Here is a 72089-nt window from a genome sequence, read left to right as displayed (position 1 = left end):
ACAATTGGACTCCAAGAATTAACATTCTTCTTATTTCGACGTGATTGCCGAAACTCAGCGACAACATTGGGCGCTGTGGTAGCGCTTCATTTAAAAATTTAGATAAATAAGTTATTTTTACTGTGGGACCAATCCTTGCCGTTATCGCACGCTGAAGAAATAGCGACAGTTTCAAAAACTACATTTTATTGACTTTCTAACGGTATCAATCCGCTTCAGTTACAACGGTTGCGTCACATTCTCGTACCAACATGTATTTAGCGATAATTTCCTCATATTACTAGGTTGCATCGCTTTTAACAGTGAAACGATTGACTGTGGGACTTAATTGAACTGATTTTGGACTGTGACGTTATAAATGTTATAAGTGAGACAATTGGACTCCAAGAAATAACATTCTTCTAAATCTGACATGATTGCCGGAACTCAGCGATTACACTGGGCGCTGTGGTAGCGCTTCATTTAAAAATTTAGATAAAAAAGTCATTTGTTACTGTGGGACCAATCCTAGCCGTTAGAGCGCGCTGAAGAAATAGAGACAGTTTCAAATGCTAAATTTCACTGACTTTCTATCGATGTCAGTCCGTTTGAGTTACAACGGTTGGGTCACATAATCGTACCAACATGTATTTAGCGATGTTTATCTGTTATTACTAGGTTGCATCGCTTTTAACAGTGAAACGATTGACTGTGGGACTTAATTGAACTGATTTTGGACTGTGACGTTATAAATGTTATAAGTGAGACAATTGGACTCTAAGAAATAACATTCTTCTAAATTTGACATGATTGCCGGAACTCAACGATTACACTGGGCGCTGTGGGAGCGTTTTATTTAAAAATTTAGATAAATAAGTCAATTTTTACTGTGGGACCAATCCTAGCCCTTAGCGCGCGCTGAAGAAATAACGACAGTTTCAAAAACTACATTTCATTGATTTTCTAACGGTATCAGTCCGTTTCAACTACAACAGTTGCGTCACATTATCGTACCAACATGTATTTAGTGATTTTTACCGATATTACTAAGTTGTATCGCTTTTAACAGTAAAAGAATTGACTGTGGGACTTAATTGAACTGATTTTGGACTATGACCTTAGAAATGAGATAAGTGAGACAATTGGACTCCAAGAAATAACATTCTTCTTAATTTGACATGATTGTCGGAACTCAGCGATTACACTGAGCGCTGGGGTAGCACGTTATTTAAAAACTAGCCGGGAAACCCGGCGTCGAAACGCCGAGTTAAGCCACAAGTAAAGGTGTGATCCGGCATTGAACACTCTGTGGAGCGCTTAATAAGAGCCGTAAACTGTCCCACACGATCAGGTGGAGCGCTTTAGTACAGGTATACAGTATGTCGTTAATCATTTGAAGCGCATACACCATTATAGTGTGCGACTGTAACATATTTTTCAAAAAATAACTTTCCCGCAACGATAACTGATATAAAAACAGAGTTTACAAAGTGTTGTTACTCCATCATAGCAAAAACAATCGGTCAATATTATTTTATTTTGTGGAAAAGTCTTTTTAAAAGTTAAAAAATTAATCGTGACACTGGGCTGAGCGCTTAGTACAGTTAAACCGTGTTGCACAGCGTATAGGAATAATACCCTTTTGAAAAAACTTTCTCGCAGACACGGGGCTGAGCGGTTAGTCCAGGCGTGATTCCCAAGAAAGTTTAAAAATTAATTGTCACAGTGGTGGGCTGACCTTAGTATATACAGGTAAACGGTGTTGCACATGCCCATAGGCGTAACAGCCTTTTACAAAAAACAGTCTGTTTTTAACACTGGGCTAACCGCTTAGTACAGTTAAACACAGTTGAACAGGCGCATAAGGCGTATTACCCTTTTCCAAAAATGTTCATTGCAACTTCGGTTTAAATAAAAACACAGGGAACAGCCTGTCGTTACTCGTCCAGCCAAAACAATCGCTCAGCCATTTCATTTGCAGAAAAATAATAAAATATGTAGCTATACCTAGCTAGCTAACTGCATTTAGCATAAAAATTATATATTGCTTAAGAATATTGTTGTAGCCAAACTGCATTTTTATACTTTCACTTTTTAAGGAGCTAGCTAAATAGCCACAGCCTCAACATAAAAATAAATGTTAGCTAGGATAAAAAGCTCTTATACCATACAGAATAGCAATACGTGAGGCTCTAGCTAGCTAGTAGCTATAGCTAGCTAATCTTCGTTCCTAGCCAAACATCCTAAAACTGGTGCGTTTAAGATCTGTACGTGGCTAAAAAACGTGACAATATATTTATCCTAACATTGAAAACAAACAGAAAACAAATATTACAAATATATAAGGCTTTTAGAAGATAAAAAAGTCAAACAGGCCTACAAACCTCACACACTGACCACAAACACGACCATTATCAAAATGGCCTTCGTTCCGTGAAGATCTTGGATTCTTTCTGGTCGCGAAAATCTTGGTTTTTTTTTAAAGAATCAGGCGTTGTGAATGGTGTTCCACGCGCGAGCGGTCAAAACAAAGTCGGTAAAAATATATCGCATTTGGTATTGGTGCACATTTTAAAAATTTCGTGTTTCCGTTAGGGGACGCGGCTTTCGCGGACACACAGACAGAATACGGCTATTATTAAAGAGATGTAGATAAATAAGTCATTTTATACTGGGGTACCAATCCTAGCCGTTATCGCGCGCTGAAGAATTAGCAACAGTTTCAAAAAGAACATTTCATTGACTTATTAACAGTGTCAGTTCGTTTGAGTTACAACGGTTGGGTCACATATTCGTACCATCATGTATTTAGCGATATTTTTCTGGCATTACTAGGTTGCGTCGCTTTTAACAATGAAACGATTGACTGTGGGACTTAATTGATCTAACTTTTGACTGTGACCTGATAAATGTGATAAATGAGACAATTGGACTCCAAGAAATAACATTCTTCTTATTTTTTCGTGATTGCCGAAACTCAGCGATTACATTGGGCGCTGTGGTAGCGCTTCATTTAAAAAATTAGATAAATAAGTTATTTTTACTGGTCCCACAGTAAAAATGACTAATTTATTTAAATTTTTAAATGAAGCGCTAATACAGCGCCTAGTGTAATCGCAGAGTTCCGGCAATCACGTCAAATTAAGATGAATGTTACTTCTTGGAGTCCAATTGTCTTATTTATCACATTCATCAGGTCAAAGTCCAAAGTTAGTTCAATTAAGTCCCACATTCATTCGTTTCACTGTTAAAAGCGATGCAACCTAGTAATAACAGATAAATATCGCTAAATACATGTTGGTACGAACATGTGACGCAACCGTTGTAACTCAAACGAACTGACACCGTTAGAAAGTCAATTAAATGCACTTTTTGAAACTGTCGCTAATTCGTCAGCGCGCGATAACAGCTAGGATTGGTCCCACAGTAACAAATGACTTTTTTATCTAAATTTTTAAATGAAGCGCTACCACAGCGCCCAGTGTAATCGCTGACTTCCGGCAATCATGTCAAATTAAGAAGAATGTTATTTCTTGGAGTCCAAATGTCTCATTTATCACATTTATCAGGTCACAGTCCAAAGTTAGTTTAATTAAGTCCCACACTAAATCGTTTTATTGTTAAAAGCGATGCAACCTAGTAATATCAGAAGAATATCGCTAATACGAATATGTGACCCAACCGTTGTAACTCAAACGAACTGACACCGTTAGAAAGTCAATGAAATGCAATTTTTGAAACTGTCGCTAATTCGTCAGCGCGCGATAACAGCTAGGATTGGTCCCCCAGTACAAAATGGCTTATTTATCTACATTTTTAAATTAAGTGCTACCCCAGCGCTAAGTGTAATCGCTGAATTCCGGCTATCATGTCAAATTAAGAAAAATGTTATTTCTTGGAGTCCAATTGTCTTACTTATTACATTTATAAGGTCATAGTCCAAAATCAGTTCAATTAAGTCCCACAGTCATTCGTTTCACTGTTAAAAGCGATACAACTTAGTAATATCGGTAACAATCACTAGATACTTGTTGGTACGAATATGTGACGCAATTGTTGTAGTTGAAACGGACTGATACCGTTAGAAAATCAATAAAATGTAGTATTTGAAACTGTCTCTATTTCTTTAGCGCACGCTAAGGGCTAGGATTGGTCCCACAATAAAAATTGACTTATTTATCTAAATTTCTAAATGAAGCGCTACCACAGCGCCCAGTGTAATCGCTGACTTCCGGCAATCATGTCAAATTAAGAAGAATGTTATTTCTTGGAGTCAAATTGTCTCACTTATAACATTTATAAGGTCACAGTCCAAAATCAGTTCAATTAAGTCCCACAGTCAATCGTTTCACTGTTAAAAGCGATGCAACCTAGTAATATGAAAAAAGTATCGCTAAATACATGTTGGTACGAATATGTGACGCAACCGTTGTAACTGAAGCGGATTGATACCGTTAGAAAGTCAATGAAATGTAGTTTTTGAAACTGTCGCCGTTTCTTCAACGCGCAATAACGGCTAGGATTGGTCTCACAGTAAAAATGACTTACTTATTTAAACTTTCAAATGAAGCGCTACCACAGCGCCCAGTGTAATCGCTGAGTTCCGGCAATCACGTCAAATTAAGAAGAATGTTATTTCTTGGAGTCCAATTGTCTCACTTTTACATTTATAAGGTCACAGCCCAAAATCAGTTCAATTAAGTCCCACAGTCAATCGATTCACTGTTAAATGCGATACAACCTAGTAATACCGGAAAGATATCACGAAATACATGTTGGTACGAATATGTGACTCAACTGTTGTAACACAAACGGATTGATACTGTTAGAAAGTCAATGAAATGTAGTTTTTGAAACTGTCTCTATTTCTTTAGCGCGGGATAACGGCTAGGATTGGTCCCACACTAAAAAATCACTTATTTATCTAAATTTTTAAATGGAGCGCTACCACAGCGCCCAGTGTAATCGCTGACTTCCGGCAATCATGTCAAATTAAGAAGAATGTTATTTCTTGGAATCCAAATGTCTCATTTATCACATTTATCAGATCACAGTCCAAAGTTAGTTCAATTAAGTCCCACAGTAAATCGTTTCATTGTTAAAAGCGATGCAACCTAGTATTATCAGAAGAATATCGCTAATACGAATATGTGACCCAACCGTTGTAACTCAAACGAACTGACACCGTTAGAAAGTCAATGAAATGCAATTTTTGAAACTGTCTCTATTTCTTTAGCGCGCGCTAAGGGCTAGGATTGGTCCCACAATAAAAATTGACTTATTTATCTAAATTTCTAAATGAAGCGCTACCACAGCGCCCAGTGTAATCGCTGAGTTCCGGCAATCATGTCAAATTAAGAATAATGTTATTTCTTGGAGTCAAATTGTCTCACTTATAACATTTATAAGGTCACAGTCCAAAATCAGTTCAATTAAGTCCCACAGTCAATCGTTTCACTGTTAAAAGCGATGCAACCTAGTAATATCAGAAGAATATCGCTAATACGAATATGTGACCCAACCGTTGTAACTCAAACGAACTGACACCGTTAGAAAGTCAATGAAATGCAATTTTTGAAACTGTCGCTAATTCGTCAGCGCGCGATAACAGCTAGGATTGGTCCCCCAGTACAAAATGGCTTATTTATCTACATTTTTAAATTAAGTGCTACGCCAGCGCTAAGTGTAATCGCTGAATTCCGGCTATCATGTCAAATTAAGAAAAATGTTATTTCTTGGAGTCCAATTGTCTCACTTATTACATTTATAAGGTCATAGTCCAAAATCAGTTTAATTAAGTCCCACAGTCAATCGTTCCACTGTTAAAAGCGATACAACTTAGTAATATCGGTAACAATCACTAGATACTTGTTGGTACGAATATGTGACGCAATTGTTGTAGTTGAAACGGACTGATACCGTTAGAAAGTCAATGAAATGTTGTATTTGAAACTGTCTCTATTTCTTTAGCGCGCGCTAAGGGCTAGGATTGGTCCCACAATAAAAATTGACTTATTTATCTAAATTTCTAAATGAAGCGCTACCACAGCGCCCAGTGTAATCGCTGAGTTCCGGCAATCATGTCAAATTAAGAATAATGTTATTTCTTGGAGTCAAATTGTCTCACTTATAACATTTATAACGTCACAGTCCAAAATCAGTTCAATTAAGTCCCACAGTCAATCGTTTCACTGTTAAAAGCGATGCAACCAAGTAATATGAAAAAAAATATCGCTAAATACATGTTGGTACGAATATGTGACGCAACCGTTGTAACTGAAGCTGATTGATACCGTTAGAAAGTCAATGAAATGTAGTTTTTGAAACTGTCGCCGTTTCTTCAACGCGCAATAACGGCTAGGATTGGTCTCACAGTAAAAATGACTTACTTATTTAAATTTTCAAATGAAGCGCTACCACAGCGCCCAGTGTAATCGCTGAGTTCCGGCAATCACGTCAAATTAAGAAGAATGTTATTTCTTGGAGTCCAAATGTCTCATTTATCACATTTATCAAGTCACAGTCCAAAATAAGTTCAATTCAGTCCCACAGTAAATCGTTTGTTAAAAGCGATGCAACCTAGTAATATCAGAGGAATATCGCTAATGCGAATATGTGACCCAAACGTTGTAACTCAAACGGGCTGACACCGCTAGAAAGTCAATGAAATGTAGTTTTTGAAACTGTCGCTATTTCTTCAGCGCGCGATAAGGGCTAGGATTGGTCCCACGGTAAAGAATGACTTATTTATCTAAATTTTAAATGAAGCGCTACCACAGCTTCCAGTGTAATCGCTGACTTCCGGCAATCATGTCAAATTAAGATGAATGTTACTTCTTAGAGTCCAATTGTCTTATTTATCACATTCATCAGGTCAAAGTCCAAAGTTAGTTCAATTAAGTCCCACATTTATTCGTTTCACTGTTAAAAGCGATGCAACCTAGTAATAACAGATAAATATCGCTAAATACATGTTGGTACGAATATGTGACGCAACCGTTGTAACTCAAACGAACTGACACCGTTAGAAAGTCAATTAAATGCACTTTTTGAAACTGTCGCTAATTTGTCAGCGCGCGATAACGGCTAGGTTAGGTCCCACAGTAAGAATTGACTTATTTATCTAAATTTTTAACTGAAGCGGTACCACAGCGCCCAGTATAATCGCTGAGTTCCGGCAATCACGTCAAATTAAGAAGAATGTTATTTCTTGGAGTCCAATTGTCTCACTTATTACATTTATAAGGTCATAGTCCAAAATCAGTTCAATTAAGTCCCACAGTCAATCGTTTCACTGTTAAAAGCGATACAACTTAGTAATATCGGTAACAATCACTAAATACTTGTTGGTACGAATATGTGACGCAATTGTTGTAGTTGAAACGGACTGATACCGTTAGAAAATCAAGGAAATGTAGTATTTGAAACTGTCTCTATTTCTTTAGCGCGCGCTAAGGGCTAGGATTGGTCCCACAATAAAAATTGACTTATTTATCTAAATTTCTAAATGAAGCGCTACGACAGCGCCCAGTGTAATCGCTGAGTTCCGGCAATCATGTCAAATTAAGAATAATGTTATTTCTTGGAGTCAAATTGTCTTACTTATAACATTTATAAAGTCACAGTCCAAAATCAGTTCAATTAAGTCCCACAGTCAATCGTTTCACTGTTAAAAGCGATGCAACTTAGTAATATCGGTAACAATCACTAAATAATTGTTGGTACGAATATGTGACGCAATTGTTGTAACTGAAGCGGATTGATACCGTTAGAAAGTCAATGAAATGTAGTTTTTGAAACTGTCGCCATTTCTTCAACGCGCAATAACGGCTAGGATTGGTCTCACAGTAAAAATGACTTACTTATTTAAATATTCAAATGAAGCGCTACCACAGCGCCCAGTGTAATCGCTGAGTTCCGGCAATCACGTCAAATTAAGAAGAATGTTATTTCTTGGAGTCCAAATGTCTCATTTATCACAATTATCAGGTCACAGTTCAAAATAAGTTGAATTAAGTCCCACAGTAAATCGTTTCATTGTTAAAAGCGATGCAACCTAGTAATATCAGAAGAATATCGCTAATACGAATATGTGACCCAAACGTTGTAACTCAAACGGACTGACACCGTTAGAAAGTCAATGAAATGTAGTTTTTGAAACTGTCGCTATTTCTTCAGCGCGCGATAAGGGCTGGGATTGGTTCCACGGTAAAGAATGACTTATTTATCTAAATGTTAAATGAAGCGTTACCACAACGCCCAGTGTAATCGCTGAGTTCCGCAATCATGTCAAATTAAGATGAATGTTACTTCTTAGAGTCCAATTGTCTTATTTATCACATTCATCAGGTCACAGTCCAAAGTTAGTTCAATTAAGTCCCACATTCATTCGTTTCACTGTTAAAAGCGATGCAACCTAGTAATAACAGATAAATATCGCTAAATACATGTTGGTGCGAATATGTGACGCAACCGTTGTAACTTAAACGAACTAACACCGTTAGAAAGTCAATGAAATGCACTTTTTGAAACTGTCGCTAATTCGTCAGCGCGCAATAACGGCTAGGATTGGTCCCCCAGTACAAAATGACTTATTTATCTACATTTTTAAATTAAGTGCTACCCTAGCGCTCAGTGTAATCGCTGAGTTCCGGCAATCATGTCAAATTAAGAAGAATGTGATTTCTTGGAATCCAATTGTCTCAATTATCACATTTATAAGGTCATAGTCCAAAATCAGTTCAATTAAGTCCCACAGTCAATCGTTTCACTGTTAAAAGCGATACAACTTAGTAATATCGGTAACAATCACTAAATATATGTTGGTACGAATATGTGACGCAACCGTTGTAACTGAAGCGGATTGATACCGTTAGAAAGTCAATGAAATGTAGTTTTTGAAACTGTCGCCATTTCTTCAGCGCACGATAACGGCTGGGATTGGTCTCACAGTAAAACTGACTTATTTATTTTAATTTTCAAATGAAGCGCTAGCACAGCGCCCAGTGTAATCGCTGAGTTCCGACAATCACGTCAAATTAAGAAGAATCTTATTTCTTGGAGTCCAAATGTCTCATTTATCACATTTATCAGGTCACAGTCCAAAGTTAGTTCAATTAAGTCCCACAGTAAATCCTTTCATTGTTAAAAAGAAAGCAACCTAGTAATATCAGAAGAATATCGCTAATACGAATATGTGACCCAACCGTAGTAACTCAAACGGACTGACACCGTTAGAAAGTCAATGAAATGTAGTTTTCGAAACTGTCGCTATTTCTTTAGCGCGCGATAAGGGCTAGGATTTGTCCCACGGTAAAGAATGACTTATTTATCCAAATTTTAAATGAAGCGCTACTGCAGCGCCCAGTGTAATCGCTGAGTTCCGGCAATCATGCCAAATTAAGATCAATGTTACTTCTTAGAGTCCAATTGTCTTATTTATCACATTCATCAGGTCACAGTCCAAAGTTAGTTCAATTAAGTCCAGCATTCATTCGTTTCACTGTTAAAAGCGATGCAACCTAGTAATAACAGATAAATATCGCCAAATACATGTTAGTACGAATATGTGACGCAACTGTTGTGACTCAAACGAACTGACACCGTTAGAAAGTCAATGAAATGCACCTTTTGAAACTGTCGCTAATTCGTCAGCGCGCAATAACGGCTAGGATTGGTCCCCCAGTACAAAATGACTTATTTATCTACATTTTCAAATTAAGTGCTACGCTAGCGCTCAGTGTAATTGCTGAGTTCCGGCAATCACGTCAAATTAAGAAGAATGTTATTTCTTTGAGTCCAAATGTCTCATTTATCACATTTATCAGGTCACAGTTCAAAATAAGTTGAATTAAGTCCCACAGTAAATCGTTTCATTGTTAAAAGCGATGCAACCTAGTAATATCAGAAGAATATCGCTAATACGAATATGTGACCCAAACGTTGTAACTCAAACGGACTGACACCGTTAGAAAGTCAATGAAATGTAGTTTTGAAACTGTCGCTATTTCTTCAGCGCGCGATAAGGGCTGGGATTGGTTCCACGGTAAAGAATGACTTATTTATCTAAATGTTAAATGAAGCGTTACCACAACGCCCAGTGTAATCGCTGAGTTCCGCAATCATGTCAAATTAAGATGAATGTTACTTCTTAGAGTCCAATTGTCTTATTTATCACATTCATCAGGTCACAGTCCAAAGTTAGTTCAATTAAGTCCCACATTCATTCGTTTCACTGTTAAAAGCGATGCAACCTAGTAATAACAGATAAATATCGCTAAATACATGTTGGTACGAATATGTGACGCAACCGTTGTATCTTAAACGAACTAACACCGTTAGAAAGTCAATGAAATGCACTTTTTGAAACTGTCGCTAATTCGTCAGCGCGCAATAACGGCTAGGATTGGTCCCCCAGTACAAAATGACTTATTTATCTACATTTTTAAATTAAGTGCTACCCTAGCGCTCAGTGTAATCGCTGAGTTCCGGCAATCATGTCAAATTAAGAAGAATGTGATTTCTTGGAGTCCAATTGTCTCAATTATCACATTTATAAAGTCATAGTCCAAAATCAGATCATTTAAGTCCCACAGTCAATCGTTTCACTGTTAAAAGCGATACAACTTAGTAATATCGGTAACAATCACTAAATATATGTTGGTACGAATATGTGACACAACTGTTGTAGTTGAAACGGACTGATACCGTTAGAAAATCAATGAAATGTAGTATTTAAAACTGTCTCTATTTCTTCAGCGCGTGCTAAGGGCTAGGATTGGTCCCACAATAAAAATTCACTTATTTATTTAAATTTTTAAATGAAGCGCTATCACAGCACCCAGTGTAATCGCTGACTTCCGGCAATCATGTCAAATTAAGAAGAATGTTATTTCTTGGAGTCAAATTGTCTCACTTATAACATTTATAAGGTCACAGTCCGAAATCAGTTCAATTAAGTCCCACAGTCAATCGTTTCACTGTTAAAAGCGATGCAACCTAGTAATATGAAAAAAATATCCCTAAATACATGTTGGTACGAATATATGACGCAACCGTTGTAACTGAAGCGGATTGATACCGTTAGAAAGTCAATGAAATGTAGTTTTTGAAACTGTCGCCATTTCTTCAGCGCACGATAACGGCTGGGATTGGTCTCACAGTAAAAATGACTTATTTATTTTAATTTTCAAATGAAGCGCTAGCACAGCGCCCAGTGTAATCGCTGAGTTCCGACAATCACGTCAAATTAAGAAGAATCTTATTTCTTGGAGTCCAAATGTCTCATTTATCACATTTATCAGGTCACAGGTCAAAGTTAGTTCAATTAAGTTCCACAGTAAATCCTTTCATTGTTAAAAAGAAAGCAACCTAGTAATATCAGAAGAATATCGCTAATACGAATATGTGACCCAACCGTTGTAACTCAAACGGACTGACACCGTTAGAAAGTCAATGAAATGTAGTTTTCGAAACTGTCGCTATTTCTTTAGCGCGCGATAAGGGCTAGGATTTGTCCCCCAGTACAAAATGACTTATTTATCTACATTTTTAAATTAAGTGCTACCCTAGCGCTCAGTGTAATCGCTGAGTTCCGGCAATCATGTCAAATTAAGAAGAATGTGATTTCTTTGAGTCCAATTGTCTCAATTATCACATTTATAAGGTCATAGTCCAAAATCAGTTCAATTAAGTCCCACAGTCAATCGTTTCACTGTTAAAAGCGATACAACTTAGTAATATCGGTAACAATCACTAGATACATGTTGGTACGAATATGTGACGCAACTGTTGTAGTTGAAACGGACTGATACCGTTAGAAAGTCAATGAAATGTAGTTTTTGAAACTGTCGCTATTTCTACAGCTCACGATAACGGCTAGGATTGGTCCCACGGTAAAGAATGACTTTATTATCTAAATTTTTAAAATAAGGTCTACCCCAGCGCTCAGTGTAATCGCTGAGTTCCGGTAATCATGTCAAATTAAGAAAAATGTTATTTCTTGGAGTCCAATTGTCTCACTTATTACAATTATAAGGTCATAGTCCAAAATCAGTTCAATTAAGTCCCACAGTCAATCGTTTCACTGTTAAAAGCGATACCACTTAGTAATATCGGTAACAATCACTAAATACATGTTGGTACGAATATGTGACGCAACTGTTGTAGTTGAAACGGACTGATACTGTTAGAAAATTAATGAAATGTAGTATTTGAAACTGTCTTTATTTCTTCAGCGCGCGCTAAGGGCTAGGATTGGTCCAACAATAAAAATTGACTTATTTATCTAAATTTTTAAATGAAGCGCTACCACAGCGCCCAGTGCAATCGCTGACTTCCGGCAATCATGTCAAATTAGGAAGAATGTTTTTTCTTGGAGTCAAATTGTCTCACTTATTACATTTATAAGGTCACAGTCCAAAATCAGTTCAATTAAGTCCCACAGTCAATCGTTTCACTGTTAAAAGCGATGCAACCTAGTAATATAAAAAAAATATCGCTAAATACATGTTGGTACGAATATGTGACGCAACCGTTGTAGTTGAAATGGACTGATACCGTTAGAAAGTCAATGAAATGTAGTTTTTAAAACTGTCGCTATTTCTACAGCGCGCGACAACGGCTAGGATTGGTCCCACGGTAAAGAATGACTTATTTATCTAAATTTTTAAATGAAGCGCTACCACAGCGCCCAGTGTAATCGCTGAGTTCCGGCAATCATGTCAAATTAAGATGAATGTTATTTCTTGGAGTCCAATTGTCTTATTTATCACATTCATCAGGTCAAAGTCCAAAGTTAGTTCAATTAAGTCCCACATTATTCGTTTCACTGTTAAAAGCGATACAACCTAGTAATGCCGGAAAGATATCACGAAATACATGTTGGTGCGAATATGTGACTCAACTGTTGTAACACAAACGGATTGAACTGTTAGAAAGTCAATGAAATGTAGTTTTTGAAACTGTCTCTATTTCTTTAGCGGGGGATAACGGCTAGGATTGTTCCCACAGTAAAAAATCACTTATTTATCCAAATTTTTAAATGGAGCGCTACCACAGCGCTCAGTGTAATCGCTGACTTCCGGCAATCATGTCAAATTAAGAAGAATGTTATTTCTTGGAGTCCAAATGTCTCATTTATCACATTTATCAGGTCACAGTCCAAAGTTAGTTCAATTAAGTCCCACAGTAAATCGTTTCATTGTTAAAAGCGATGCAACCTAGTAATATCAGAAGAATATCGCTAATACGAATATGTGACCCAACCGTTGTAACTCAAACGAACTGACACCGTTAGAAATTCAATGAAATGCAGTTTTTGAAACTGTCGCTAATTCGTCAGCGCGCGATAACAGCTAGGATTGGTCCCCCAGTACAAATTGGCTCATTTATCTACATTTTTAAATGAAGTGCTACCCCAGCGCTAAGCGTAATCGCTGAATTCCGGCTATCATGTCAAATTAAGAAGAATGTTATTTCTTGGAATCCAATAGTCTCACTTATCACATTTATAAGGTCATAGTCCAAAATCAGTTCAATTAAGTCCCACAGTCAATCGTTTCACTGTTAAAAGCGATACAACTTAGTAATATCGGTAACAATCACTAAATACATGTTGGTACGAATATGTGACGCAACTGTTGTAGTTGAAACGGACTGACACAGTTAGAAAGTCAATGAAATGTAGTTTTTGAAACTGTCGCTATTTCTTCAGCGCGCGATAAGGGCTGGGATTGGTCCCACGGTAAAGAATGACTTATTTATCTAAATTTTTAAATGAAGCGCTACCACAGCGCCCAATGTTATCGCTGACTTCCGGCAATCATGTCAAATTAAGAAGAATGTTACTTCTTGAAGTCAAATTGTCTCACTTATAACATTTATAAGGTCACAGTCCAAAATCAGTTCAATTAAGTCCCACAGTCAATCGTTCACTGTTAAAAGCGATGCAACCTAGTAATATGAAAAAAATATCGCTAAATACATAATGGTACGAATATGTGACGCAACCGTTGTAGCTGAAGCGGATTGATACCGTTAGAAAGTCAATGAAATGTAGTTTTTGAAACTGTCGCCGATTCTTCAACGCGCAATAACGGCTAGGATTGGTCTCACAATAAAAATGACTTGCTTATTTAAATTTTAAATGAAGCGCTACCACAGCGATCAATGTAATCGCTGACTTCCGGCAATCATGTCAAATTAAGAAGAATGTTACTTCTTGGAGTCAAATTGTCTCACTTATAACATTTATAAGGTCACAGTCCAAAATAAGTTCAATTAAGTCCCACAGTAAATCGTTTCATTGTTAAAAGCGATGCAACCTAGTAATATCAAAAGAATATCGCTAATACGAATATGTGACCCAAACGTTGTAACTCAAACGGACTGACACAGTTAGAAAGTCAATGAAATGTAGTTTTTGAAACTGTCGCTATTTCTTCAGCGCGCGATAAGGGCTGGGATTGGTCCCACGGTAAAGAATGACTTATTTATCTAAATTTTAAATGAAGCGCTACCACAGCGCCCAGTGTAATCGCTGAGTTCCGCAATCATGTCAAATTAAGATGATTGTTACTTCTTAGAGTCTAATTTTCTTATTTATCACATTCATTAGGTCACAGTCCAAAGTTAGTTCAATTAAGTCCCACATTCATTCGTTTCACTGTTAAAAGCGATGCAACCTAGTAATAACAGATAAATATTGCTAATTACATGTTGCTACGAATATGTGACGCAACCGTTGTAGCTCAAACGAACTAACACCGTTAGAAAGTAAATGAAATACACTTTTTGAAACTGTCGCTAATTCGTCAGCGCGCAATAACGGCTAGGATTGGTCCCCCAGTACAAAATGACTTATTTATCTACATTTTTAAATTAAGTGCTACCCTAGCGCTCAGTGTAATCGCAGAGTTCCGGCAATCATGTCAAATTAAGAAGAATGTTATTTCTTGGATTCCAATTGTCTCACTTATTACATTTATAAGATCATAGTCCAAAATCAGTTCAATTAAGTCCCACAGTCAATCGTTTCACTGTTAAAAGCGATACAACTTAGTAATATCGGTAACAATCACTAAATACATGTTGGTACGAATATGTGACGCAACTGTTGTAGTTGAAACGGACTGATACCGTTAGAAAGTCAATGAAATGTAGTTTTTGAAACTGTCGCTATTTCTACAGCGCACGATAACGGCTAGGATTGGTCCCACGGTAAAGAATGACTTATTTATCTAAATTTTTAAATTAAGTGCTACCCCAGCGCACAGTGTAATCGCTGAGTTCCGGCAATCATGTCAAATTAAGAAAAATGTTATTTCTTGGAGTCTAATTGTCTCACTTATTACATTTATAAGGTCATAGTCCAAAATCAGTTCAATTAAGTCCCACAGTGAATGGTTTCACTGTTAAAAGCGATACAACTTAGTAATATCGGTAACAATCACTAAATATATGTTGGTACGAATATGTGACGCAACTGTTGTAGTTGAAACGGACTGATGCCGTTAGAAAATCAATGAAATGTAGTATTTGAAACTGTCTCTATTTCTTCAGCGCGCGCTAAGGGCTAGGATTGGTCCAACAAAAAAAATTGACTTCTTTATCTAAATTTTTTTAACTGAAGCGGTACCACAGCACCCAGTGTAATCGCTGAGTTCCGGCAATCACGTCAAATTAAGAAGAATGTTATTTCTTGGAGTCCAATTGTCTCACTTTTACATTTATAAGGTCACAGCCCAAAATCAGTTCAATTAAGTCCCACAGTCAATCGATTCACTGTTAATTGCAATACAACCTAGTAATACCGGAAAGATATCACGAAATACATGTTGGTACGAATATGTGACTCAACTGTTGTAACACAAACGGATTGATACTGTTAGAAAGTCAATGAAATGTAGTTTTTGAAACTGTCTCTATTTCTTTAGCGCGGGATAACGGCTAGGATTGGTCCCACAGTAAAAAATCACTTATTTATCTAAATTTTTTAATGGAGGGCTACCACAGCGCCCAGTGTAATCGCTGACTTCCGGCAATCATGTCAAATTAAGAAGAATGTTATTTCTTGGAGTCCAAATGTCTCATTTATCACATTTATCAGGTCACAGTCCAAAGTTAGTTCAATTAAGTCCCACAGTAAATCGTTTCATTATTAAAAGCGATGCAACCTAGTAATATCAGAAGAATATCGCTAATACGAATATGTGACAAACCGTTGTAACTCAAACGAACTGACACCGTTAGAAAGTCAATGAGATGCAATTTTTGAAACTGTCGCTAATTCGTCAGCGCGCGATAACAGCTAGGATTGGTCCCCCAGTACAAAATGGCTTATTTATCTACATTTTTAAATTAAGTGCTACCCCAGCGCTAAGTGTAATCGCTGAAATCCGGCTATCATGTCAAATTAAGAAAAATGTTATTTCTTGGAGTCCAATTGTCTCAATTATCACATTTATAAGGTCATAGTCCAAAATCAGTTCAATTAAGTCCCACAGTCAATCGTTTCACTGTTAAAAGCGATACAACTTAGTAATATCGGTAACAATCACTAGATACATGTTGGTACGAATATGTGACGCAACTGTTGTAGTTGAAACGGACTGATACCGTTAGAAAGTCAATGAAATGTAGTTTTTGAAACTGTCGCTATTTCTACAGCGCACGATAATGGCTAGGATTGGTCCCACGGTAAAGAATGACTTATTTATCTACATTTTTAAATTAAGTCCTACCCCAGCGCTCAGTGTAATCGCTGAGTTCCGGCAATCATGTCAAATTAAGAAAAATGTTATTTCTTGGAGTCCAATTGTCTCACCTATTACATTTATAAGGTCATAGTCCAAAATCAGTTCAATTAAGACCCAGAGTCAATCGTTTCACTGTTAAAAGCGATACAACTTAGTAATATGGGTAACAATCACTAAATACATGTTGGTACGAATAGGTGACGCAACTGTTGTAGTTGAAACGGACTTATACCGTTAGAAAATCAATGAAACGTAGTATTTGAAACTGTCTCTATTTCTTCAGCGCGCGCTAAGAGCTAGGATTGGTCCCACAATCAAAATTGACTTATTTATCTAAATTTTTAAATGAAGCGCTACCACAGCGCCCAGTGTAATCGCTGACTTTCGGCAGTCATGTCAAATTAAAAAGAATGTTATTTCTTGGAGTCAAATTGTCTCACTTATTACATTTATAAGATCATAGTCCAAAATCAGTTCAATTAAGTCCCACAGTCAATCGTTTCACTGTTAAAAGCGATACAACTTAGTAATATCGGTAACAATCACTAAATACATGTTGCTCCGAATATGTGACGCAACTGTTGTAGTTGAAACGGACTGATACCGTTAGAAAGTCAATGAAATGTAGTTTTTGAAACTGTCGCCATTTCTACAGCGCACGATAACGGCTAGGATTGGTCCCACGGTAAAGAATGACTTATTTATCTAAATTTTTAAATTAAGTGCTACCCCAGCGCACAGTGTAATCGCTGAGTTCCGGCAATCATGTCAAATTAAGAAAAATGTTATTTCTTGGAGCCCAATTGTCTCACTTATTACATTTATAAGGTCATAGTCCAAAATCAGTTCAATTAAGTCCCACAGTGAATGGTTTCACTGTTAAAAGCGATACAACTTAGTAATATCGGTAACAATCACTAAATATATGTTGGTACGAATATGTGACGCAACTGTTGTAGTTGAAACGGACTGATACCGTTAGAAAATCAATGAAATGTAGTATTTGAAACTGTCTCTATTTCTTCAGCGCGCGCTAAGGGCTAGGATTGGTCCAACAAAAACCAGTATAAAAAGTGTTGCGGAGAGGTTGCCAAGGCAAAGGCATTAAGCACGGCAAGGAAAGGGCACGGCAAAGGCAGGCAAGGAAACAGGAAGAGGAATCAGCAAGGCAGGGGTAGGCAAGACAGGGGTAGGACAGGGGTAGCAAGGAAAGGGCACGGCAAAGGCAGGCAAGGAAACAGGAAGAGGAATCAGCAAGGCAGGGGTAGGCAAGGCATGGGAGGCACAGGCAAGGGTACAGTAGGCAGGCACCAGAAACGGCAAAGGAAGAGTAAGGGTGTATTATTAAGCAGGGCAAGGTAAGGGCACGGCAAAGAAACAGGAAACAGCAAAGCAGGGATAACCTAGGCATGGGAAGCGTAGGCAAAGGCATTAAGGACGGCAAGGAAAAGGCACGGTAAGTACGTATAGGACCACCTTAAATGCCACAAAAAGGGGAGTGAGAACCATATTTTTGTGGAAGATTGTAGTTACATTTTAGGCAAGTCACAAAAGAAGTGGTATTAGACAGGTCAAGTTGTAGGTCAGGAAATTGTATTTTTTAACACTGGCAGTAAGAATGCAGCAGTTCCGGTAGCGCGTAGAAAAAACATGGGTTCGCCCGTTCTTTTATATATCGCATTTCGTGTTTCCCCGCACTAGCAGACGACGGCTACATTAAATACAAAAAATTTCGGACGTTTTTATTTTAAGACATTTGAAAAGTCCGAATTTAATAACGTCCGAAATTTTTTGTGTCCGAATTTTACAAACCACTTTTTCGCCAAACGTTTCAAAACACTTTACTTTTTCAACGGAACTTTTTTTTTAAGATTTATTATCTATACAAAATTCATAGTTTTCCTCGGTTGCTTCGAAATTTTAAGAATTTTGGTGTCTCTCTATTTGGAGCTTTACAAAAGTTAAGCAAAAGTCCGAAATTCGGCTGAAAAAACGCCCGAAAATTTAAGGTCCGATAATTTGAAGTCCGAATTTTTTTGTACATAATGTATTATTATAGACTAGACTTTAAGCCATGGAAAAATGTACGGGGTGGCCCGTTCTTTATATAGCATTTTTTGTTTCTGTACCACGGCGTTTTTCTCGCAGAGACAAAATATGGGTATAATTAAAGAGACTGGGTGACCCGTCCTTTATATATCGTATTTCGTGTTTCCGTAACAGAAGAACAAACAGACAAACGGAAAAATCCACGGGTTTGCCCATTCTTAACACGACTTTTTCTTCGCGCACAGGGAGAGGAATACGGCTATTATTAAAGAGATAGGTAAAATTACTGTACCTCCAGGGTTGCCACTTATATTTTCAATATGCTCTTGCTGACCTAATTGTAAAGGGGAGTACAAAAATATATTTCGGGAAATTTTTACCACTCAAATTACCAACACCTCCCCGTATTGAAAAATGTTTATTAAAAAAGTAGCCCCTCCTCCTCACGAAAAATGTAAATTACTTAATAGAGTTTACTACGTTATTACAGATGACGATAGTCACATTTTAGTCAGTACAATATGGTCAAGAAAATATGGCTTGTCTTTTTTCCCAAGGATTTTATACTAAGTTTAGTCGCCGATTTCAGGCTTGTCAGGCATTTCTTTTAAATTCCTAATTTCAAAAGGGTCAGTGGCAACCCAGACCTTTTGGAACCGTGTTTTAGCAGTCTTAAATAATTGGTAGTATTTTGAAATGTATTTTTTTGGAATAGCTTAATTTAGACACTTTCGTTTCACACAAAAATGTTGAATCTATTTTCAATTCAATATTTAAAACAAAATTTTATAACGGTTAACCCTTCGTAAAACAAGGATTAACCGTTATAACCGACAAAACGTTAAGTCCATACACCTTAGTCATTGTTTACCTAGTTAAGTTCTATGGGCGAAATGTTTTTTTTAAAAGTATTTATTTCACATTTGCCCTGAAAAATTGTTTAGCAATTGTTTACAATCTGGGCAATATTCGGGTCCATTTTAAAATTAGAATTGTTCATTAAAAAGTGTACCTCGTTCTACGAAAGGTTAACAAAAAAATAACAATATAGTTATAGATTAGTTGTAATAAGGTGTAAAACGACCTCGTCGCCCACCACGACCTCGTCGCCCACCACGACCTTGTCGCCCTCCACGATCACGTCGACCACCACTAAACTCGTGCCCGCCATTGTGGACCCAACGTCCAAAAACCTCCAGGTCCATAGACCCGCTATGGGAAAGACGAAATTGCAGGAACTTCGTCCATACGTTCACTTAAAGAAAAATAATTTAAGGTTAATTAAATGCATTACATAGATAATACCCAAGGTATACCTTAGTTTTACATGCTAACAAAATTTTAAATATTTAAAAAAGTGATTTCTTACTTAGTTCCATGTCTGGAGCCGTTTTGGTGGGGTCTTCTTCATTGGTCCACTCGACCCCACCCTGTTTAATCCAACGTCCAAATGACCGATAATTCATGGAGCCAGGATGTAAAATCCTGTGCTCCACGAATTTAGCATATAGTGAAACTAAAAAGACGAGGTCAGCGATAATTTTTTTATTTCTGAATACCACTAATAGCAACAATAAGAATAATATACTTACCAAGTTCTAAATCGATTGGAGACGACATAATTTTTTAATTTGCTAAAAAACATAAATAAATCAGTTGCAAAACATCACAAATTATTGCTATGAATTATTTCTAGATTATCAATATAATTTTGGATACTTAGAAAGATTCTTTTTTCAACGATGCCTTATTAATGGTCAAAAAATGCTACATAGTGACAAAAAAATACAGTAGTCAATTTTATACATATTTATTTGGGTATATATGAACATTTTATTACGTAATATGTGAACAATCCCTTAACTGTCTAGTATACTAATATTCTTTATTCACTACATACAACTTTGTACAAAGATCATATCTTAAGGGAATTAATTTCGCGGAAGTCCTATTTTTGGTGAGAAATTTATTTTTCTTTGTTTATCCTGTCTTTTTATCGTCTTTTATGTAGAGGACATGGAATAAAACTACTGAAGTTAAGATGTATTCGTAGTAAAATTAGTACGACTAACGTAGTGAAATTTATTTTTCATAAAGAGAAATTCAGCAAGAATTTAAATTTCGCAAAATGGACAAAAGCTTGCTAAATTAATTCCCTTGTGGTAGCTAAAAATTTACTGACTAAACTCACAAATAATCTATGCTATGGAACAAAACTATATCAAAGGAAATATTCAGTGCCAAATGGTTTTATATAACAAGTAAATGTAGCACAATATCTCGCCTAATATATACGGCCATAAGTATCCAGAAGACGTTTAACGTAAGTAGCTTCACAGGTAATTTAAAATCTTGATTTGAATTCTACGTGACGTTACTGCTACCGTATAAAAGTAGACCTAACAAACAAGTTCAATCTGTCTATTAACTGCAATACTCGCAAGGTTCTAACAATTTTTCTCACTTTGAAACTTCGTTGTGACTAACAACCATGAAGGATCCTATAACGGTTAAATACTATACTAATAACTGATATAAGTAAGGGGGATTATTTGAGGATTATGATGATTGAAAAATTGTGTAAATGCTGAAAAATAAAGTTAAGACAATTACATTTCCTAACACAGGCTAGAACTAAGCATCTATCACTTCCCACCCTCATTGCTATGATTTTAGAAAAAAGCTTGTAGAGTATATGCTTACCAAATAAATCCTTCATGTATGTTTCATTGATACCATTGCCAGGGTGCGTCATGGATACCATTGTTAGTGTAGAGAATTTTCCTAAATGATTTACAAATTTACATTATGAATTGCGCAGTCCAAAAATTAAATGACATGACAAGTATCATTTGGCCGTCCTAACTCACTGTGAAAGAGTAGTTATGAAAAATAATGATATGAAAAATAAAAAAAAATTCACTGGCGGTACAATCTCTTAATAATGTCACATTTTATACAGAAGTGAAATTGAAACGAGTGTGGTTCCAAAATTGTTAAATTAACTTAAAAATTACATTACATAATGAAAATGGCAGTCCCACCTATGAAATATAAAATTAATTAATAAGAGCTACTTATCTGGTTGTTTTTCATTTAGAATAACTGCCACGTTATATCTTCCATTAGAATTTGAAAAAACTTGCTAACGTCTTCTACAAATCCCTTGGAATTTTTTTTATAGTACCTGAAAACAGGAACCAGTATAGAAAGTGTTGCGGAGAGGTTGCCAAGGCAAAGGCATTAAGCACGGCAAGGAAAGGGCACGGCCTAAGGCAGGCAGGGAATCGGCAAGGCAGGGGGGTAGGCAAGACATGGAAGGCACAGGCAACGGCATAGTAGGCAGGCACCAGGAAAGGCATAGGAAGGATGGCAAGGAATCAGCATGGCAGGGGTAGGCAAGGCATGGAAGGCACAGGCAAGGGCATAGTAGGCAGGCACCAGGAAAGACATAGGAAGGACGGCAATTCAAAGACACGACAAAGGCAGGCAGGGAAACTGGAATAGGAAACAGCAAGGCAGGGGTAAGCAAGGCATGGGAGGCACAGGCAACAGCATAAGAAAAGGCATGAAAAGGGTAGGCAATTAGTTTACCCGTCCTTTAGCTATATACTGCATTTCATGTCATGCTACTGTGGTTACCATCTTGCGTAGAGACAGACAGAATACTGCTATTATTAAAAAGAGACTAGTCGTTAGCCCGTGGAAAAATCCACGGGGTCGCCCGTCCTTTATATATCACATTTCGTGTTTCCGTTACGGGACGCGGTCACCCTTTTGAACACACAGACAAAATACGGCTATTATAATAGAGACTAGTCGTTAACCCGTGGAAAAATCCACGGGGTCGCCCGTCCTTTATATATCGCATTTCGTGTTTCCGTAACAGGACGCGGCTTTCGCGGACACACAGACAGACGACGGCTATTATTAAAGAGATAGTCGGTTACTCGTGGAAGATTCCACGGAGTCGTCCGTCCTTTATGTAACTCATTTCGTGTTTCCGTAACACGACGTATTCCTCGCGGACAGACCGACAAAATACGGCTATTATTAAAGAGACTAGTCGTTAACCCGTGGAGAAATCCACGGGGTCGCCCGTCCTTTATATATCACATTTCGTGTTTCCGTAACAGGACGCGGTAACCCTTTTGAACACACAGCCAGACGACGGCTATTATTATAGAGACTAGTTGGTAGCCCTTTGAAAAAACAAGGGGTCGCCCATCCTTTATATATCACATTTCCGTAACAAAAAGACAAACAGAGGCACGAACAGACAGACGACGCCTGCCCGTGTAAAAATCCACGGGATCGCCCGTCCTTTACGTTTACCCGTCGCAACAAGGTGGATAAAAATATATCTCATTTGATATTCGTTTTGGAATAGCTTAATTTATGATGGTGTCCATCAGTTGACATTAAAATTTTGAATCTATCAAGGGAATAAAAAAATTCTTCAATATAGAGTTAAGATAATTAACAAATTTAATAACATCTAACCCTTCGTAAAACAAGGTAGACAAAATATTTGTTTATCTAGTTAATTTCAATGGAAAAAATGTTGTTTTTTTCAAAGTATTTATTTTTTTCAATGGAAAAAATGTTGTTTTTTTCAAAGTATTTATTTTAAATTCAGCCTGAAAAATAGTTTAGCAATTGTTTGAATTTTGGCAATATTTAGGCCCATTTTAAATTTAGGATATTTTATTAAAAAAAAGTGCACCTCGTTTTACAAAGGGTTAGTAATAAAAATACATTTTAATATTGTGGCTTATACGGCCCACCACGACCGCGTCTCCCACCACGACCGCGTCTCCAACCACGACTGCTACTTCTACCACGATCCCGTCGCCCACCACAAAACTCAACCCCGCCATTATGCACCCAACGTCCAAACACTTCTAGGTCCATTGACCCGCTATGTCTAAGTCTGTACTGTAAAAATTTTGTCCATACTTGCACTTAAAGAAAAAATAATGTAAAGGTTAATACAATAAGTAACATAGATAATACCTAAGGTATACCAAAGTTTTAGATCCTAACAAAATTTTGAATACATGAAAAGTGATTTCTTACTCAATTCCATGTTGGGAGCTGTTTCGGTGGGGTCTTCTTCATTGGTCCACTCGACCCCACCCTGCTTTAGCCATCGGCCAAACGACCGATAATTCATGGAGCCAGGATGTTGTATCCTGTGCTCCACGAATTTAGCATAAAGTGAAACTATAAAAAACGGTATAATATATAATAACAGGTATAATTTTTTTATTTATTAATACCACTAATAGTAACAAAATCAATAATATACTTACCAAGTTCTAAGTTAATTTGTGCCGCCATTTTTTTCTCTATATTTGCTAAAAAACACAAATAAATCAGTTGTAAAACATCACAAATTATTTCTAGATTATCAGTACAGTACACTCCCGATAACTCGAACCTCAAGGGACCAAAAAAATAGTTCGAGTTATCGAATGTTCGACTTACCGGGGCATTCGATAACTCGAACTTTGGCCGATAAGTGAAAATAGTTCGAGTTATTAAAATTTTTTTTTCTTTTCTATTCTAACAAGAATACAGTCATAGTTATACATCACTGAAAAAAGTTCTAATGTGACTCTGTTTCACTGTAGCGGTAACGTCTCTCTCTGTCAATTAAAATACAGGAGAAAAAAGTTTTTGTCAACTTTGGAAGAACAATTTATATTATTGAAAGAAAAGTAGTCACTTTTTACCGAGATTGTTTTCATTTTTCCTCTGAAGTTCGAGTTATCGGGGGAATTTCTGTCCAGGTTCGACTTAACAAATGTTCGAGTTATCGGGGGTTCGAGTTATCGAGTGATTTTTGTGAGAAAGTATTAGTGAAGGTTCAACGGGAATTCAAAAACAGTTCAAGTTACTGGAAGTTCGAGTTATTGGGCGTTCGAGTTATCGGGAGTGTACTGTATATATTTTCGGATGCTTAGAAAGAATCTTATTATTTATGAATGTTTAATAATAAAATTAAAGAATGGTCAAAAAATCTACAAGGTGCTACATAGTGACAAAAAAATACAGTAGTCAATTTTGTACATATTTATTTGGATATTTATTTGGATATTTATAAAAAATTTATTACGTAATATGTGAACGGTCCCTAACTGTCTGGTGCAGACGATATAATGAAATACTTCAGAACAATTTTCTATATGTATACTAATATATATATTTATTATTAATTTTTCCCAAAAATACCAAGAAAAAAATGAATTTTCGCCAAATGGACAAAAGCTTGCTAAATTAATTCCCTTGTGGTAGCTAAAATTTACTGACTAAACTCACAAATAATCTATGCTATGGAACAAAACAATATCAAAGGAAATATTCAGTGCCAAATGGTTTTATATAACAAGTAAATGTAGCAACATATCTCGCCTACTATATACGGCCATACGTATCCAGAAGACGTTTAACGTAAGTAGCTTCACAGGTAATTTAAAATCTTGATTTGAATTCTACGTGACGTTACTGCTACCGTATAAAAGTAGACCTAACAAACAAGTTCAATGTGTCTATTAACTGCAATACTGGTAAACTTCTAATCATTTTTCTCACTTTGCAACCTTGTTGTCACTAGCAACTATGAGGGGTCCTATAACAGTAAGATACTATACTAATAACTGATATAAACAAAGGGAATTATTTGAGGATTATGATGATTAGAAAATTGTGTAACTCTTAAAAATAAAGTTAGAACAATCAAATTTCCAAACACATGCTAGAACTAAGGCTCTACCACTCCCCACCCTTAATGCTACGATTTCAGAAAAAAGCTTGTAAAGTATATGCTTACCAAATAAATCCTCTAGTATGTCTCATCCTCTACTTTTTTCTCATATGTGATCAATTGCCATTGTTAATGTAAAGAAATTTCCTAAATGATTTACAACTAGAATGTTAATTTTCGTACTAAAGTAACTGCATTATGAATTAAGCAGTCAAAAAATCAAATGACATGATCATTTGGCTGTCCAAACTAACTGTGACAGAGTAGTCATGAAAAATACTGATGTGAAAAATTAGCAAAGATTTTACTGGTGGTACAATGACATAATCATGTCAAATTTTATACAGAAGGAAATTTAAAAAGGGTGTGGTTTCAAAATTGTTAAAATAACTTAAAAATTACATTACACAATGAAAATGGTCTCGCCTTTATTTATAGTACACATTTAAATATAAAATTAATTAATAAGAGGTACTTATCTGATTGTTTTTCATTTAAAATAACTGCCATGTTATATCTTCCAGTAGAATTTGAAAAAACTTGCTAACGTCTTCTACAAATTCCTTGAAAGTTTATTATAGTACCTGAAAACAGGAAAAAGACAAAAGAGAGCAACAAAGGAACTGAAACTGTACAGTATCATTCAAATTACAAAATACATTAACTTTCACATATTTAGTGCAAATTCAATTCCTTTTTATAAGGTATTAATTGCCGGTCTCCTCCATCCCCTTACAACCGGACCTATCCTCACCGATATATCTCTTTAATGTCCTCACATAATTTTTAATTTTTTTCCTTCGTGGTTTAAAATCAAGACTGTGTGATATCTTAAGTATCATCATGGCCAGTTAAAAATTATCATATAATAAAATCTTTTCATAATATACTCATTTTGAGGAACATTAAAGTGTCAGATTTTACATTTCAGGATTTACTGACATTGGTTTCAATAGTTACCATACTCAATGATGGATCATACTTAATTTGTAAAAACTTTTGCAAAATAAACACAAAAAGTTCAAATCTAATTTTTGTGTTAACTTAGTAAAACTTGAAACTTAGTAAAGTCAATCACAATGTTAAATTTCATTTTATGCAAAAAAACATTTCTTTTTTGGCTTAAACGCTTTCTCTCAGTAACGTTTCCATAAATTAAGTTATATGAACCCCTGGCATAATTTTAAGTATATATACATACGCAATATATGTAACTAAATTTTTAGAATGTCATACACTGTATGCTTTTATTAACACATAAAATTTTACAAAAAAAGGGGAGGAAACCAAGAAGTGACCCACTTTTAAATTGACTTAGCTTAATGTTAAAAACCTTTTGTTTTACATTCTTAGAAGGAAAAAAGACAAGAAGGTAAATCAACCCAAAAGTCAGGTTACAAACTTGATTATATTAGGGCCTTCAGTAACTTAAGACTTGGTATGTGTTAATGAGCATGCATTTTAGACAAAAAGCCTTGTAAATAAAAGATTTTTCAGTGTTAAATAAGGACAATTTAAATTTGATTATCAAAACTTTAATAAACTTTGAGTGCACACAAATGCTTAGGCTTCTTACAAAAAACGAGGATTAATTTGCCTTTAAATTGAGTTTGTTGATAATAATCACACATCGTGATGCCTGATGTTAGGCAGAGTATTTTTACTTTATTTTAACCATGATTCTTGGATACAGCTTACTATACATTGATATTAAATCAAGTATCTGACTTCGGCTTATTACATCCAATAATTACGAATTCATGGGCAGACGGTTGTTTTGAGAAACAACTATTCTGTCTGTTGAACTAAAAATGTTTACCATGATTCTTGGATACAGCTTACTACACATTGATATTAGATCAAGTGTTTGACTTCGGCTTATTACAACCAATAATTACGAATTCATGGGCAGACGGTTGTTTTGAGAAACAACTATTCTGTCTGTCGAACTAAAAATGTTTACCATGATTCTTGGATACAGCTTACTATACATTGATATTATAATCAAGTATTTGACTTCGGCTTATTACATCCAATAATTACGAATTCATGGGCAGACGGTTGTTTTGAGAAACAACTATTCTGTCTGTTGAATTAAAAATGTTTACCATGATTCTTGGATACAGCTTACTATACATTGATATTAAATCAAGTATTTGACTTCGGCTTATTACATCCAATAATTACGAATTCACGGTCAGACGGTTTTTATTTTGTTTATTTTCTAAATCAAAATTTTACTTCGCATATTGATTTCACAACAAATATATGAACATATACAATGTTTTTTAATGTATATTATCTGCAACATAGGTTAATTTCAGTTGTGATTATCATTATGATTGAGATGTGCATATAATACATGAGCAATCTGCAGATGGTGAAGGACAAACTGCATCTTCAATATCATCATCGCAAAACTCGTCAAGGTCTTTCAGCAAGTTAATATACTTTACTATAGTGATATCAAATTTTTTGATGGTTTCATTCGATAATGCTTTCAGTCGTTGCTCTTCCTCTTGTCTGGCTTTCATACGAGGATGTGTATTAACGTACAAGAGACGTTCTTGAGTAATTGGCTCGACAAGTGCCCAATTCCTTTCTTTTTCGCATCTTGAAAATGCAGTGTAAGCTGTACCAAGGTTATTTTTTTCCATCTGAATTGATTGTTGTAACTTGATACGCATGTGGGTGGCAGTTTTACCATCTCCAATCGACATACCCTGACTTTTAGCAATTGTTATCGCATATCCTGGCATCAATGGCAGGCCATTTCTGCTGCAACAATTAGATTCACATCGACCTTCAACAGCAGTAATTGGTATCCATGTTGGATGTTCTGGAATCCATATTGGGCCTTTATAATTTGGGAAATCGACAATGACAGCTATAGGAAATTCAGGTGGTGACATATTTGGCGAATAAAGGATTGCAATTACTTTTCCCATCGCACCATTATTAAGACCGAGGCCCGTAAGACCTTTTTGGTTCTTAGTGAGTATTACAGTTGCACCAACTGCCATTAAAGATCTCAGCGGTATTTGACCCAGTTGCTTATCAGTCAAAGAGTGGTGTTTACCACTGCCTCTTGATGGAATTACAGCAACAGGCACACCGAGGCTAGCTAATTTATTGTGATTTTCCTCATTAACTTCATTCCATGTTTCCATCAATGTAAGGACGCGACCATGCGAAAAGTTACATTTTTCGGTTTGTGGCAAACCATCTTCGTAACGACTATTTATATCTTGCCAGTCTTGTTGAGTGATCGATCCATTACGTATTCTAAGAAGTCGCTGCAAAAGAGCTAACTGATCTGGGCCTTGACGCATTGTTTCTGTAAGAACAATAACATCTTGAAACGAGCGATAGATTGCATAGCCAGCAAAGTTGATTGTCGAATCATCGTGTTTTGGTGGCTGATGTAGATCCAAAGCACGAATTGGTCCAAGCTGACCAAGGTCACCAAAGAAATTGACAGCTGGTACACCACCATAATAATTATCAAAGTCTCCCGTAGCCTCGCATAATCTTTGGCTGCACCAGGCCACAAGAAGCTTCGACTGCATGCTACGTTCATCAATATTAAGTTGAAATAATTTCAGCTCATTGTTTTCATGCATACCTGTATACTTTCTCAGCTTTCTTAGAGATACATCACCCAACGGATAGTCAGAAAGCTGGACAGAATTTAAATTCTTATCTTTTTTCAGTTTGTGTGGTGGTGGAGTCATTGAATGTATAGTGCGACCATTAGGTATGAGGACTGATGCTGCACCAGTTGGGGCCAAGTTCATAACAGCAGAATTTCGCTTAAAAATACGCCGAACGATTCTGGTGAGCGCAGTAATGATGAATGTTTTCCCAACACCAGCTGTTCCTTGTATTAATAAACGTAATGGCTGGGTACCTGTTGGCAAAGTTCCTTTTGCAACTTGCAATAAATGCTGAAGATTTATACCAATGACTGTTCTCTGTAATTCATTAGCATTTAAGATGTTTATTTGGGGTAAGGTACAATCATCAGCCAGATGCAATTCATTTCTTTCTGCTTCTTCAGATATAGATTGTAACCATGTGTCAGCATTAATTGGCCATTGACTACCAAAACTTTGAATTGCATAATTATTCCAATCAAATGTAGGCCCTCCATTGGGAAGAACTTGTTGTACATCCGGCTCATTGATATCAGCAACGTGATGCCTTGCAATATCTCTCATTATCGCTCTGCCTATGTTCATTTGTGCAATGACTGAATTTTGGGAACTTTGAGAACTTGCATCTGTATATTGTGATGATTGACATGAAGACTGATTATCGGTTTCATTATTGATTACACGAGTGTGACTTTGTTTTCTCTCACTCTTTTTATCGAATGATTGTTTAGCCTCCTTCAATGCATCTATTAATATAGGGGGACAGTTTTCAGTTTGAACAAAGGAAGCCAAAGCAGCAGCAAATGACTCATGTTGTCCCTTCAATTCTTCAGTATTATGCCACGTTCCAACAGAAAATATAACGAGCATAGCTTTTGCATAGTCCTCAGTAACAGGCCAAACAGGTTTTGTAGATATTCCTGTAAAAACTGGCACGTGATCTACTTTGCAGGTACAATTACATTTCTTGCTCCAGTTCCATAATGATATTTCTGGCTCAGTTTCTCTACGCTTATCGCTCAAGTATTTATCCAATGTGCTATTCTTTGTAACGGTTCCATCTTCACCAGACGTATCCAATGCTCGGAAGCCACTGATACCAATGTATCGAAAATTCCTGGTACATCTAGTCAAACGGCCACCACTATTAATAAAATCTGCCGCAGCACCTGGTACATCTACCAGACCAGCAATTTTTTGAAGTAGTCGTTGAGCCAAATTTTTAACAGTGCTTCCATCAGCAGTGTTTTCAATGAGATGCCGATAAACATGTACCAAATCTTCAGTTGAGGCTGCCCCCTTGCAAGCATAACCAGCAATGTATTTTTGAAGAGCCAGAAGATCCTGATCGATAATGACTTGACTGTCACAATTTGCTAGCCAACTAAGCAGACGTGTTTTAACATGCATCATTAGGCGAGGATGATCGCGTGGTCCCTCATATCTAGGATGTTCCCCTTTTGTTATGACAGCATGAAAAGGATGAATCTCTTTGCCACTTGTTTTTTTGGTTTGTGGATCAAGATCACCAAAATGAAAACGACAGTACTTTTTTGGAGCGGTATCCTTTTCCTTATTATTCTTACGACGATAACGCAAACAACTGGAATTACAATTATGGAGACCTATTCTATTAACAAGATAAGTATGTTGCTCTCTTATACCACCTTCATGGTTAGCGACATCTGCAAGTTCTTGCGCCAATGGGTTATGGTCTGGAGGAGCTTGACTCCCTTCTGGTGTTGGCCATTGATTTTTGTTTGGAACCCAAGTTCTAATTCCAGAGGTATCTATAATTTCATTTCCCCCAGCAGGATGCAGTGAAGTAAATATGGGTGAAAAAATGTCATCACTGTCTTCATTTGTGGTTTGCAACCAATTTTGAAGTTCTTGTGCAGCAGTTTGGGATGCTTGTGAGTCAGGTACATCATTCGACAATCCATCCATGATTGTTTTGACCTTTTGAGCGTGTTTAGAGGACGATATAATTGCGTGACCATGTATCTCACCTCGACCTTTAGCGAATTCATATCGCCACCAACTATCATTATATTGAAACACTTTCTTGTTGACTGTGGCAAAGTAATTTATAGTCCTTGCATCAAAATACTGTGTGACGATATGAAGATTTTGTAGAATCATTTCCCGCTTGAATTTGCTGTCGTTTTCCATTTGTTGCCGCACAGTATCTTCGTTTAAATTGTTTATTAAGGCATGATACTTAATAAGTAATTCATGTAATGGTTTCCAATGAAATTCTGCACAACTGTTGGTATCAAAATAGGCCGGTAAATCGCCAAACTCATTTCGTCTGAAAAACAACAGAGCATCCACTTTTTTTTTTTGGTCTCTCCAGTATGGATCGGTATTCACCAGGTTTTTTCCAATACTAATAATTTTTCGTGGAACTGAATCATCGTCATTTTGTAAATTATCTCTCAGTTCAGCAATTGTGAGATGCGCATCATTTAATTGTTGGGAAACAAGAAAGCTACCCTGCTGTAGTGCTTGCATTCGTAAACGCATATTCAATAAGAAAAATTTTAAGTATGGATGACGCGCTACACGATTATCAGAACAATAATATATATGTTCGATGTATTCTTCAAAGTTAATTTTACTCAACCTTGGAACCGTTAAGTCACAATTTCCATTAATAAAAACAGTTGGGTATGCCATAGTAAAAAAACCAGGAGTTTTTAATTCTCGAATAGGCTGCTCTCGTGTATATTCCAAATTTGCATTCGCAATTGTGCCATGTTCAAGAGCTTGATTAACTGCATCTTCAGAGCCCAAGAGCTTCTGCAGTATTGTTCGCAACTCTTTGTCAGCATCTTTAGATTCAAGTGGACAAACTAAACCAGAACGGGTTATACTTTCGTCATCTTGAGGTAAGTTTTCCAGAAATTGATTTTCAGCAGGACCCTTGTCTTCCTCTGGTATAATATGTGGCATTTCAACAACAGGCAAGCTAGGTAATTCAGAACGCATCTCTGGTAAATTTTGAATGCGGTCATATTTTATCGAAACATCCTTATAGTACTCATTCGGTAGGAACTGAAAGTAGCGTCCTTTTAAAGGTTTGTCAATGTGATCAGAGCCATTGTATAGATGTTCACTATTAGTATCTGGATATTCAGTGCCACCTTCTGGGTATCCAAAACACAGCCCTCGTAATGCATTTTCAACTTTACCCCTTTGCACAGTATACTGTTGAACTGAATTTCGACTTCCTTTCTTTTTAATAACCACTATTCCAACCTGAGATGGTAACGATGGCAATTCTTTAGCAATTTGCATTCTCTGAGGAAAACTGATACAATGTCCTTTTGATGCAAGCATGCCATATCGCAGGAGGTGTATATTCATGATAACAGTGATACGACGAATCAATGCTACTTCCAGTATGGTCAAATTTTGAAGATATGGTGGTACCGGTAAAAAATGCATATCATTATGGCGGATGTTATCGTGTAATGGGCCCAAATCATCATCATCAACTGACAGTATACCGGAAAATCTAGCAGGTGTTGTTACATTCTTTTTAAAACGACTAAGGCTTTCCCGATGACACCTGTCACACCTTCCATCGCTGAAAATTTTCCAAGGCTTAACGGCAATTGGTTTTGTTTCGTTTTCTGCAGTAGGACTGATAGGGGGAGTAGCATGAAATACTGGTCGGGTTTCACGACAAGTTTTACAGGTTGCCAAACTATGCAACTTCTCACCTTCTTCGAACTGTATTACAGCTGCAACAACATCAGGATTTTGATGAATAGAGGAGGTTTCATTTCCATAAATTTGATCACTGGTCTGGTTGTCTGTGACAATTGTCGGAACTGACTGTGTGGTTTGTATGGACTGAGTGGTTGGTAAAATATTTACTAGATTGTGTGTAGTAATTGGAAGTGTAAGGTGTGGCAGGGAATATGTATGTTTGGAGGCAGGCGGTTTTTTCAAACTACCATTTTCCTGATTACTTACGGCTGTTTTAGAAATGTTTTTTTTGCAGCTATAAATTATTCGCCTGTGTCTGTTGAATGTTTCCATACTTGTTTCATTAACTTTAGGTTCTTCATATTTAATATTTAACTGAAGACACTTTAGCTTTAAAGCAGGTTCTTTATTATAATTTGGCTTGCGTTTACGCTTGGTTGTAGGTTTGGTTGTAGGTTTAGGTGTAGGTTTGGGTTTAGGCTTGGATTTAGGCTTATGTTTAGGCTTAACTTTTTTTGGTATTATAGCAGCAGACATATAAGATTTCATTATTTTCTCTACTAGGAGGTCTTGATTTTGATTCAAAGTAGTAACTTCCTTTTCACCAGGTTTTTCATTAGTTATATTTTCAGGATATTTTGATGACAAACAAGGAATTTTTTTAGGTGGACTGAGTGATGTGGATGATGTAACAGGAGTAACGCTCACATTATCATCAAAGATCAACGATTGATAGTGATTTTGATTAACCCTGCCAAGCAAAATGAAAGCACCTGCAGTGGTACCATCAGTCAATAGATGTGCCACTTGTTGTTCACCAGGAATATCATGTGTTTCGTCATGAGTAGGACTAATGAGGGTATATGGGCGTGTTGCAGTACTGGTATCGGCTGTTATCAAAATGTTTACGCCCAAAATTATTGCAGTAGCCCGTATGAAAATCTCTTCAACATCAACAGTAGGTCTTGACTGAGTTTGTATGTCGCGTTCCCACTCTTCCGGCTTTATGGTTAAAAAGATTCTGTTATTTTGAAAAATTTCTAGATTACTATTTTCTCGAACAAATTTGACCACAGCTGCTCGTAGTTGAAGATGATTCTGGAAATGTAGTCCAAGGGGCACAATTTGTCTGATCTCAGGGCGATTAAGTTGCTGTACTACTGCTCTATAAAAGCAGTTGCCATCCCCTTTGGTCACTTCTCGATATGTTATATTTGACAAACCAATACTTCTAGCGTAAGCGACTATTTGATCAGCAGAAGTTGACTGATTAAGAAGATGCGTAGCATAGGAATCCTGTAGTGCTATTTGGAAGTCGATATCATTGTTATTAAAAGGCCCAGGATTGCTTTCAATATCGCCAGATAACAGTAACAGTAATTTCAAAGACGCAAGATTTATATTACAGCTCAGACAACACATGAAAATTATTGAAATAAAAAGTTTCAAGAAATGAATGAAGTTGTTGTTACCATCGATCTGGTCAAAAAACATTTCAGAACGGCTGTAAAAATTTGTTGTTTCATTCCTAATGTTATTGGAGCAACTAGCAGCTACATTATAAAAAGAACCAATGGTGGCACGATATGCTTGGACAGATATCATGATTAATTTGTCTTGATTATTCTACGATGCTACAATTAGCTACAATGTGACACAATTTTATGATGCTACGGTTGCTTCCTAGCTGCAGTTAGCACCTAAATCAGATATAAACATAAACGTATATCTTCTTACTTTGGTGACTGTGGCAATGTAGTCCTTGAATCAAAATACAGGAGCAGGGAACAAAAAATAAGATTTAAACAGTAAGCTACAATTTCTACGATTAATAGCTATCTAGCCAGGTATATAATAGCCAAAATGCAAGGACACAGCTGGGGACAAAAATCAGATATAAAGATGCACCAAGCTGCAGTTTACACCTAGCTAAATGTGTTTTGTTTACTAACACAAAAGAGACGGACAAAATTATGAAATAATACTTATCCAATAATCCAGGAAGTATCAATTTCGTTCCAGCAAACAAACACAACACACTCCGGTAAATTTCCAGAGGGTTTGAAAAAAGTGGCGCCAGAAAAGTATATTTCCATCGCTTAAACCACGTGTTCTACTTTATCCAATCAAAGCGAAGAATTTTTGTGTTTGGAAAAATCTACGTGTTCCATTTTGTCCAATAAATCAATGGAAAAAATGTTTGTTTTTGGAAAAACTATAGTTACCTCATTCTCGTCCCCAGAGCCCTTTCAAATTTATCTCAAAGAGCTCTGGGGTCGAGAATGTAGTTACCTGCGTCTGCATTAGCAAATTCGCAGTTTGTTCCGGACGCAATATATCGCATATAAATATGTTGAAAAAATATATCACGGGCCAATGACATTACTTTTTGTTTATAATCTAACCAATCAGAAAGTGCTAAGATGTAAATAAACATGGTATCCGGTGTCCGTTTACCTACCGGTGGGTCAAAGAAGGGTCGGTTTCATTTAGGATACTATACTAGCTAGCCAGTTTTAATCCTATAGATATTCCTAATCAGGGCAAAATTACCCGACTGAATATAATATGTGTAGTCAAAAGATATGAGCCTGTCAAGAACAATTCTTTTTTTCCAGCTACTTTTATACTAGCCAGCTATATGTTCACTAGCTTTAGTTAGGTAGCTAGTGATGATCTTTTTACATGGCTTTGCATTAGCTAGGTAGCTAGCTAAAGGCTAAAAAGTTGTTCATTACATGTATCAAATAGTATAATTTAATAGAAAATACAGTAAACAACTTCCCTGATAAGACAACAATAGAAAAAGCAAGCTTAATTACGGATTACCAAGGCGTGCATTATAGTTATGTTTTTCCTAGCCCTGTCCAGGATTCGAACCCAGATCTCCCATTTCCATAAATGAGTGTCATAGCCATTAGACCAACAGGGCATAATACATAATATATACATGGCATACAGAATTTTAACAGTTTCACATTATACTCAGAAACTTACTAAGCTTTCTTCTGTACCTTGACTGTTAATATTGTTAGAGTTATTAACAACCAATATCGTCAAATCCATATATACATATATTTAAATATTTTCAGTATAGCTATAGGTGTTGACGATTGCATGATAACCGTTCGTCAGAATTTGCCCTGGTAATAAAAAATGCAGGTGTTGGATGTAAGCATCAGAATTTAAAACGTCTCAAACAAATAACAAATGTATATACATGTTCAAAAAGTTTCCCGATATATATATTTATATTGCAATAATTTCCGTTTCTGTAACTTGAGCCGTACTGGTGTATGCTCACTGGCAGGGTTAAAAAAATTTATTTCCTGACCTGTGTACAATATAGCTACAATCGTCCACAAAAATATGGCTTTCCATTCCCCCTCAATGTTGAAAACTACTGCCCTTTGTGGCTGACCAACGTAAACGATTACACGTGACATACCTTTACATAAACATTGATCATCAGTGGGGACCGAACGTACTATTTGCAGAATATGTGACTATAGCTAGCTATGTTTTTTTGCTGACTTTTCTAAACTTTTTGGTTCTTGGTTTTTCATATATAAAACTGTCAGAGCCAACAAATTTTGTGTTGCTGACTTTTCTAAAATAGTAATGTCGCGCCATAGATTAGTGGTTATAGCTCTCGTACTCTGTGCGGGAGACCGGGGTTCGATTCCTCTTGACGGCGATTCAACATGGGCGAGTGAATGTTACCATACCCCCGGGTTAACCCAAGCCATGTGAGGGAAATTGGGAAGATGGCACACTGTGTGGGCCGTTGGATGTTGCCGGGAGTTGTCTAGTAGAGCGCGGGCCCTAATTGGGTCTGCGTAGCTCAAAATGAGCATTAAATACTCTAGGACTCTCCATCAAGCCATGGCCCCTCCTGGAAATAATAGACAGGGTATATCCCTCGATATTTGTGAGGCTAGTCATGTAAAATATGCACATCTATCTATCTATATCTATCTATCTATCTAAACTTTTTGGTTTTTGATATATAAAATTGTCAGGGCCAACAATTTTGTGCACAATTGTAGCTAGAAACAAGCTATGTGATGGGACAAAATATAATTATTGTGTAGTACATGTATAGCTATATTGGTAGTTTTATCCCAGCTAAGTGGTTAATTTTATGCTAGTCTTTTTGCTAGCTATATAAAGGCACTTGTTGCTCTTTTTATGCTAGCTAGCTATTACTCTTTTAAAGTTAGCTAGCTATACACTATATCCTATCTAAGGCTAAGAAGGGGTTCATTACATGTAAAAAAAAAATAGTGATATACTAGCTAGCTAAACATACCCTTTCTTCGTTTCTTGAAAATGACCTTATATATATATACAATATACAAATTACGCTAGGCCATCTTTAAATAAACAAAAGCACTCCCTCGTTGTGTCAATAAAAAAACACCTTGTCTCGCTTAATTTAGCAATTATATAAGAGAATGACCGGATTAAAGTACTGGGCAACCCAGTCCAAAAAAAAAGTGGCACGAAAATTCAATGATTTTGATGTATAGTGGGGGCGGAAATCCTATACACTCTCCTCCGTCCCTTATATTTGGCTTATTTAATGAGGAAATGGGCTCCGCTACGCTCCGGGCGCTGACGCGCCCTCCGCTTCTCTCCGCAAAAAGACAAAAGCGAGCAACAAAGGAACAGGAAGTGTACAGTATCAGTGAAATTACAAAATACATTAATTTTCAAATATTTGGTGCTAATTTGATTCCTTTTTAACTGATTGTACCTTATGCGTATAACTTATTTTTGTGGATTTGGCTGAAAACCGCAAAACTAAGATCTGTGAAAAATTTAAAATCTCTTATCCGTAAAAATGTTCTATTTGTTCGTACTTCAAACCTAAACCTCAGACATTGAGTTCTTTGTTTCACATTTGAAAATACTTTTTTCTGAATACCTTTACTAATCTTTTGGCATGTGCAAAAATTTATACCTCATATTTCTGGAAAACGAAGTCATCTAAAAATATAGCATTTTGGGCCAGCACCACAAAAATTTTGTATGCATAAGGTATTAATTGCCGGTCTCCTCCATCCCCTTACAACCGGACCTATCCTCACCAATATATCTCCTTAATGTCCTCACATAATTTTTAGGTTTTTTCCTTCATGGTTTGAAATCAAGACTGTGTGATATCTTAGGGGATCATAGTATCATTATGGTCAGTTAAAAATTATTTTCATTGTTATATAGTGAAAGTCTTTCCATAGTACTGATTTTGAGGAATATTAAAGTGTCAAATTTGACATTTCAGGATTTACTGACATTGGTTACAGAAGTCAATGATGATGATACTTAATTTGTAAAATAAAAATAAAAACACAAAAATTGTTTTAGTGAACTTAGTAAACCTTGAAACTTAGTAATATGAACCCCCTGGGATAATTGTAAGTATACATACTATACACGGAACTAAATGTTTAGAATGTCATACACATTAACACATAAAATTTAGTACAAAAAAAGGGGAGGAAACCAAGAAGTGACCCACTTTTAAATTGACTTAGCTTAATGTTAAAAACCTTTTGTTTTACATTCTTAGAAGGAAAAAAGACAAGAAGGTAAATCAACTCAAAAGTCAGGTTACAAACTTGATTATATTAGGGCCTTCAGTAACTTAAGACTAACTTAAGGTATGTGTTAATGAGCATGTATTTTAGACAAAAAGCCTTGTAAATAAAAGATTTTTCAGTGTTAAATAAGGACAATTTAAATTTGATGCACAAATTATCAAAATTTTAAGAAACTCTGAGTGCACACAAATGCTTAGGCTTCTTACAAAAAACGTGGATTAATTTGCCTTTAAATTGAGTTTGTTGATAATAATCACACATCTTGATGCCTGATTTTAGGCAGAGTATTTTTAGTTTATTTTAACCATGATTCTTGGATACAGCTTACTATACATTGATATTAAATCGAGTATCTGACTTCGGCTTATTACATCCAATAATTACGAATTCATGGGCAGACGGTTGTTTTGAGAAACAACTATTCTGTCTGTTGAACTAAAAACTTCTACCATGATTCTTGGATACAGCTTACTACACATTGATATTAGATCAAGTGTTTGACTTCGGCTTATTACATCCAATAATTACGAATTCATGGGCAGACGGTTGTTTTGAGAAACAACTATTCTGTCTGTCGAACTAAAAATGTTTACCATGATTCTTGGATACAGCTTACTACACATTGATATTAGATCAAGTGTTTGACTTCGGCTTATTACATCCAATAATTACAAATTCATGGGCAGACGGTTGTTTTGAGAAACAACTATTTTGTCTGTTGAATTAAAAATGTTTACCATGATTCTTGGATACAGCTTACTATACATTGATATTATAATCAAGTATTTGACTTCGGCTTATTACATCCAATAATTACGAATTCATGGGCAGACGGTTTTTATTTTGTTTATTTTCTAAATCAAAATTTTACTTCGCATATTGATTTCACAACAAATATATGAACATATACAATGTTTTTTAATGTATATTATCTGCAACATAGGTTAATTTCAGTTGTGATTATCATTATGATTGAGATGTGCATATAATACATGAGCAATCTGCAGATGGTGAAGGACAAACTGCATCTTCAATATCATCATCGCAAAACTCGTCAAGGTCTTTCAGCAAGTTAATATACTTTACTATAGTGATATCAAATTTTTTGATGGTTTCATTTGATAATGCTTTCAGCCGTTGCTCTTCCTCTTGTCTGGCTTTCATACGAGGATGTGTATTAACGTACAAGAGACGTTCTTGAGTAATTGGCTCGACAAGTGCCCAATTCCTTTCTTTTTCGCATCTTGAAAATGCAGTGTAAGCTGTACCAAGGTTATTTTTTTCCATCTGAATTGATTGTTGTAACTTGATACGCATGTGGGTGGCAGTTTTACCATCTCCAATCGACATACCCTGACTTTTAGCAATTGTTATCGCATATCCTGGCATCAATGGCAGGCCATTTCTGCTGCAACAATTAGATTCACATCGACCTTCAACAGCAGTAATTGGTATCCATGTTGGATGTTCTGGAATCCATATTGGGCCTTTATAATTTGGGAAATCGACAATGACAGCTATAGGAAATTCAGGTGGTGACATATTTGGCGAATAAAGGATTGCAATTACTTTTCCCATCGCACCATTATTAAGACCGAGGCCCGTAAGACCTTTTTGGTTCTTAGTGAGTATTACAGTTGCACCAACTGCCATTAAAGATCTCAGCGGTATTTGACCCAGTTGCTTATCAGTCAAAGAGTGGTGTTTACCACGGCCTCTTGATGGAATTACAGCAACAGGCACACCAAGGCTAGCTAATTTATTGTGATTTTCCTCATTAACTTCATTCCATGTTTCCATCAATGTAAGGACGCGGCCATGCGAAAAGTTACATTTTTCGGTTTGTGGCAAACCATCTTCGTAACGACTATTTATATCTTGCCAGTCTTGTTGAGTGATCGATCCATTACGTATTCTAAGTAGTCGCTGCAAAAGAGCTAACTGATCTGGGCCTTGACGCATTGTTTCTGTAAGAACAATAACATCTTGAAACGAGCGATAGATTGCATAGCCAGCAAAGTTGATTGTCGAATCATCGTGTTTTGGTGGCTGATGTAGATCCAAAGCACGAATTGGTCCAAGCTGACCAAGGTCACCAAAGAAATTGACAGCTGGTACACCACCATAATAATTATCAAAGTCTCCCGTAGCCTCGCATAATCTTTGGCTGCACCAGGCCACAAGAAGCTTCGACTGCATGCTACGTTCATCAATATTAAGTTGAAATAATTTCAGTTCATTGTTTTCATGCATACCTGTATACTTTCTCAGCTTTCTTAGAGATACATCACCCAACGGATAGTCAGAAAGCTGGACAGAATTTAAATTCTTATCTTTTTTCAGTTTGTGTGGTGGTGGAGTCATTGAATGTATAGTGCGACCATTAGGTATGAGGACTGATGCTGCACCAGTTGGGGCCAAGTTCATAACAGCAGAATTTCGCTTAAAAATACGCCGAACGATTCTGGTGAGCGCAGTAATGATGAATGTTTTCCCAACACCAGCTGTTCCTTGTATTAATAAACGTAATGGCTGGGTACCTGTTGGCAAAGTTCCTTTTGCAACTTGCAATAAATGCTGAAGATTTATACCAATGACTGTTCTTTGTAATTCATTAGCATTTAAGATGTTTATTTGGGGTAAGGTACAATCATCAGCCAGCTGCAATTCATTTCTTTCTGCTTCTTCAGATATAGATTGTAACCATGTGTCAGCATTAATTGGCCATTGACTACCAAAACTTTGAATTGCATAATTATTCCAATCAAATGTAGGCCCTCCATTGGGAAGAACTTGTTGTACATCCGGCTCATTGATATCAGCAACGTGATGCCTTGCAATATCTCTCATTATCGCTCTGCCTATGTTCATTTGTGCAATGACTGAATTTTGGGAACTTTGAGAACTTGCATCTGTATATTGTGATGATTGACATGAAGACTGATTATCGGTTTCATTATTGATTACACGAGGGTGACTTTGTTTTCTCTCACTCTTTTTATCAAATGATTGTTTAGCCTCCTTCAATGCATCTATTAATATAGGGGGACAGTTTTCAGTTTGAACAAAGGAAGCCAAAGCAGCAGCAAATGACTCATGTTGTCCCTTCAATTCTTCAGTATTATGCCACGTTCCAACAGAAAATATAACGAGCATAGCTTTTGCATAGTCCTCAGTAACAGGCCAAACAGGTTTTGTAGATATTCCTGTAAAAACTGGCACGTGATCTACTTTGCAGGTACAATTACATTTCTTGCTCCAGTTCCATAATGATATTTCTAGCTCAGTTTCTCTACGCTTATCGCTCAAGTATTTATCCAATGTGCTATTCTTTGTAACGGTTCCATCTTCACCAGACGTATCCAATGCTCGGAAGCCACTGATACCAATGTATCGAAAATTCCTGGTACATCTAGTCAAACGGCCACCACTATTAATAAAATCTGCCGCAGCACCTGGTACATCTACTAGACCAGCAATTTTTTGAAGTAGTCGTTGAGCCAAATTTTTAACAGTGCTTCCATCAGCAGTGTTTTCAATGAGATGCCGATAAACATGTACCAAATCTTCAGTTGAGGCTGCCCCCTTGCAAGCATAACCAGCAATGTATTTTTGAAGAGCCAGAAGATCCTGATCGATAATGACTTGACTGTCACAATTTGCTAGCCAACTAAGCAGACGTGTTTTAACATGCATCATGAGGCGAGGATGATCGCGTGGTCCCTCATATCTAGGATGTTCCCCTTTTGTTATGACAGCATGAAAAGGATGAATCTCTTTGCCACTTGTTTTTTTGGTTTGTGGATCAAGATCACCAAAATGAAAACGACAGTACTTTTTTGGAGCGGTATCCTTTTCCTTATTATTCTTACGACGATAACGCAAACAACTGGAATTACAATTATGGAGACCTATTCTATTAACAAGATAAGTATGTTGCTCTCTTATACCACCTTCATGGTTAGCGACATCTGCAAGTTCTTGCGCCAATGGGTTATGGTCTGGAGGAGCTTGACTCCCTTCTGGTGTTGGCCATTGATTTTTGTTTGGAACCCAAGTTCTAATTCCAGAGGTATCTATAATTTCATTCCCCCCAGCAGGATGCAGTGAAGTAAATATGGGTGAAAAAATGTCATCACTGTCTTCATTTGTGGTTTGCAACCAATTTTGAAGTTCTTGTGCAGCAGTTTGGGATGCTTGTGAGTCAGGTACATCATTCGACAATCCATCCATGATTGTTTTGACCTTTTGAGCGAGTTTAGAGGACGATATAATTGCGTGACCATGTATCTCACCTCGACCTTTAGCGAATTCATATCGCCACCAACTATCATTATATTGAAACACTTTCTTGTTGACTGTGGCAAAGTAATTTATAGTCCTTGCATCAAAATACTGTGTGACGATATGAAGATTTTGTAGAATCATTTCCCGCTTGAATTTGCTGTCGTTTTCCATTTGTTGCCGCACAGTATCTTCGTTTAAATTGTTTATTAAGGCATGATACTTAATAAGTAATTCATGTAATGGTTTCCAATGGAATTCTGCACAACTGGTGGTATCAAAATAGCCCGGTAAATCGCCAAACTCCTTTCGTCTGAAAAACAATAGAGCATCCACTTTTTTTTTTTGGTCTCTCCAGTATGGATCAGTATTCACCAGGTTTTTTCCAATACTAATAATTTTTCGTGGAACTGAATCATCGTCATTTTGTAAATTATCTCTCAGTTCAGCAATTGTGAGATGTGCATCATTTAATTGTTGGGAAACAAGAAAGCTACCCTGCTGTAGTGCTTGCATTCGTAAGCGCATATTCAATAAGAAAAATTTTAAGTATGGATGACGCGCTACACGATTATCAGAACAATAATATATATGTTCGATGTATTCTTCAAAGTTAATTTTACTCAACCTTGGAACCGTTAAGTCACAATTTCCATTAATAAAAACAGTTGGGTATGCCATAGTAAAAAAACCAGGAGTTTTTAATTCTCGAATAGGCTGCTCTCGTGTATATTCCAAATTTGCATTCGCAATTGTGCCATGTTCAAGAGCTTGATTTACTGCATCCTCAGAGCCCAAGAGCTTCTGCAGTATTGTTCGCAACTCTTTGTCAGCATCTTTAGATTTAAGTGGACAAACTAAACCAGAACGGGTTATACTTTCATCATCTTGAGGTAAGTTTTCCAGAAATTGATTTTCAGCAGGACCCTTGTCTTCCTCTGGTATAATATGTGGCATTTCAACAACAGGCAAGCCAGGTAATTCAGAACGCATCTCTGGTAAATTTTGAATGCGGTCATATTTTATCGAAACATCCTTATAGTACTCATTCGGTAGGAACTGAAAGTAGCGTCCTTTTAAAGGTTTGTTAATGTGATCAGAGCCATTGTATAGATGTTCACTATTAGTATCTGGATATTCAGTGCCACCTTCTGGGTATCCAAAACACAGCCCTCGTAATGCATTTTCAACTTTACCCCTTTGCACAGTATACTGTTGAACTGAATTTCGAGTTCCTTTTTTTTTAATAACCACTATTCCAACCTGAGATGGTAACGATGGCAATTCTTTAGCAATTTGCATTCTCTGAGGAAAACTGATACAATGTCCTTTTGATGCAAGCATGCCATATCGCAGGAGGTGTATATTCATGATAACAGTGATACGACGAATCAATGCTACTTCCAGTATGGTCAAATTTTGAAGATATGGTGGTACCGGTTAAAAATGCATATCGTTATGGCGGATGTTATCGTGTAATGGGCCCAAATCATCATCATCAACTGACAGTATACCGGAAAATCTAGCAGGTGTTGTTACATTCTTTTTAAAACGACTAAGGCTCTCCCGATGACACCTGTCACACCTTTCATCGCTGGAAATTTTCCAAGGCTTTACCGTAATTGGTTTTGTTTCATTTTCTGCAGTAGGACTGATAGGGGGAGTAGCATGAAATACTGGCCGGGTTTCACGACAAGTTTTACAGGTTGCCAAGCTATGTAACTTCTCACCTTCCTCAAACTGTATAACAGCTGCCACAACATCAGGATTTTGATGAATGGTGGAGGTTTCATTTCCATAAATTTGATCTTGGTCAGTGGTCTGGTTGTCTGTGACAATTGTAGGCACTGACTGTGTGGTTGGTAAATTATTCACCTGGTTGTGTGTAATAATTGGAAGTGTATTAGGTGGCGGGGCACATGTACGTTTACAGGCAGGTGGTTTTTTCAAATTAGCATTTTTCTGCTTATCCATGGCTGTTTTAGAAACGGTTTTTTTGCAGCTATAACTTATTCGCCTGTGTCTGTTTATTGTTTCGATACTTGTTTCATTAACTTTAGGTTCTTCGTATTTAATATTTAACTGAAGACACTTTAGCTTTAAAGCAGGTTCTTTATTATAATTTGGCTTGGGTTTAGGCTTGGATTTAGGCTTAACTCTTGTTGGTATTATAGCAGTAGACATATAAGATTTCATTATTTTCTCTACTAGGAGGTCTTGATTTTGATTCAAAGTAGTAACTTTCTTTTCACCAGGTTTTTGATTGGTTATATTTTCAGGATATTTCGATGATAAACGAGGAATTTTTTTAGATGGACTAAGTGGCGTGGATGATGGAACAGAAGGATTGCTCACATTGTCATCAAAGACCAAGGATTGGTAGTGATTTTCATTAACCCTTCCAAGCAAAATAAAAGCACCAGCAGTGGTACCATCAGTCAATAGATGTGCCATTTGTTGTTCACCAGCAATATTATGTGTTTCATCATGAGTAGGACTAATAAGGGTATATGGGTGTATTGCAGTACTGGTATCAGATGTTATTAAAATGTTGACACCCAGCATTATTGAAGCAGCTCGTATAAAAATTTCTACAACATCAACAGTAGACCTTGACTGAATTTGTAAGTCGCGTTCTCACTCTTCAGGACTTATTGATAAAAAGTCTCTGTTATTTTGAAAAATGCTTAAGTTACTATTTTTGCGAACAAATTTGACCACGGCTGCTCGTAGTTGGAGGTGATTTTGAAAGTGTAGTTCAGGGGAGACAATTTGTCTGATCTCAGGACGATTAAGTTGTTGTACTACTGCTCTATAAAAGCAGTTGCCATCCCCTATTGTCAATTCTCGATATGTTATATTTGACAGACCAATACTTCTAGCATAAGCAACTATATGATCAGCAGAATTTGACTGATTTAGAAGATGGGTGGCATAAGATTCCTGTAGCGATATTTGGAAGTCAATATCGTTGTTATTAAAGGGTCCAGGATTGCTTTCAACGTCACCAGATAACAATAACATTAATTTCAAAGATGCAAGATTGATATTACAGCTGAGACAACACATGAAAATTACTGAAATAAAAAGTTTCAAAAAACTATTGAAGTTGTTATTATCCACCTTGTCAAAAAGCATTTCTGCATGGCTGTGCAAATTCATTGTTTCATTTTTAATATTTTTGGAGTGGCTAGCAGCTACATTATAAAAGGAACCGATAGTGGCACGATATGCTTGGACAGATATCATGATTAATTTGTCTTGATTGCTCTACGATGCTACAATTGACTACAATGTGCACAATTTCTATGATGCTACGGTTGCTTCCTAGCTGCAGTTAGAACCTAAATCAGATATAAACAGAAGTATATCTTTTTCCTTGCCGACTGTGGCAATGTAGTTATAGTCCTTGAATCAAAATACAGGACAGAGCAGGGGACAAAAAATAAGATATAAACAGTAAGCTACAACTACTACGATATAGCTATCTAGCTAGCTATATAATAGTACGCCAAAATGCAGGGACACAGCTGGGGACAAAAAATCAGATATAAAGATGCACCTAGCTGCAGTTTACACCTAGCTGAATGTGTTTTGTTTACTAACACAAAAGAGACGGACAAAATTATCAAATAATACTTATCCAATAATCCAGAAAGTATCAATTTCGTTCCAGCAAACAAACACAACACACTCCGGTAAACTTCCAGAGGGTTTGAAAAAAGTGGCGCCAGAAAAGTATATTTCCGTCGCCTAAACCACGTGTTCTATTTTATCCAATTAAAGCGAAGAATTTTTGTGTTTGGAAAAATCTACGTGATCCATTTTGTCCAATCAATCGATGGAAAAAATGTTTGTTTTTGTAAAAACTATTTATAGTAGCAAATAGCAAATTTGCAGTTTGTTCAGGCGCAATATTTTACGGGCTAATGACATTACTTTTTGTTTATAATCTGACCAATCAGAAACTGCTGAGATGTAAATAAACATGATATCCGGCGTCCGTGTGCCTACAGTTTTAATCCTATAGCTAGGCATTCCTAATCAGGGCAAAATTTGTTGACTCAGTATAATATGTGTAGCCAAAAGATATGAGCCTGTCAAGAACAATTCTTTTTTTTCAGCTACTTTTATACTAGCCAGCTAATTTAGTTTTATGCTCACTAACTTTAGTTAGGAAGCTAATGGTCTTTTTACATGTCTTTGCATTAGTTAGGACACGTAAGTGCTGGCAAGGCAAAGGAACGGCAGGGTAGGGGCAGCCACCCTAATAGAAACTCTTCTCCCATACAACTCAAAGATTACGTATACTCAATATGTCTAAGCTATGTATCATATTAGTCTAGGAGTAGAGAACATATTGAGGTACAAATAGTTCAAGTTCAATACCTAAAAAATGGCATTAAATTTGTTACAAGATCAATATAGAGTGAATCATCTTAGCAGAATTATGTGCCAATATAAGATTTAAACAATTGGTCATAATGACAAAAAAATCATGTATATATTGATAAATTTGAGATTAAAAGTCAACTTGGTTCAAATGAATTTGAGAATATGGATTTTTACTAACTCTAACAACATTAAAAAGTCAAGGTAGAGAAATGATTAGAGAAGTCAACTAGAAAAGCATTATTTTTTAGTAAAAAAGTCTTTTTTGGTTTCTTGTGCCTACCAGGTTCATCAACACAAAACTTTTTAACAAAAAGTGACAGATCTATTACAAAAACAAAGCATTTGTGGGCTCTATAAATTAAAGTGATGAATGTATGTAACTCCCCCCTCTACAACTCAAAGATTACCTATTATACTCAATATATAGCTAATATCATATATGAATACCTGGTTGTTGTAGGTGCAAGATAATTATGTTTTTCCTAGCCCTGTCCAGGATTTGAACCTGAATCTCTCATTTGCATGAGTGTCATAGCCATTAGACCAGCAGGGCATAAATATATATATATACGAAACTTTACAGGTGAATATTATATACACTTAGGAATTTACAGCACACAGCCTAGTTAATTAACCTTTTGAGAAATGCTGGTCAAGTAACTGTGTTAAACGCTTGGTGGACCAATTAATATAAATTGTAAACTGCGCCTTAGTACAAGTTTTCATGACATTAGAATAAAAAGCTCTTATTCCAAACTGAACAGAAACTTCAAAAGTATAGCAATAAATTAGGCTAGCTTGGTACCTAGCTAGAGCTGGACTTAAACATGATATCCAGCATTGGTGTAAAGTTCAGGTCAAGTTACAGAAAAAGAAATTATATATCAAGACATTATTTGTATATATACATATAAGGAAATTAAATAAGAAATATATATATAATGAATGTATTTGAAGATTTTCAAAACATGTTGACGATTGCACGAGAACCGCTTTTCAGAATTTAAAAAGCCTCAGTAATATATTGAAATAATTTTCGTTTCTGTAACTTGAGCCGCATGATGTATGCTCACCGGCAGGGTTAAAAAAGTTTATTTCCAGATGTGTGTACAATATATATAGCTAGCTACCATCGTCCACGAAAAGATGGCTCTCCCATTTCCCCTCAATGTTAAAAACTGCCCTTTAATGGCTAAGCAACGTAAACAATTACATGTGACATACCTTTATATAAACATTGATCATGAGTGAGAACATAACACACTATCTGCAAAATATCTAGCTAGCTATGTTCTTTTGCTGACTTTGCTAAACTTTTTGGTTCTTGATCTTTGGTATAAAATTGCCAAAGACAACAAATTGTATGGACGATTGTAGCTAGAACCAGCTATGTGATGGGGCATTCCTACGCTACAGTGTAGAATTATCTCACTCACTGTTAGTATATGTAAAGCTAGCTAGCTATAGCTAGAAAATCTGTCTGAAAGAATATTTCTATTAGCAAGCTATTTTGCTGATTTAATGCCAGCTAAAATAGCTAATTTTATGCTAGATACATTGGTAGTTTTACCCCAACTAAGTAGTTAATTTTATGCTAGCCTTGTAGCTAGTTTTGTGCTAACCATAGGTACTGTTTGCTCTTTTTTATACTATCTAGCTAGCTATATGCTATCTAAGTTCTATTATTATTCTATCTAAATCTGTAGTTTTAAGCTAGCTAGCTTTAGGTGTGAGTGAGAATAAGAATGGGTTCATTACATGTAAAAAATAGTGATATACTAGCGAGCTAAACATACCCTTTCTTCGTTTTCATGAACAAGCCCTTCCTCCATCGGCTGCGATATAGCTAGCTTAGATTAACGAAAGTTTGAGTTTGAGGCGCTATGTTATCCGAGAAAAAGTCACATGATATTAGTTGAAGTGACCATATATTACATGGCTAAAGATAACTTAATCTCAACTGGAAATCCCCACTAGCCCATCTTTAAAAATAACAAAAGAACTCCATCGCCGTAACTTAGATTTTGTCTCGCTGAATCATAAATTTACGGGGAAAATCACCACAGTAAGCTACTGGGCAACCCAGTCAAAAAAGTTGACGAAAATTGAAAATTTTGATGTATACGTGCGGAAATCCTATACACTCTCCTCCGTCCCTTATATTTGGCTTATTTAATGAGGAAATGGGCTCCGCTACGCTCCGGGCGCTGACGCGCCCTCCGCTTCTCTCCGCAAAAATTGACTTCTTTATCTAAATTTTTTTAACTGAAGCGGTACCACAGCACCAAGTGTAATCGCTGAGTTCCGGCAATCACGTCAAATTAAGAAGAATGTTATTTCTTGGAGTCCAATTGTCTCACTTTTACATTTATAAGGTCACAGCCCAAAATCAGTTCAATTAAGTCCCACAGTCAATCGATTCACTGTTAAATGCAATACAACCTAGTAATACCGGAAAGATATCACGAAATACATGTTGGTACGAATATGTGACTCAACTGTTGTAACACAAACGGATTGATACTGTTAGAAAGTCAATGAAATGTAGTTTTTAAAAACTGTCTCTATTTCTTTAGCGCGGGATAACGGCTAGGATTGGTCCCACAGTAAAAAATCACTTATTTATCTAAATTTTTTAATGGAGGGCTACCACAGCGCCCAGTGTAATCGCTGACTTCCGGCAATCATTTCAAATTAAGAAGAATGTTATTTCTTGGAGTCCAAATGTCTCATTTATCACATTTATCAGGTCACAGTCCAAAGTTAGTTCAATTAAGTCCCACAGTAAATCGTTTCATTGTTAAAAGCGATGCAACCTAGTAATATCAGAAGAATATCGCTAATACAAATATGTGACCCAACCGTTGTAACTCAAACGAACTGACACCGTTAGAAAGTCAATGAACTGCAATTTTTGAAACTGTCGCTAATTCGTCAGCGCGCGATAACAGCTAGGATTGGTCCCCCAGTACAAAATAGCTTATTTATCTACATTTTTAAATTAAGTGCTACCCCAACGCTAAGTGTAATCGCTGAATTCCGGCTATCATGTCAAATTAAGAAAAATGTTATTTCTTGGAGTCCAATTGTCTCACTTATTACATTTATAAGGTCATAGTCCAAAATCAGTTCAATTAAGTCCCACAGTCAATCGTTTCACTGTTAAAAGCGATACAACTTAGTAATATCGGTAACAATCACTAAATACTTGTTGGTACGAATATGTGACGCAATTGTTGTAGTTGAAACGGACTGATACCGTTAGAAAATCAATGAAATGTAGTTTTTGAAACTGTCTCTATTTCGTTAGCGCGGGCTAACGGCTAGGATTGGTCCCACGCTAAAGAATGACTTATTTATCTAAATTTTTAAATTAAGTGCTACCCCAGCGCTCAGTGTAATCGCTGAGTTCCGGCAATCATGTCAAATTAAGAAAAATGTTATTTCTTGGAGTCCAATTGTCTCACTTATTACATTTATAAGGTCATAGTCCAAAATCAGTTCAATTAAGTCCCACAGTAAATCGTTTCATTGTTAAAAGCGATGCAACCTAGTAATATCAGAAGAATATCGCTAATACGAATATGTGACCCAAACGTTGTAACTCAAACGGACTGACACAGTTAGAAAGTCAATGAAATGTAGTTTTAGAAACTGTCGCTATTTCTTCAGCGCGCGATAAGGGCTGGGATTGGTCCCACGGTAAAGAATGACTTATTTATCTAAATTTTAAATGAAGCACTACCACAGCGCCCAGTGTAATCGCTGAGTTCCGCAATCATGTCAAATTAAGATGATTGTTACTTCTTAGAGTCTAATTGTCTTATTTATCACATTCATTAGGTCACAGTCCAAAGTTAGTTCAATTAAGTCCCACATTCATTCGTTTCACTGTTAAAAGCGATGCAACCTAGTAATAACAGATAAATATCGCTAAATACATGTTGGTACGAATATGTGACGCAACCGTTGTAGCTCAAACGAACTAACACCGTTAGAAAGTAAATGAAATACACTTTTTGAAACTGTCGCTAATTCGTCAGCGCGCAATAACGGCTAGGATTGGTCCCCCAGTACAAAATGACTTGTTTATCTACATTTTTAAATTAAGTGCTACCCTAGCGCTCAGTGTAATCGCTGAGTTCCGGCAATCATGTCAAATTAAGAAGAATGTGATTTTTTTGAGTCCAATTGTCTCAATTATCACATTTATAAGGTCATAGTCCAAAATCAGTTCAATTAAGTCCCACAGTCAATCGTTTCACTGTTAAAAGCGATACAACTTAGTAATATCGGTAACAATCACTAGATACATGTTGGTACGAATATGTGACGCAACTGTTGTAGTTGAAACGGACTGATACCGTTAGAAAGTCAATGAAATGTAGTTTTTGAAACTGTCGCTATTTCTACAGCGCACGATAACGGCTTGGATTGGTCCCACGGTAAAGAATGACTTATTTATCTAAATTTTTAAAATAAGTGCTATCCCAGCGCTCAGTGTAATCGCTGAGTTCCGGTAATCATGTCAAATTAAGAAAAATGTTATTTCTTGGAGTCCAATTGTCTCACTTATTACATTTATAAGGTCATAGTCCAAAATCAGTTCAATTAAGTCCCACAGTCAATCGTTTCACTGTTAAAAGCGATACCACTTAGTAATATCGGTAACAATCACTAAATACATGTTGGTACGAATATGTGACGCAACTGTTGTAGTTGAAACGGACTGATACTGTTAGAAAATTAATGAAATGTAGTATTTGAAACTGTCTTTATTTCTTCAGCGCGCGCTAAGGGCTAGGATTGGTCCAACAATAAAAATTGACTTATTTATCTAAATTTTTAAATGAAGCGCTACCACAGCGCCCAGTGCAATCGCTGACTTCCGGCAATCATGTCAAATTAAGAAGAATGTTTTTTCTTGGAGTCAAATTGTCTCACTTATTACATTTATAAGGTCACAGTCCAAAATCAGTTCAATTAAGTCCCACAGTCAATCGTTTCACTGTTAAAAGCGATGCAACCTAGTAATATAAAAAAAATATCGCTAAATACATGTTGGTACGAATATGTGACGCAACCGTTGTAGTTGAAATGGACTGATACCGTTAGAAAGACAATGAAATGTAGTTTTTAAAACTGTCGCTATTTCTACAGCGCGCGACAACAGCTAGGATTGGTCCCACGTTTAAGAATGACTTATTTATCTAAATTTTTAAATGAAGCGCTACCACAGCGCCCAGTGTAATCGCTGAGTTCCGGCAATCATGTCAAATTAAGATGAATGTTATTTCTTGGAGTCCAATTGTCTCATTAATCACTTTCATCAGGTCACAGTCCAAAGTTAGTTCAATTAAGTCCCACATTCATTCGTTTCACTGTTAAAAGCGATGCAACCTAGGAATAACAGATAAATATCGCTAAATCGTGTTGGTACGAATATGTGACGCAACCGTTGCAGCTCAAACGAACTAACACCGTTAGAAAGTAAATGAAATACACTTTTTGAAACTGTCGCTAATTCGTCAGCGCGCAATAACAGCTAGGATTGGTCCCCCAGTACAAAATGACTTATTTATCTACATTTTTAAATTAAGTGCTACCCTAGCGCTCAGTGTAATCGCTGAGTTCCGGCAATCATGTCAAATTAAGAAGAATGTGATTTCTTTGAGTCCAATTGTCTCAATTATCACATTTATAAGGTCATAGTCCAAAATCAGTTCAATTAAGTCCCACAGTCAATCGTTTCACTGTTAAAAGCGATACCACTTAGTAATATCGGTAACAATCACTAAATACATGTTGGTACGAATATGTGACGCAACTGTTGTAGTTGAAACGGACTGATACTGTTAGAAAATTAATGAAATGTAGTATTTGAAACTGTCTTTATTTCTTCAGCGCGCGCTAAGGGCTAGGATTGGTCCAACAATAAAAATTGACTTATTTATCTAAATTTTTAAATGAAGCGCTACCACAGCGCCCAGTGCAATTGCTGACTTCCGGCAATCATGTCAAATTAAGAAGAATGTTTTTTCTTGGAGTCCAATTGTCTCACTTATTACATTTATAAGGTCACAGTCCAAAATCAGTTCAATTAAGTCCCACAGTCAACCGTTTCACTGTTAAAAGCGATACAACCTAGTAATATAAAAAAAATATCGCTAAATACATGTTGGTACGAATATGTGACGCAACCGTTGTAGTTGAAATGGACTGATACTGTTAGAAAGTCAATGAAATGTAGTTTTTAAAACTGTCGCTATTTCTACAGCGCGCGACAACGGCTAGGATTGGTCCCACGTTAAAGAATGACTTATTTATCTAAATTTTTAAATGAAGCGCTACCACAGCGCCCGGTGTAATCGCTGAGTTCCGGCAATCATGTCAAATTAAGATGAATGTTATTTCTTGGAGTCCAATTGTCTCATTAATCACTTTCATCAGGTCACAGTCCAAAGTTAGTTCAATTAAGTCCCACATTCAATCGTTTCCCTGTTAAAAGCGATGCGACCTAGTAATAACAGATAAATATCGCTAAACACATGATGGTAAGAATATGTGACGCAACCGTTGTAACTCAAACGAACTGACACCGTTAGAAAGTCAATGAAATGCACGTTTTGAAACTGTCACTAATTCGTCAGCGCGTAATAACGGCTAGGATTGGTCCCCAAGTACAAAATGACTAATTTATCTACATTTTTAAATTAAGTCCTACCCCAGCGCTCAGTGTAATCGCTGAGTTCCGGCAATCATGTCAAATTAAGAAAAATGTTATTTCTTGGAGTCCAATTGTCTCACTTATTACATTTATAAGGTCATAGTCCAAAATCAGTTCAATTAAGACCCAGAGTCAATCGTTTCACTGTTAAAAGCGATACAACTTAGTAATATGGGTAACAATCACTAAATACATGTTGGTACGAATAGGTGACGCAACTGTTGTAGTTGAAACGGACTTATACCAATAGAAAATCAATGAAATGTAGTATTTGAAACTGTCTCTATTTCTACAGCGCACGATAACGGCTAGGATTGGTCCCACGGTAAAGAATGACTTATTTATCTAAATTTTTAAAATAAGTGCTACCCCAGCGCTCAGTGTAATCGCTGAGTTCCGGTAATCATGTCAAATTAAGAAAAATGTTATTTCTTGGAGTCCAATTGTCTCATTAATCACTTTCATCAGGTCACAGTCCAAAGTTAGTTCAATTAAGTCCCACATTCAATCGTTTCCCTGTTAAAAGCGATGCAACCTAGTAATAACAGATAAATATCGCTAAACACATGATGGTAAGAATATGTGACGCAACCGTTGTAACTCAAACGAACTGACACCGTTAGAAAGTCAATGAAATGCACGTTTTGAAACTGTCACTAATTCGTCAGCGCGTAATAACGGCTAGGATTGGTCCCCAAGTACAAAATGACTAATTTATCTACATTTTTAAATTAAGTCCTACCCCAGCGCTCAGTGTAATCGCTGAGTTCCGGCAATCATGTCAAATTAAGAAAAATGTTATTTCTTGGAGTCCAATTGTCTCACTTATTACATTTATAAGGTCATAGTCCAAAATCAGTTCAATTAAGACCCAGAGTCAATCGTTTCACTGTTAAAAGCGATACAACTTAGTAATATGGGTAACAATCACTAAATACATGTTGGTACGAATAGGTGACGCAACTGTTGTAGTTGAAACGGACTTATACCAATAGAAAATCAATGAAATGTAGTATTTGAAACTGTCTCTATTTCTACAGCGCACGATAACGGCTAGGATTGGTCCCACGGTAAAGAATGACTTATTTATCTAAATTTTTAAAATAAGTGCTACCCCAGCGCTCAGTGTAATCGCTGAGTTCCGGTAATCATGTCAAATTAAGAAAAATGTTATTTCTTGGAGTCCAATTGTCTCACTTATTACATTTATAAGGTCATAGTCCAAAATCAGTTCAATTAAGTCCCACAGTCAATCGTTTCACTGTTAAAAGCGATACCACTTAGTAATATCGGTAACAATCACTAAATACATGTTGGTACGAATATGTGACGCAACTGTTGCAGTTGAAACGGACTGATACTGTTAGAAAATTAATGAAATGTAGTATTTGAAACTGTCTTTATTTCTTCAGCGCGCGCTAAGGGCTAGGATTGGTCCAACAATAAAAATTGACTTATTTATCTAAATTTTTAAATGAAGCGCTACCACAGCGCCCAGTGCAATCGCTGACTTCCGGCAATCATGTCAAATTAAGAAGAATGTTTTTTCTTGGAGTCAAATTGTCTCACTTATTACATTTATAAGGTCACAGTCCAAAATCAGTTCAATTAAGTCCCACAGTCAATCGTTTCACTGTTAAAAGCGATGCAACCTAGTAATATAAAAAAAATATCGCTAAGTACATGTTGGTACGAATATGTGACGCAACCGTTGTAGTTGAAATGGACTGATACCGTTAGAAAGTCAATGAAATGTAGTTTTTAAAACTGTCGCTATTTCTACAGCGCGCGATAACGGCTAGGATTGGTCCCACGGTAAAGAATGACTTATTTATCTAAATTTTTAAAATAAGTGCTACCCCAGCGCTCAGTGTAATCGCTGAGTTCCGGTAATCATGTCAAATTAAGAAAAATGTTATTTCTTGGAGTCCAATTGTCTAACTTATTACATTTATAAGGTCATAGTCCAAAATCAGTTCAATTAAGTCCCACAGTCAATCGTTTCACTGTTAAAAGCGATACCACTTAGTAATATCGGTAACAATCACTAAATACATGTTGGTACGAATATGTGACGCAACTGTTGCAGTTGAAACGGACTGATACTGTTAGAAAATTAATGAAATGTAGTATTTGAAACTGTCTTTATTTCTTCAGCGCGCGCTAAGGGCTAGGATTGGTCCAACAATAAAAATTGACTTATTTATCTAAATTTTTAAATGAAGCGCTACCACAGCGCCCAGTGCAATCGCTGACTTCCGGCAATCATGTCAAATTAAGAAGAATGTTTTTTCTTGGAGTCAAATTGTCTCACTTATTACATTTATAAGGTCACAGTCCAAAATCAGTTCAATTAAGTCCCACAGTCAATCGTTTCACTGTTAAAAGCGATGCAACCTAGTAATATAAAAAAAATATCGCTAAGTACATGTTGGTACGAATATGTGACGCAACCGTTGTAGTTGAAATGGACTGATACCGTTAGAAAGTCAATGAAATGTAGTTTTTAAAACTGTCGCTATTTCTACAGCGCGCGACAACGGCTAGGATTGGTCCCACGTTAAAGAATGACTTATTTATCTAAATTTTTAAATGAAGCGCTACCACAGCGCCCAGTGTAATCGCTGAGTTCCGGCAATCATGTCAAATTAAGATGAATGTTATTTCTTGGAGTCCAATTGTCTCATTAATCACTTTCATCAGGTCACAGTCCAAAGTTAGTTCAATTAAGTCCCACATTCAATCGTTTCCCTGTTAAAAGCGATGCAACCTAGTAATAACAGATAAATATCGCTAAACACATGATGGTAAGAATATGTGACGCAACCGTTGTAACTCAAACGAACTGACACCGTTAGAAAGTCAATGAAATGCACGTTTTGAAACTGTCACTAATTCGTCAGCGCGTAATAACGGCTAGGATTGGTCCCCCAGTACAAAATGACTAATTTATCTACATTTTTAAATTAAGTCCTACCCCAGCGCTCAGTGTAATCGCTGAGTTCCGGCAATCATGTCAAATTAAGAAAAATGTTATTTCTTGGAGTCCAATTGTCTCACTTATTACATTTATAAGGTCATAGTCCAAAATCAGTTCAATTAAGACCCAGAGTCAATCGTTTCACTGTTAAAAGCGATACAACTTAGTAATATGGGTAACAATCACTAAATACATGTTGGTACGAATAGGTGACGCCACTGTTGTAGTTGAAACGGACTTATACCGTTAGAAAATCAATGAAATATAGTATTTGAAACTGTCTCTATTTCTTCAGCGCGCGCTAAGGGCTAGGATTGGTCCCACAATCAAAATTGACTTATTTATCTGAATTTTTAAATGAAGCGCTACCACAGCGCCCAGTGTAATCGCTGACTTTCGGCAGTCATGTCAGATTAAAAGGAATGTTATTTCTTGGAGTCAAATTGTCTCACTTATTACATTTATAAGGTCACAGTCCAAAATTAGTTCAATTAAGTCCCACAGACAATCATTTCACTGTTAAAAGCGATGCAACCTAGTAATATGAAAAAAATATCGCTAAATACATGTTGGTACGAATATGTGACGCAACCGTTGTAACTCAAACGAACTGACACCGTTAGAAAGTCAATGAAATGCACTTTTTGAAACTGTCGCTATTTCGTCAGCGCGCTATAACGGCTAGGATTGGTCCCCCAGTACAAAATGACTTATTTATCTACATTTTTAAATTAAGTGCTACCCCAGCGCTCAGTGTAATCGCTGAGTTCCGGCAATCATGTCAAATTAAAAAGAATGTTATTTCTTGGATTCCAATTGTCTCACTTATTACATTTATAAGGTCACAGCCCAAAATCAGTTCAATTAAGTCCCACAGTCAATCGATTCACTGTTAAATGCGATACAACCTAGTAATACCGGAAAGATATCACAAAATACATGTTGGTACGAATATGTGACTCAACTGTTGTAACACAAACGGATTGATACTGTTAGAAAGTCAATGAAATGTAGTTTTTGAAACTGTCTCTATTTCTTTAGCGCGGGATAACGGCTAGGATTGTTCCCACAGTAAAAAATCACTTATTTATCTAAATTTTTTAATGGAGGGCTACCACAGCGCCCAGTGTAATCGCTGACTTCCGGCAATCATTTCAAATTAAGAAGAATGTTATTTCTTGGAGTCCAAATGTCTCATTTATCACATTTATCAGGTCACAGTCCAAAGTTAGTTCAATTAAGTCCCACAGTAAATCGTTTCATTGTTAAAAGCGATGCAACCTAGTAATATCAGAAGAATATCGCTAATACGAATATGTGACCCAACCGTTGTAACTCAAACGAACTGACACCGTTAGAAAGTCAATGAACTGCAATTTTTGAAACTGTCGCTAATTCTTCAGCGCGCGATAACAGCTAGGATTGGTCCCCCAGTACAAAATGGCTTATTTATCTACATTTTTAAATTAAGTGCTACCCCAACGCTAAGTGTAATCGCTGAATTCCGGTTATCATGTCAAATTAAGAAAAATGTTTTTTCTTGGAGTCCAATTGTCTCACTTATTACATTTATAAGGTCATAGTCCAAAATCAGTTCAATTAAGTCCCACAGTCAATCGTTTCACTGTTAAAAGCGATACAACTTAGTAATATCGGTAACAATCACTAAATACTTGTTGGTACGAATATGTGACGCAATTGTTGTAGTTGAAACGGACTGATACAGTTAGAAAATCAATGAAATGTAGTTTTTGAAACTGTCTCTATTTCGTTAGCGCGGGCTAACGGCTAGGATTGGTCCCACAGTAAAAAATCACTTATTTATCTAAATTTTTTAATGGAGGGCTACCACAGCGCCCAGTGTAATCGCTGACTTCCGGCAATCATGTCAAATTAAGAAGAATGTTATTTCTTGGAGTCCAAATGTCTCATTTATCACATTTATCAGGTCACAGTCCAAAGTTAGTTCAATTAAGTCCCACAGTAAATCGTTTCATTATTAAAAGCGATGCAACCTAGTAATATCAGAAGAATATCGCTAATACGAATATGTGACCAACCGTTGTAACTCAAACGAACTGACACCGTTAGAAAGTCAATGAAATGCAATTTTTGAAACTGTCGCTAATTCGTCAGCGCGCGATAACAGCTAGGATTGGTCCCCCAGTACAAAATGGCTTATTTATCTACATTTTTAAATTAAGTGCTACCCCAGCGCTAAGTGTAATCGCTGAGTTCCGGCAATCATGTCAAATTAAGAAAAATGTTATTTCTTGGAGTCCAATTGTCTCACTTATTACATTTATAAGGTCATAGTCCAAAATCAGTTCAATTAAGTCCCACAGTCAATCGATTCACTGTTAAAAGCGATACAACTTAGTAATATCGGTAACAATCACTAAATATATGTTGGTACGAATATGTGACGCAACTGTTGTAGTTGAAACGGACTGATACCGTTAGAAAATCACTGAAATGTAGTATTTGAAACTGTCGCAAATTTGTCAGCGCGCGATAACGGCTAGGATAGGTCCCACAGTAAGAATTGACTTATTTATCTAAATTTTTAACTGAAGCGGTACCACAGCACCCAGTGTAATCGCTGAGTTCCGGCAATCACGTCAAATTAAGAAGAATGTTATTTCTTGGTGTCCAATTATCTCACTTTTACATTTATAAGGTCACAGCCCAAAATCAGTTCAATTAAGTCCCACAGTCAATCGATTCACTGTTAAATGCGATACAACCTAGTAATACCGGAAAGATATCACGAAATACATGTTGGTACGAATATGTGACTCAACTGTTGTAACACAAACGGATTGATACTGTTAGAAAGTCAATGAAATGTAGTTTTTGAAACTGTCTCTATTTCTTTAGCGCGGGATAACGGCTAGGGTTGGTCCCACAGTAAAAAATCACTTATTTATCTAAATTTTTTAATGGAGGGCTACCACAGCGCCCAGTGTAATCTATTTCTTTAGCGCGTAATAACGGCTAGGATTGGTCCCCAAGTACAAAATGACTAATTTATCTACATTTTTAAATTAAGTCCTACCCCAGCGCTCAGTGTAATCGCTGAGTTCCGGCAATCATGTCAAATTAAGAAAAATGTTATTTCTTGGAGTCCAATTGTCTCACTTATTACATTTATAAGGTCATAGTCCAAAATCAGTTCAATTAAGACCCAGAGTCAATCGTTTAACTGTTAAAAGCGATACAACTTAGTAATATGGGTAACAATCACTAAATACATGTTGGTACGAATAGGTGACGCAACTGTTGTAGTTGAAACGGACTTATACCAATAGAAAATCAATGAAATGTAGTATTTGAAACTGTCTCTATTTCTACAGCGCACGATAACGGCTAGGATTGGTCCCACGGTAAAGAATGACTTATTTATCTAAATTTTTAAAATAAGTGCTACCCCAGCGCTCAGTGTAATCGCTGAGTTCCGGTAATCATGTCAAATTAAGAAAAATGTTATTTCTTGGAGTCCAATTGTCTCACTTATTACATTTATAAGGTCATAGTCCAAAATCAGTTCAATTAAGTCCCACAGTCAATCGTTTCACTGTTAAAAGCGATACCACTTAGTAATATCGGTAACAATCACTAAATACATGTTGGTACGAATATGTGACGCAACTGTTGTAGTTGAAACGGACTGATACTGTTAGAAAATTAATGAAATGTAGTATTTGAAACTGTCTTTATTTCTTCAGCGCGCGCTAAGGGCTAGGATTGGTCCAACAATAAAAATTGACTTATTTATCTAAATTTTTAAATGAAGCGCTACCACAGCGCCCAGTGCAATCGCTGACTTCCGGCAATCATGTCAAATTAAGAAGAATGTTTTTTCTTGGAGTCAAATTGTCTCACTTATTACATTTATAAGGTCACAGTCCAAAATCAGTTCAATTAAGTCCCACAGTCAATCGTTTCACTGTTAAAAGCGATGCAACCTAGTAATATAAAAAAAATATCGCTAAGTACATGTTGGTACGAATATGTGACGCAACCGTTGTAGTTGAAATGGACTGATACCGTTAGAAAGTCAATGAAATGTAGTTTTTAAAACTGTCGCTATTTCTACAGCGCGCGACAACGGCTAGGATTGGTCCCACGTTAAAGAATGACTTATTTATCTAAATTTTTAAATGAAGCGCTACCACAGCGCCCAGTGTAATCGCTGAGTTCCGGCAATCATGTCAAATTAAGATGAATGTTATTTCTTGGAGTCCAATTGTCTCATTAATCACTTTCATCAGGTCACAGTCCAAAGTTAGTTCAATTAAGTCCCACATTCAATCGTTTCCCTGTTAAAAGCGATGCAACCTAGTAATAACAGATAAATATCGCTAAACACATGATGGTAAGAATATGTGACGCAACCGTTGTAACTCAAACGAACTGACACCGTTAGAAAGTCAATGAAATGCACGTTTTGAAACTGTCACTAATTCGTCAGCGCGTAATAACGGCTAGGATTGGTCCCCCAGTACAAAATGACTAATTTATCTACATTTTTAAATTAAGTCCTACCCCAGCGCTCAGTGTAATCGCTGAGTTCCGGCAATCATGTCAAATTAAGAAAAATGTTATTTCTTGGAGTCCAATTGTCTCACTTATTACATTTATAAGGTCATAGTCCAAAATCAGTTCAATTAAGACCCAGAGTCAATCGTTTCACTGTTAAAAGCGATACAACTTAGTAATATGGGTAACAATCACTAAATACATGTTGGTACGAATAGGTGACGCAACTGTTGTAGTTGAAACGGACTTATACCGTTAGAAAATCAATGAAATGTAGTATTTGAAACTGTCTCTATTTCTTCAGCGCGCGCTAAGGGCTAGGATTGGTCCCACAATCAAAATTGACTTATTTATCTGAATTTTTAAATGAAGCGCTACCACAGCGCCCAGTGTAATCGCTGACTTTCGGCAGTCATGTCAGATTAAAAAGAATGTTATTTCTTGGAGTCAAATTGTCTCACTTATTACATTTATAAGGTCATAGTCCAAAATTAGTTCAATTAAGTCCCACAGACAATCATTTCACTGTTAAAAGCGATGCAACCTAGTAATATGAAAAAAATATCGCTAAATACATGTTGGTACGAATATGTGACGCAACCGTTGTAACTCAAACGAACTGACACCGTTAGAAAGTCAATGAAATGCACTTTTTGAAACTGTCGCTATTTCGTCAGCGCGCTATAACGGCTAGGATTGGTCCCCCAGTACAAAATGAATTATTTTTCTACATTTTTAAATTAAGTGCTACCCCAGCGCTCAGTGTAATCGCTGAGTTCCGGCAATCATGTCAAATTAAAAAGAATGTTATTTCTTGGATTCCAATTGTCTCACTTATTACATTTATAAGGTCACAGCCCAAAATCAGTTCAATTAAGTCCCACAGTCAATCGATTCACTGTTAAAAGCGATACAACTTAGTAATATCGGTAACAATCACTAAATATATGTTGGTACGAATATGTGACGCAACTGTTGTAGTTGAAACGGACTGATACCGTTAGAAAATCACTGAAATGTAGTATTTGAAACTGTCGCAAATTTGTCAGCGCGGGATAACGGCTAGGATAGGTCCCACAGTAAGAATTGACTTATTTATCTAAATTTTTAACTGAAGCGGTACCACAGCACCCAGTGTAATCGCTGAGTTCCGGCATTCACGTCAAATTAAGAAGAATGTTATTTCTTGGTGTCCAATTATCTCACTTTTACATTTATAAGGTCACAGCCCAAAATCAGTTCAATTAAGTCCCACAGTCAATCGATTCACTGTTAAATGCGATACAACCTAGTAATACCGGAAAGATATCACGAAATACATGTTGGTACGAATATGTGACTCAACTGTTGTAACACAAACGGATTGATACTGTTAGAAAGTCAATGAAATGTAGTTTTTGAAACTGTCTCTATTTCTTTAGCGCGGGATAACGGCTAGGGTTGGTCCCACAGTAAAAAATCACTTATTTATCTAAATTTTTTAATGGAGGGCTACCACAGCGCCCAGTGTAATCTATTTCTTTAGCGCGGGATAACGGCTAGGATTGGTCCCACAGTAAAAAATCACTTATTTATCTAAATTTTTTAATGGAGGGCTACCACAGCGCCAAGTGTAATCGCTGACTTTCGGCAATCATGTCAAATTAAGAAGAATGTTATTTCTTGGAGTCCAATTGTCTCACTTATTACATTTATAAGGTCATAGTCCAAAATCAGTTCAATTAAGTCCCACAGTCAATCGTTTTACTGTTAAAAGCGATACAACTTAGTAATATCGGTAACAATCACTAAAAACATGTTGGTACGAATATGTGACGCAACTGTTGTAGTTGAAACGGACTGACACCGTTAGAAAGTCAATGAAATGCAATTTTTGAAACTGTCGCTAATTCGTCAGCGCGCGATAACAGCTAGGATTGGTCCCCCAGTACAAAATGGCTTATTTATCTACATTTTTAAATTAAGTGCTACCCCAGCGCTAAGTGTAATCGCTGAAATCCGGCTATCATGTCAAATTAAGAAAAATGTTATTTCTTGGAGTCCAATTGCCTCACTTATTACATTTATAAGGTCATAGTCCAAAATCAGTTCAATTAAGTCCCACAGTCAATCGTTTCACTGTTAAAAGCGATACAACTTAGTAATATCGGTAACAATCACTAAATACATGTTGGTACGAATATGTGACGCAACTGTTGTAGTTGAAACGGACTGATACCGTTAGAAAGTCAATGAAATGTAGTTTTTGAAACTGTCGCTATTTCTACAGCGCACGATAACGGCTAGGATTGGTCCCACAGTAAAGAATGACTTATTTATCTAAATTTTTAAATTAAGTGCTACCCCAGCGCTCAGTGTAATCGCTGAGTTCCGGCAATCATGTCAAATTAAGAAAAATGTTATTTCTTGGAGTCCAATTGTCTCACTTATTACATTTATAAGGTCATAGTCCAAAATCAGTTCAATTAAGTCCCACAGTCAATCGATTCACTGTTAAAAGCGATACAACTTAGTAATATCGGTAACAATCACTAAATATATGTTGGTACGAATATGTGACGCAACTGTTGTAGTTGAAACGGACTGATACCGTTAGAAAATCACTGAAATGTAGTATTTGAAACTGTCGCAAATTTGTCAGCGCGCGATAACGGCTAGGATAGGTCCCACAGTAAGAATTGACTTATTTATCTAAATTTTTAACTGAAGCGGTACCACAGCACCCAGTGTAATCGCTGAGTTCCGGCATTCACGTCAAATTAAGAAGAATGTTATTTCTTGGTGTCCAATTATCTCACTTTTACATTTATAAGGTCACAGCCCAAAATCAGTTCAATTAAGTCCCACAGTCAATCGATTCACTGTTAAATGCGATACAACCTAGTAATACCGGAAAGATATCACGAAATACATGTTGGTACGAATATGTGACTCAACTGTTGTAACACAAACGGATTGATACTGTTAGAAAGTCAATGAAATGTAGTTTTTGAAACTGTCTCTATTTCTTTAGCGCGGGATAACGGCTAGGGTTGGTCCCACAGTAAAAAATCACTTATTTATCTAAATTTTTTAATGGAGGGCTACCACAGCGCCCAGTGTAATCTATTTCTTTAGCGCGGGATAACGGCTAGGATTGGTCCCACAGTAAAAAATCACTTATTTATCTAAATTTTTTAATGGAGGGCTACCACAGCGCCAAGTGTAATCGCTGACTTTCGGCAATCATGTCAAATTAAGAAGAATGTTATTTCTTGGAGTCCAATTGTCTCACTTATTACATTTATAAGGTCATAGTCCAAAATCAGTTCAATTAAGTCCCACAGTCAATCGTTTTACTGTTAAAAGCGATACAACTTAGTAATATCGGTAACAATCACTAAAAACATGTTGGTACGAATATGTGACGCAACTGTTGTAGTTGAAACGGACTGATACCGTTAGAAAGTCAATGAAATGTAGTTTTTGAAACTGTCGCTATTTCTACAGCGCACGATAACGGCTAGGATTGGTCCCACAGTAAAGAATGACTTATTTATCTAAATTTTTAAATTAAGTGCTACCCCAGCGCTCAGTGTAATCGCTGAGTTCCGGCAATCATGTCAAATTAAGAAAAATGTTATTTCTTGCAGTCCAATTGTCTCACTTATTACATTTATAAGGTCATAGTCCAAAATCAGTTCAATTAAGTCCCACAGTCAATCGTTTCACTGTTAAAAGTGATACAACTTAGTAATATCGGTAACAATCACTAAATATATGTTGGTACGAATATGTGACGCAACTGTTGTAGTTGAAACGGACTGATACCGTTAGAAAATCAATGAAATGTAGTATTTGAAACTGTCTCTATTTCTTCAGCGCGCGCTAAGGGCTAGGATTGGTCCCACAAAAAAAATTGACTTATTTATCTAAATTTTTAAATGAAGCGCTACCACAGCGCCCAGTGTAAACGCTGACTTCCGGCAATCATGTCAAATTAAGAAGAATGTTATTTCTTGGAGTCAAATTGTCTCACTTATAACATTTATAAGGTCACAGTCCAAAATCATTTCAATTAAGTCCCACAGTCAATAGTTTCACTGTTAAAAGCGATGCAACCTAGTAATATGAAAAAAATATCGCTAAATACATATTGGTTCGAATATGTGACGCAACCGTTGTAACTGAAGCGGATTGATACTGTTGGAAAGTCAATGAAATGCAATTTTTGAAACTGTCACGAATTCGTCAGCACGCAATAACAGCTAGGATTTGTCCCCCAGTACAAAATGGCTTATTTATCTACATTTTTAAATTAAGTGCTACCCCAGCGCTAAGTGTAATCGCTGAATTCCGGCTATCATGTCAAATTAAGAAAAATGTTATTTCTTGGAGTCCAATTGTCTTACTTATTACATTTATAAGGTCATAGTCCAAAATCAGTTCAATTAAGTCCCACAGTCAATCGTTTCACTGTTAAAAGCGATACAACTTAGTAATATCGGTAATAATCACTAAATACATGTTGGTACGAATATGTGACGCAACTGTTGTAGTTGAAACGGACTGATACCGTTAGAAATTCAATGAAATGTAGTTTTCGAAACTGTCTCTATTACTTTAGCGCGGGATAACGGCTAGGATTGGTCCCACAGTAAAAAATCACTTATTTATCTAAATTTTTTAATGGAGGTCTACCACAGCACCCAGTGTAATCGCTGACTTCCGGCAATCATGTCAAATTAAGAAGAATGTTATTTCTTGGAGTCCAAATGTCTCATTTATCACATTTATCAGGTCACAGTCCAAAGTTAGTTCAATTAAGTCCCACAGTAAATCGTGTCATTGTTAAAAGCGATGCAACTTAGTAATATCAGAAGAATATCGCTAATACGACTATGTGACCCAATTGTTGTAACTCAAACGAACTGACACCGTTAGAAAGTCAATGAAATGCAATTTTTGAAACTGTCACTAATTCGGCAGCGCGCGATAACAGCTAGGATTGGTCCCCCAGTACAAAATGGCTTATTTATCTACATTTTTAAATTAAGTGCTACCCCAGCGCTAAGTGTAATCGCTGAATTCCGGCTATCATGTCAAATTAAGAAAAATGTTATTTCTTGGAGTCCAATTGTCTCACTTATTACATTTATAAGGTCATAGTCCAAAATCAGTTCAATTAAGTCCCACAGTCAATCGTTTCACTGTTAAAAGCGATACAACTTAGTAATATCGGTAACAATCACTAAATACATGTTGGGACGAATATGTGACGCAACTGTTGTAGTTGAAACGGACTGATACCCTTAGAAAGTCAATGATATGTAGTTTTCGAAACTGTCTCTATTTTTTAGCGCGGGATAACGGCTAGGATTGGTCCCACAGTAAAAAATTACTTATTTATCTAAATTTTTTAATGGAGGGCTACCACAGCGCCCAGTGTAATCGCTGACTTCCGGCAATCATGTCAAATTAAGAAGAATGTTATTTCTTGGAGTCCAAATGTCTCATTTATCACATTTATCAGGTCACAGTCCAAAGTTAGTTCAATTAAGTCCCACAGTAAATCGTTTCATTGTTAAAAGCGATGCAACCTAGTAATATCAGAAGAATATCGCTAATACGAATATGTGACCCAACCGTTGTAACTCAAACGAACTGACACCGTTAGAAAGTCAATAAAATGCAATTTTTGAAACTGTCGCTAATTCGTCAGCGCGCGATAACAGCTAGGATTGGTCCCCCAGTACAAAATGGCTTATTTATCTACATTTTTAAATTAAGTGCTACCCCAGCGCTAAGTGTAATCGCTGAAATCCGGCTATCATGTCAAATTAAGAAAAATGTTATTTCTTGGAGTCCAATTGTCTCACTTATTACATTTATAAGGTCATAGTCCAAAATCAGTTCAATTAAGTCCCACAGTCAATCGTTTCACTGTTAAAAGCGATACAACTTAGTAATATCGGTAACAATCACTAAATACATGTTGGTACGAATATGTGACGCAACTGTTGTAGTTGAAACGGACTGATACCGTTAGAAAATCAATGAAATGTAGTATTTGAAACTGTCTCTATTTCTTCAGCGCGCGCTAAGGGCTAGGATTGGTCCCACAGTAAAAAATCACTTATTTATCTAAATTTTTTAATGGAGGCCCACCACAGCGCCCAGTGTAATCGCTGACTTCCGGCAATCAGGTCAAATTAAGAAGAATGTTATTTCTTGGAGTCCAAATGTCTCATTTATCACATTTATCAGGTCACAGTCCAAAGTTAGTTCAATTAAGTCCCACAGTAAATCGTTTCATTGTTAAAAGCGATGCAACCTAGTAATATCAGAAGAATATCGCTAATACGAATATGTGACGCAACCGTTGTAACTCAAACGAACCAACACCGTTAGAAAGTCAATTAAAAGCACTTTTTGAAACTGTCGCTAATTTTTCAGCGCGCGATAACGGCTAGGATAGGTCCCACAGTTAGAATTGACTTATTTATCTAAATTTTTAACTGAAGCGGTACCACAGCACCCATTGTAATCGCTGAGTTCCGGCAATCACGTCAAATTAAGAAGAATGTTATTTCTTGGAGTCCAATTTTCTCACTTTTACATTTATAAGGTCACAGCCCAAAATCAGTTCAATTAAGTCCCACAGTCAATCGATTCACTGTTAAATGCGATACAACCTAGTAATACCGGAAAGATATCACGAAATACATGTTGGTACGAATATGTGACTCAACTGTTGTAACACAAACGGATTGATACTGTTAGAAAGTCAATGAAATGTAGTTTTCGAAACTGTCTCTATTTCTTTAGCGCGGGATAACGGCTAGGATTGGTCCCACAGTAAAAAATCACTTATTTATCTAAATTTTTAATGGAGGGCTACCACAGCGCCCAGTGTAATCGCTGACTTCCGGCAATCATGTCAAATTAAGAAGAATGTTATTTCTTGGAGTCCAAATGTCTCATTTATCACATTTATCAGGTCACAGTCCAAAGTTAGTTCAATTAAGTCCCACAGTCAATCGTTTCACTGTTAAAAGCGATACAACTTAGTAATATCGGTAATAATCACTAAATACATGTTGGTACGAATATGTGACGCAACTGTTGTAGTTGAAACGGACTGATACCGTTAGAAAGTCAATGAAATGTAGTTTTCGAAACTGTCTCTATTACTTTAGCGCGGGATAACGGCTAGGATTGGTCCCACAGTAAAAAATCACTTATTTATCTAAATTTTTTAATGGAGGTCTACCACAGCACCCAGTGTAATCGCTGACTTCCGGCAATCATGTCAAATTAAGAAGAATGTTATTTCTTGGAGTCCAAATGTCTCATTTATCACATTTATCAGGTCACAGTCCAAAGTTAGTTCAATTAAGTCCCACAGTAAATCGTGTCATTGTTAAAAGCGATGCAACTTAGTAATATCAGAAGAATATCGCTAATACGACTATGTGACCCAATTGTTGTAACTCAAACGAACTGACACCGTTAGAAAGTCAATGAAATGCAATTTTTGAAACTGTCACTAATTCGTCAGCGCGCGATAACAGCTAGGATTGGTCCCCCAGTACAAAATGGCTTATTTATCTACATTTTTAAATTAAGTGCTACCCCAGCGCTAAGTGTAATCGCTGAATTCCGGCTATCATGTCAAATTAAGAAAAATGTTATTTCTTGGAGTCCAATTGTCTCACTTATTACATTTATAAGGTCATAGTCCAAAATCAGTTCAATTAAGTCCCACAGTCAATCGTTTCACTGTTAAAAGCGATACAACTTAGTAATATCGGTAACAATCACTAAATACATGTTGGGACGAATATGTGACGCAACTGTTGTAGTTGAAACGGACTGATACCCTTAGAAAGTCAATGATATGTAGTTTTCGAAACTGTCTCTATTTTTTAGCGCGGGATAACGGCTAGGATTGGTCCCACAGTAAAAAATTACTTATTTATCTAAATTTTTTAATGGAGGGCTACCACAGCGCCCAGTGTAATCGCTGACTTCCGGCAATCATGTCAAATTAAGAAGAATGTTATTTCTTGGAGTCCAAATGTCTCATTTATCACATTTATCAGGTCACAGTCCAAAGTTAGTTCAATTAAGTCCCACAGTAAATCGTTTCATTGTTAAAAGCGATGCAACCTAGTAATATCAGAAGAATATCGCTAATACGAATATGTGACCCAACCGTTGTAACTCAAACGAACTGACACCGTTAGAAAGTCAATAAAATGCAATTTTTGAAACTGTCGCTAATTCGTCAGCGCGCGATAACAGCTAGGATTGGTCCCCCAGTACAAAATGGCTTATTTATCTACATTTTTAAATTAAGTGCTACCCCAGCGCTAAGTGTAATCGCTGAAATCCGGCTATCATGTCAAATTAAGAAAAATGTTATTTCTTGGAGTCCAATTGTCTCACTTATTACATTTATAAGGTCATAGTCCAAAATCAGTTCAATTAAGTCCCACAGTCAATCGTTTCACTGTTAAAAGCGATACAACTTAGTAATATCGGTAACAATCACTAAATACATGTTGGTACGAATATGTGACGCAACTGTTGTAGTTGAAACGGACTGATACCGTTAGAAAATCAATGAAATGTAGTATTTGAAACTGTCTCTATTTCTTCAGCGCGCGCTAAGGGCTAGGATTGGTCCCACAGTAAAAAATCACTTATTTATCTAAATTTTTTAATGGAGGCCCACCACAGCGCCCAGTGTAATCGCTGACTTCCGGCAATCAGGTCAAATTAAGAAGAATGTTATTTCTTGGAGTCCAAATGTCTCATTTATCACATTTATCAGGTCACAGTCCAAAGTTAGTTCAATTAAGTCCCACAGTAAATCGTTTCATTGTTAAAAGCGATGCAACCTAGTAATATCAGAAGAATATCGCTAATACGAATATGTGACGCAACCGTTGTAACTCAAACGAACCAACACCGTTAGAAAGTCAATTAAAAGCACTTTTTGAAACTGTCGCTAATTTTTCAGCGCGCGATAACGGCTAGGATAGGTCCCACAGTTAGAATTGACTTATTTATCTAAATTTTTAACTGAAGCGGTACCACAGCACCCATTGTAATCGCTGAGTTCCGGCAATCACGTCAAATTAAGAAGAATGTTATTTCTTGGAGTCCAATTTTCTCACTTTTACATTTATAAGGTCACAGCCCAAAATCAGTTCAATTAAGTCCCACAGTCAATCGATTCACTGTTAAATGCGATACAACCTAGTAATACCGGAAAGATATCACGAAATACATGTTGGTACGAATATGTGACTCAACTGTTGTAACACAAACGGATTGATACTGTTAGAAAGTCAATGAAATATAGTTTTCGAAACTGTCTCTATTTCTTTAGCGCGGGATAACGGCTAGGATTGGTCCCACAGTAAAAAATCACTTATTTATCTAAATTTTTAATGGAGGGCTACCACAGCGCCCAGTGTAATCGCTGACTTCCGGCAATCATGTCAAATTAAGAAGAATGTTATTTCTTGGAGTCCAAATGTCTCATTTATCACATTTATCAGGTCACAGTCCAAAGTTAGTTCAATTAAGTCCCACAGTCAATCGTTTCACTGTTAAAAGCGATGCAACCTAGTAATATGAAAAAAATATCGCTAAATACATGTTGGTACGAATATGTGACGCAACCGTTGTAACTGAAGCGGATTGATACTGTTGGAAAGTCAATGAAATGCAATTTTTGAAACTGTCACGAATTCGTCAGCACGCGATAACAGCTAGGATTGGTCCCCCAGTACAAAATGGCTTATTTATCTACATTTTTAAATTAAGTGCTACCCCAGCGCTAAGTGTAATCGCTGAATTCCGGCTATCATGTCAAATTAAGAAAAATGTTATTTCTTGGAGTCCAATTGTCTTACTTATTACATTTATAAGGTCATAGTCCAAAATCAGTTCAATTAAGTCCCACAGTCAATCGTTTCACTGTTAAAAGCGATACAACTTAGTAATATCGGTAATAATCACTAAATACATGTTGGTACGAATATGTGACGCAACTGTTGTAGTTGAAACGGACTGATACCGTTATAAAGTCAATGAAATGTAGTTTTTGAAACTGTCTCTATTACTTTAGCGCGGGATAACGGCTAGGATTGGTCCCACAGTAAAAAATCACTTATTTATCTAAATTTTTTAATGGAAGTCTACCACAGCGCCCAGTGTAATCGCTGACTTCCGGCAATCATGTCAAATTAAGAAGAATGTTATTTCTTAGAGTCCAAATGTCTCATTTATCACATTTATCAGGTCACAGTCCAAAGTTAGTTCAATTAAGTCCCATAGTAAATCGTTTCATTGTTAAAAGCGATGCAACTTAGTAATATCAGAAGAATATCGCTAATACGACTATGTGACCCAACCGTTGTAACTCAAACGAACTGACACCGTTAGAAAGTCAATGAAATGCAATTTTTGAAACTGTCACTAATTCGTCAGCGCGCGATAACAGCTAGGATTGGTCCCCCAGTACAAAATGGCTTATTTATCTACATTTTAAAATTAAGTGCTACCCCAGCGCTAAGTGTAATCGCTGAATTCCGGCTATCATGTCAAATTAAGAAAAATGTTATTTCTTGGAG

General features: G+C 36.5%; 1 protein-coding gene across 1 annotated transcript; it reads right to left on the bottom strand.

Moving 5' to 3' along the window:
* Positions 1-23250: 23250 nt before the first annotated feature.
* On the bottom strand, positions 23251-37589 carry LOC130647928 (uncharacterized). Its single transcript, XM_057453935.1, has 5 exons — positions 27443-37589; positions 25621-27251; positions 24101-24145; positions 23865-24011; positions 23251-23749 (listed from the first exon to the last, which is right to left on the bottom strand). Exon 1 carries the CDS (start codon positions 34530-34532, stop codon positions 27891-27893), a length of 6642 nt encoding a protein of 2213 aa, XP_057309918.1. The 5' UTR covers positions 34533-37589; the 3' UTR covers positions 23251-23749; positions 23865-24011; positions 24101-24145; positions 25621-27251; positions 27443-27890.
* Between the last annotated feature and the right edge of the window lie 34500 nt (positions 37590-72089).

This window comes from Hydractinia symbiolongicarpus, chromosome 6, assembly GCF_029227915.1.
Source record: "Hydractinia symbiolongicarpus strain clone_291-10 chromosome 6, HSymV2.1, whole genome shotgun sequence".
Classification (NCBI taxonomy): Eukaryota; Metazoa; Cnidaria; class Hydrozoa; order Anthoathecata; family Hydractiniidae; genus Hydractinia; species Hydractinia symbiolongicarpus.
The sequence above is the reverse complement of the archived record's forward strand: the minus strand, read 5'-3'. Positions and strand labels throughout refer to the sequence as shown.

Excerpts from the sequence above, each read along its gene's own strand:
- LOC130647928 (XM_057453935.1), bottom strand. The coding sequence starts at position 34,532 with ATGATATCTGTCCAAGCATATCGTGCCACCATTGGTTCTTTTTATAAT.